Here is a 72,089-nt window from a genome sequence, read left to right as displayed (position 1 = left end):
AATGCCCAGAGAACTCGATCGGATCACCGAAGTCAATGATGATGACAGTATCACCGAGAGGGAAATGGCCACTCACAAACCGGTCTGTTACTATATAATGAACACTGGTTGTGTCGAAGAGTAGAATGCTTTTTTCGAAAGACCCGGTGACACCATGAAAAGCCATCTGAAACCCCTTTTCATCACCAGAAAAGTCGAAAACATCCCAGTTAATAAAATACTGGTAGATTATGGAGCGACTCTGAATTTGATGCCCCATCGAATGTTGGTGAAAATTGGCAAATATGACACTGATGCCAAACCTCCTAATATGGTGTTAACCATTTATGAAGGCAAAGTAGGTTCCACCCTAGGGCTATCCAAGTCGAATTGACTATGGGAATGGTCACTAGGTCCACAATGTTCATGATTGTGGAAACGAAGGCAAACTACAACATGTTGCTGGGAAGCGAATGGATCCATGGAGTTGGAGCCGTCCCATCTTCGATGCACCAGAGGATTATAATTTGGCGTCCAAATGGTATCGTCGAAAATATAGAGGCGGATCATGGGTATTTAAAAACCCCTATTAATCATGTTGACAGGCGCCAATTTGACAAGCATTTAGCCGCTATAGCTCCTTGTAATTCAGCCGAGTTTGCGGTCGCCCCTGATGACAACACCTACTGTTCCTTATCACCTCATCCCCACTATGGTTTCCGGTGGGACAGAGAGGTAGTGGGCGAAGAGAACTTCGGATATTTAGGAGTATCTGGAATTAACCCCACAGGGTGGGGAAGTGAATTTAGTGATGATGACTGAGTTTGCAGCTTTAAAGAGGATTTCAGCTTACATAGCCGAAAACAAGCAACAATTGGCCTTAGAGGCCGAAGTAAAAAATATGGTTGTCGAAGCCAGTGAAATTTCTCCACCAGTAGGTCCCGGGAAAGACTTTGACCCAAGACCACCTGACGAAGGTCAAGACAAAGAAAAAAACCAGAGGCTTGATGCGATCTATGACGACGAGCCTTTGGGTTTCGAGAAGGACCCACTAGCAACAAATATTAAGATGTTGACTCAAGATCCCCTCGAAGAAGTGGACTTGGGAGAGCGGGTAATAAAAAGTCCAACTTACATCAGCGCCAACATTCATCCTCAACTCAAGATCGAAGTGGTCTAGTTGTTGAGAGAGTTTAAAGAATGTTTCACATGGGACTATGATGAAATGCCTAGTTTAAGTAGGGAGCTGGTCGAATTGAAACTACCGATCAAACCTGGAAAGAAGCCGGTGAAGTAGAAGCCAAGACGATTTGCTCCAGCAATATTGTCAAAGATCAAGGAGGAAGTTGAAAGACTTCTCCATTGTAACTTCATTCGTACTTCCAGGTATGTCGAATGGTTAGCTAACATTGTGCCAGTTGTAAAGAAGAGTGGTACGTTAAGGGTTTGCATAGATTTCAGAGATTTGAATAATGCAACCCCAAAAGATGAATATTCAATGCCGGTGGTGGAAATGTTGGTCGATTCTGCCACAAGTTATGAATATCTAAGCATGCTTGACGGGTATTCTGGGTACAATCAAATATTCATCATGGAAGCGAAAGCGCCATCAACAAAGAAAGGTTTCCAGTCACTGATGGGCAAGATCAATTTCCTAAGGAGATTCATATCAAACCTTAGTGGGAAGACGCAAGTGTTTTATCCTTTGCTTCGACTCGACAAGGAAGTGCTCGAATGGGGGCAAGCTCAGCAAGAAGCGTTCGTTAAGATTAAAGCGTACTTGAGACACCCACCAATATTGACGCTACCTTCTAGAAATAAAAGTATGAGATTATACATATCTGCATCTGATAAAACCTTAGGGAGCATGCTAGCACAAGAGGGTGATAATGGTGTCGAAAGAGCCATTTACTACCTCAGTAGGGTTTTAAATGATGCAGAAACTAGGTATAACATAATCGAAAAGTTATGTTTATGCTTATATTTCTCCTGTACAAAATTAAAGCATTATATCAAACCTGTTGACGTGTATGTTTCATCTCATTATGATATTATTAAACATATGTTATCCAAACCAATTTTGCATAGTCGAATTGGGAAATGGGCATTAGCATTAACTGAGTTTTCCTTAACCTACATGCCATTAAAAGTTGTGAAAGGCCAAGTGGTAGCAGACTTCATAGTCGATCACTCCATTGACATCGACACTTTGAACTATGTTGAATTAGGGTCGTGGAAGTTGTACTTCGACGGTTCTAGTCATAAGAATGACACAGGTGTCGGGATCGTAATTATTTCTCCAAATAAAATTCCAACCCAAATTCCAGTACAAAGCAGAAGGCATTTGTTCAAATAGCGAAGCTGAATACGAGGCCCTCATAGCTGGACTTGAAATGTTGTTAGAATTGGGGGAAACTCGGGTCGAGATAATGGGAGACTCGGAGTTAGTCATAAAACAGATCACGAAAGAATATAGATGTGTTAAGGAGAATTTGATCATGTATTTCATAATCTCCAATCGATTGTTAAAAAAGTTCAAAATGGTTTATATTCGACATATACCACCAATAGAAAACATGATAGCTAATGATTTAGCTCAAATTGCATCCGGGTACAAAATTTCGAAGGAAAAATTGCACAAAGTCATAGAAGTCAGAGGAAAGGTGGTGGAAACAAGATTAACTCCTTTACATTTAGAAAAGACAAAGCTAGGATGTGCTGATGAAGGAAATTTTGAAATATTGGCAATAGACAGTTTGACAGATGAGGATAGGAGAAAGCCAATAGTACTATACCTGTAGAATCCCACATCATCTATTGATCAAAGAACCAGGTATCAAGCATTAAGTTACGTTCTTTTGGGTTCAAAGTTGTTTAAGAAATATCCCGAAGGAATTCTGCTGAAATGCCTTAGTGAGTCAGAGGCATACTTTGCCCTTTCGACTATACATAGTGGAACATGTGGGGCACACCAAGTCGATCATAAGATGAAATGGCTCTTATTCCGTCAAGGAGTCTATTGGCCTACTATGTTGAAAGACTGTGTTGAATTCGCGAAGGGTTGCCAAGAGTGTCAGGTGCATGCAGGCATACAACATGTCCCTGCAAGTGAATTACATTCTATCATTAAAACATGGCCATTTAGAGGTTGGGCTTTGCACTTGATTGGAGAAATTCGACCTCCGTCATCGAAAAGTCAAAGATATATATTGGTAGGGGTCGATTATTTCACAAAATGGATTGAAGCCATACCCTTACCAAATGTGAACCAAGAGAATGTGATCGAATTTATTCAAAAACATATTATTTATAGGTTTGGAATTCCAGAGACAGTCAAAACGGATCAAGGATCAGTATTTATTGGTCGGAAAATGCAGGAATTCGCCAAGGACATAGGTTCAAATTATTAGCGTCAACACCCTATTATGCTCAGGCCAATGGACAAGTTGAAGCTGCCAATAAGTTGATCATTGGTTTGATTAAAAAACATGTAGGGAAGAAGCCTAGGAATTGGCACAAGACTCTGGACCAGATTTTATGGGCATGTCGTACGTCCCCTAAAGAGGCCACTAAGTCGACCCCCTTTTGCCTAACTTTTGGCCATGATGTTGTTTTGCCAGTAGAAATTCACCTACAATCCCTAAGGACTCAGAGGCAACGTGAACTCCCAACGGAATCATATTGGAGCATGATGTTGGATGAATTGGTCGATCTAGACGAGGAAAGGTTAAATGCCTTAGAATTACTAAGGCATCAAAAGAAGAGGATAGAAGTCTCCTATAATAAGAAAGTGAAAGTTAAAAGTTTTACGCCTGGAGATTTGGTCTGGAAAGTGATCCTTCCAATGGATCGAAAAGATAGAGCCTTGGGGAAATGGTCCCCAAAATGGGAAGGCCCTTTCCAAATTCTGCGGATTTTTTCTAATGGTGCCTATGAGATTGAAGAGCTCAGCGAATATAGAAGGATTCTAAGAGTAAACGGGAAATATTTGAAAAAAATATAAACCGACAATCCAAGAAGTAAAAATAAGAGACGAGTAATCGCATGAATGAAGCAAAGCCAAAATGGTAAGAGTGCCAAAATGGTGATAGTAAAGTCATAGGGCCAGAAGACCAATATTCATTACAAGGAAAAATTCTGTGACATTACCAAATAAATAAAAATAGCACTAAAATGGAAGGTTAGCCTTAATCTGAAGATACTTGGCTTTGAGGAGCTCTAGCCGTTTTTCGAACAAAGATCTTTTTGAGCGCAGGAGTTTGACTTCTGACTCGAGCTGCCGAGCTTTTTCGACAAATTCCATGACAAGTGATAGATCCTGAGCCATCGAAGCTTCATCAAATTCCAATAGTTGATGTTTGTCCTTTTCAGCATCAGAGATTTTTGCCTGAAGTTCTAATATTTGTTGTCTCCAAGAAGCAATGTTGCGATCGTGAGCATCAACCTTCTCTTTACTCTTTTGCTTGGTTTTTTCCAACTACATGACCTTATTGGTGTATTCGGTAGCAGCATCCCAGGCTGCAGCCTCAGAACCAGACTTTTTCTCTATTTCCCCTCTAAGGTGAGGTAGCAACTTATGATCTGCAACAACTTGGTCGATCATGGTTCCTATCTCTAAAATAACGCTCGCCACTTCCGGGGAAGCCTCTAGCAAGTCAACCTGGCTAAGAAGAGCTTTCAGAGTTAAAGGGGCAAAAGGATCAGCCATCAGCAACAGAAACAAGTCACCCTTAAAGACTTTGTCTTTGATTTTAGAGAGGATTTCGCCCGCAGGGGTGCTCGAAAGCTAATCTTCAGACACTAAAGTATTATGGCTTTGGTCAGAAGAACTCTCCCTGCAATTTAGCATAGCCTTTAGATATTCAAGTGGCTGGCTTCGCTTCAAGATAGCCAATTTTTTTGCAGAAAGGGCACCAAGGCTCCTAGATGAAACTCCAACCGTCAGATTATCAGCCATAACAGGAGTTTGAGTTTAAACATGTTCTTCACCTACACTGGCTTTTCCTTCTGTTTGGCCTTCAACATTATCAGGGTTAGTCGCAAGATTTCCTTCATCCGCTTCCTCTGCAACCATGTCTTCGATGCCTCATCCTTCTCCCTGGGGATCATTCGTTCCTTCAGCTGTATGTAGACCAGGCCCAGGGGTTTCCTCATCTTCAGCTAGCTCATCCTCATCCATAGGGTCTGGATCACCTTTGGCCCCACTTTCTTCGCTCGAATCAGTTTCATGACTAGAGTCACTGGTATGAGAATGTTGAGTAGTAGTTTTTGGTGGAGAAGCATTAAGATCATCAGGTGGAGGTTGATTAATCTCTCTTATGGACCCCTTTTCGGAGGATGATCGATAGGTAGGTTCGTCGACGCTGTTCAAAGCATCAGGCACAGAGATAGGCATGGAGGAAGCAGTTTTCTTAGGAAGAATGACAGTGCTCACGTCACCCTAAAATCAATATAATCAGAAGGTATAAATAGCTAAAAGAGGCAAACAAGTTAAATGAAGTGAAGAGAAGTGTGTGGTACCTTATAACCTTCGACCCCGGGGCTAGAATTATCGCTCTCACTTTGAGCCGATGCTACTCTTGCGATTTCCTCAGGAGTATGTTCTTGGATAATAAGTGCAGCGGGCTTTTTTCGAATGTGACTTCCTTTTCCTAGAAGTGAGGTCGAGAATAGGCGACATGTCATCTTCGTCAGAATCTACGATGATGGGGGCATCATCAGGTTTTTGGAATCTTAGGGTACTCACAGGAGGTTTTCGAGCAACCTGAGCCAAGAATTAAATGTTATATCATCAATGTATAACACTGATAAAGGAACAAGGAAAGAGAGGTACCTTTGCAGACTTGCGACTTCCTTCGGCCTTCGAGTCGATGGGTCTTTTGTTGGTGTGTTTCTTGGGGGGGATCTTGATAGCTAAACAAAAACAATAGAAAATGGTCAGTGTTAGCTAAAAGCAAATAGCTTGTCAAAGGGAATATACTTCGAGGGAAGCCCCTGTGTCACACCTTCATATATGTCCAATTCGATTCGGACATCTTCGATTCCTATATGAAGATGCTCTTTGAAACTGCCTAAAGTGTGCTTAGTCGCAACCACCCGCTAAGCCTTTTTCTGAGATTGTTGTCGGAGAATTTTAATAGATTCTTCACAAATGAACCAATCTGGAAATGGGGGGAAAGAGCCACTCCGAAGTCAGTATTTGGCAGTGGATGAAACTTTGGGGGAAATAGTTCAAGAGCCATTTCATAGCGTTTCTCGGGAGGAACGTATGAGGGAATCTTTAAGGTTTCTATTTTCTTTGAAAATTTCTCTTTGAGCGTAACAGCTGCTTCACGGATGGTTCGACTAAGATCATCAGGTGGATAGGCAGTTTCAAAGTAGTTTTGAAAAGCTTGAATTTCTTTTATAAGCGTATAAGTACCTTTCCTGGTCTTTTCCCGCACAAGAAGAAAAGCTTTATCAAACAGTTGAATAAAGGAAGTAACGTCGTAGAATTCCTCGATGTAATACTTAGCCCACCACTTCCCAAATTCTCAACTGCAAAGGAAGCTAGGCTCAAAGTGGAATGGAGTCAACTGGTTCTGCCAGTATACTTGGCTATTTGTTTGAGAGCCATGGTTTCAGTATGAACTGCATTATGAAGGAGGAGGTTACTCTTCTTGTCGTACACACACTTTGGGAGGACCTAAACCAACCCAAATTGTCAAGCAACAAGGTTGGGCTGGTAAGTTATCAATGTAACTTGGACCTTCGAAGGGTTAAATTGAAGAGTGTGAATACTAGGTGTCAAGAAGGCTTCCCAAATTAGTAAGGTTTATGTCTCTTGCTTTTTAGATGGAGAGGGGAAGGTCCTAGTAAACCCCTTAGGGCCAAATTTTCTGAAAGCGAATGGAGTCATACTCGAAATAAAGGTATGACATTTAGCAAACATCATGATGTAACTCATGAAAGTTGGTTGAAGGGCTTATCTTTCGTCTCTAGGGGTTAGTTGAGCTAGCCTTGGTCCTTCGACCCTCCTATGCCAGATTCCTTCAGCATCTTCGTCGACGAGACCCTTGTTTGACATATTGGCCTCGAAAATGGCATTAAGCCAAAGTTGTAATAACCAAAAGGGGCCAGACACCAGAAGGTTCCCTTTATCCCCCAGATTCTTCAGTTGAGCCACTCCGTCACTCAATGATTCGTAAAGGCTTGCCAGAATCATCTCACTTAAGAAGACGTTGGGCCCCGCATGCAGTTGGTTAGCCAGGGTGAGATATTTTTTGGTAACTTGTAATGATTTCGAGCAGAATATGGAGTGTGACAGCCACAAAGCCAGAAAAGCTATATGCTCCACGTCGGAGACAGTTTCAGTGTCTTTGTCATGGTAGTGGGTTATGTGTGTTGAATACGCTGCTCTTGTAGTCGAAAAGGCAATAGTATCCATGAAATATACATCAGGATCGTAGGTGTGGCCAGTGGGTTTCAGCCCTGTGATAGCGGACATGTCGAAGAGAGTGGGTGTGATCATTCTACAAGGAAGATGGAAGGTATAGTGTGTGTTGTCCCAGAAGTACAGTGAAGAAATTAACATAGGGTTACTGTAATCTAAATCCAATTTCGATAGCATAATGAGGTCATATATCCCTATATCTTTCCAAGTCTAAGCTTTTTGTTTCTCTATCTTGTTTAACCAATTGGAGTAATCAGTGGGATCTTTAAAAGTTGGGGTGGCACGGAAGGCTCTAAAACCATTGTTCATAAACCTCAAATCTATAGTGTCTTCAGCTTGAGTGTTTTCGGTAGAGGAAGTCCTAGGGTTTCTAGCCTGCCTATGGGTGTATTTATGGTAAGACGGAAAAACTCTCTAAGTTTGCTAGTATCAGCGTCTAACTCCGCTAAAGGTCCAGATAAGGCATAAGTTTTATCAGAGACAGAAACATGAATGAGTACCTGAGAAGCGTAAATCCCGCGCTGCTCCTCTGTCTGAGGTTCTGGTAGGTACCGATGATTGCCAACTGCAAGTGGAGCGGATTGTGGAGGTAGCATCGTAAACCAAGTGAACGCGTTCTTTGTGAGGGAACTTGGGAAATATTTCATTTTCAAGTCCTCATTGTTTCTATGTCACCAGCTTTTGTTTGATATCTAGAAACATGTTCCATAGTGGACTCTTTAGTGTCTCCAGTGAACTTGGTGAACTTTGGAACCTTCCATCCCTAAGGTAGTTCTGTTTGTAAAACAAAGTTTGGTAATGGAGACGGATACGTTGGCCTTTGAAGGCTTGGGTTTACCCCATTTCGAACCATGATTCATTCGACAATGGCCTATAAATTTTGTTCCCCAGCCATTGCATCTTGTTGAACCTTCCTGACCACATGGTCGGGATCTTGATTTCTATTGACTAACACAACGGGAGACCGTTGGACCACCCTGGGTATTGGTTCGACCACTTGGTGTTCTTGGTCGATCGTTTCGTCGAACAACTCCTCATGTCAGACTGGGGTTTCCGGTCGAGGTGTTCTTGGTAACTCTGAGTCGAATCTTGAATTAACTGTTTAAGCATGGCACCCATTTATTGAGTCAATTTATGAACCATTTCGTGATTACTTTCGTTCATCTGCTGTCTCATGACTATGGCAGAGCTTGATGTACAAATTTTATCTCTTTGTTTCAATACTTTATACACTTCTTGAACACATGTATAAGAAATGAAGACGTGAAAAAATGCTAATCATGAGGATTTAAAGATATTAAATATTTTAAACATTTTTTTATAGTAGATGGATAAATAAATTTCTCAATTTAGATGTCTATGTATATATTTTGATTCTTAATTTAGACCTTTATAAATAATATTTATTTTATTTAATTGTAATAAATAATATATATATATATATTATATATATATATATATATATATATATATATATATATATATATATATATATATATATATAGTGTCAGTATATGTTTTTTATATCAATAGTGTCGACATGTCTATGTCATTTCAGTTGTCCGTGTTAGAGTATATGCTTTATGTTCTCACATTGTTTTAGAACAATTGTTTAAGAATTTTAAATACATATAATCTAATAAGAGCATCATTTGTGATCATTGTCATTTTTCTAACCAACAAAATTACCTTCTCCTACTAGTGTTCAGGTACCTTTAAAATATGTTGATCTCATACAAATGGACATTTGGGGTCTATTATCAACATTTCCTTAAAAATTATCAATTTTCCTTTACTATTGTTGACAACTTTTCTGTTAGATAATCGGGTATGATAATCCTGGATAACTTCGAAGAATCGTGTTCGTACACTTTCCGAAAAAAGTATTTCGACCCTATTCTTGCCTGGGTTCACGAAATCTTTGTGGGGATAATTCTTGAAGAACAATTTGTTTCTGGAAAAGAAAAAATGTTCAGGAATGTAGAGAGAAAGTTTGGTTTCGTTATCTCTTTTTTTAAACTGAGGCCAAATGACTCCTTATATAGGAGATCAATAACAGAAACCGAAAAGACGCAACTGTTCAGAAACGGTTACGTCGGTTGGGAAAGGATTCAACTGTTCAAAAGAAAATTTCGAACGGGGCGCTGCCCCACACCCCGTCAGGGGCTTCTCCCCTTGGAACCCCGTTTCAATTATTCGCATTCAATTATACGTTGGCTCGACGAGCGTGCACTCCGCACTATCCCTAACTCATTTCCAAGCTTTAACGCATAATTGCATCGCCCTGTAGTAAATCACATTACTACTAAAATACATTGATGATACTAAAATCACCAACAAATCCCCCCCATTTTAGTGTAATCCTTGATTTACTCAGTATATGCAATAATATATACAAGGGTATAACACACAGGTATAACGATCAAACAAATGCATAAATGAAAATGTCTTGCGATTGAATTTTCATCTTAGTACAAATACACATTCCAAATACTCGAAAATCGAGGTGTCATAGCGATTGAACCCGTCAATCCATTTGAGTGTCTGAAGATATAGTACACATATGTTTCTTACAATACTCTACTATTCATACTTGACACTTTACAAGCCATGTGTCCTTATCCATTAATAAGCATATAGGAAGCCAAGTCCAAGCTTCTTGAAGCGGCAAAACGTCATGCTCACATAGGTGATTCTTTTAATCTTGCACATGCATTTGCAATTTTCCAAAAGAACCATTAAGAAGATATAATTCAACCTAGCCATCACTTGCAGGTCTGAGCACATACCTTGGGAAGATAAGCACAATTGCTCCAATCTCTAACTATGATCTCTCCACATTGAATTCTGCTTCTAATGTTGTATTAGAAGGGAATTGGGTATACCATAGCTAATAGATTTAAATGGACTTTAATCCCATCCCAATTACCGACTTCTTCACTAAGTCTCTAGCTAACCCCTTCGTCAAGTGGTCAGCTAAGTTTTGTTGCGACCGAACAAACTCAATAGATATCACCCCATTCATGATTAATTCCCTAATCATACTATGTCTAACACCCAAATGTCTAGACTTTCCATTGTATATTTGACTATAAGCTTTAGTCAATGTGGCAGTACTATCACAACGGATAGAAATTGGTGATATCGGTTTAGGCCATATCGGAATCTCATATACCAAATTCCTTAGCCATTCCGCTTCTTTACCAGCAGCAGCTAATGCTACAAACTCAGATTCCATTGTGGAACCAGTTATACATGTTTGCTTCTTGGAAGCCCATGAGATGGCACCTCCCCCAAGCAAGAACACCCATCCACTTGTAGAGGATGAATCTTCAGCATTATTTATCCAACTAGCATCCGAATAACCCTCTAACACCGAAGGAAATCCCATATATGACAATCCATAATTCATTGTACCCTTCAAATACTTGAATACCCTAGTTATCGCATGCCAATGATGTCTACTAGGATTACTAGTAAATCTGCTCAACTTTCCAACCGCATAAGCAATATCCGGTCTAGTGTTAATCATAGCATACATCAAAGAGCCTATAGCTTTTGAATATTCGAGTTGATCCACAGGTTTACCTGTATTTGGCATAAGCTTTTCTCCCGGATCCATGGGAGTACTTACTGGAGAACAACTTTCATAATTAAACTTCTTGAGTATTTTCTCAATGTAATGAGATTGCGTAATTACAATCCCCTTATTCTCCCGTTTAATCTTAATACCAAGAATAACGTCCGCTTCTCCCATATCCTTCATGGAGAACTTTGATGATAAGAAATTCTTCGTTTTATCAACTTGATTTTGGTCGGTGCCAAAGATCAACATGTCATCAACATATAAACAAATGAAAACTCCTTTACCGGAAGTATCAAATTTGCTATACACACATTTGTCAGCTTGGTTTAGAATGAAACCATTAGACAAAACAACCTCATCAAACTTTTGATGCCACTGCTTCGGAGCTTGTTTCAGCCCATACAACGACTTAACTAGCTTACACACTTTATGCTCATTACCAGGCATTACAAATCCTTCAGGTTGCTTCATATACACTTCTTCCTCCAAATCACCATTCAGAAATGTTGTTTTGACATCCATTTGATGAATCACTAGATTATGAATAGCCGCCAAGGCAATCAACAATCTAATAGTAGTGATACGGGCAACAGGAGCATAGGTATCGAAATAATCAATCTCTTCCTTTTCTCTGAAGCCTTGGATAACTAATCTAGCTTTAAACTTGTCAATTGTACCATCGACTTTCATCTTCTTTTTGAAGATCCATTTGCAACCCAATGGTTTGCAACCTGGTGGTAAATCAGATAATACCCAAGTATTATTTTCCATGATAGAACCAATCTCTTCGTCAATTGCTTCTTTCCAAAAAGCAGAATCTCGAGATTTCACAGCTTCATCATACGTTCTTGGATCCTCCTCTATACTATAGCAATAATAGTATTGAGTGTCAATCTGATCCTTTGATCCCTCAACTAAATATAGTTGAAAATCAGATCCATAAGATCTAGATTTTCTAGCTCTTTTGCTCCTACGGGGTTCAAGTGTCTCACTTGGCACATCATTTGAATGATCATCCCTTAGAGATTCATCTGAATTAGGTATAGAGTCCTTTGGTCTAGGTATAGAAGAGAAACAATTCTCATCAAATATGGCATCTCTCGATTCTATAATTATGTTAATAGAAGTCGAGTCATTAGGTTCTATAACATAAAACCTATAGGCCTTGGAGTGCTCAGCATATCCAACAAAGATGCAAGCTACACCCTTTTCATCCAAAGTTTTCCTTTTTGGGTCCGGGAGTCTAACCACGGCCCTACAACCCCAAACACGTAGAAATGTTAAGTTGGATCGTTTCTTATACCAAAGTTCATATGGGGTAGTCTTGTTCCTTTTATTAGGAACCCTATTTAACAAATAGCAAGCCGTTAACATAGCTTCTCCCCAAAACCCTTCACTCAAACCAGAGTAAGATAACATGGCATTCACCATTTTCTTAAACACTCTATTTTTCCTTTCAGCCACACCATTTTGTTGAGGTGTATAAGGTGCCGTAGTCTCATGAATGATTCCTACGGATTGGAAAAATACAGGATCATAATATTCATCACCTCTATCTGTACGTAATGTTTTAATCAACACATTATGTTGCACTTCAACTTCAGTTTTATAAATTTTGAATTTATCTAAGGATTCGTCCTTAGCGTGCAGCAAATAAACATAGCAGAATCTAGATGCATCATCTATGAAAGTGACAAAATATTTTTTATGTCCTAATGATGGAGTAGCATGCAAATCACATAAATCACTATGTATCAACTCAAGAATGACAGATTTCCTTGTTATACTTTTAAAAGGTTGCCTAGTGATCTTTGTTAACATGCAAGTTTTACAATTTTCTACATTTTTATCAAAACCAGGAATTAAATCATCTTTAGACATTTCATGCATTCTTTTATAATGTATGTGTCCTAGACGAGCATGCCATAACGATGAATTGATAACATTCGAAGAGGACATAAATACAGAACCAGAATCATTAGGAACTCCATTCAAATTCATCATAAACATACCATTATTATAATATCCAAATCCTACAAACACACCAGACTTCGATAAAACATATTTATCGGATTCACACACTTGCTTGTGTCCGTGTTAGAGTATATGCTTTATGTTCTCACATTGTTTTAGAACAACTTTTTAAGAATTTTAAATACATATAATCTAATAAGAGCATCATTTGTGATCATTGTCATTTTTCTAACCAACAAAATTACCTTCTCCTACTAGTGTTCAGGTATCTTTAAAATGTGTTGATCTCATACAAATGGACATTTGGGGTCTATTATCAACATTTCCTTAAAAATTATCAATTTTCCTTTACTATTGTTGACAACATTTTCTAAATTTACTTGAGCAATCTTTATGAAAAATAAGTTTGGCACTAAATCTTGCATTTCTAGTTTTTGTTAAATTTGTTTCTACAAAGTGATAATGGAGTGTAACTTAATATGTCTTCCTTTTATATCTCCTTCAGCATTTTACATCAGAATTGTGTAGAAACTTCACAATAAATTCTGTTGTTGAGAGAAAACATAGACACCTATTGAATGTTATTAGATCTTTGCTTTTTCCCTCAAGACTTTCAAAACGGTTTTGGTCTTTTGCTTTATGCCATGTCACTCTCGGCATTAATAAATTGCCTTTTCTCATGTGATAAACAACATAACTACCTATGAGATTTTGTTTCAATCTTCACCTACTTTTATTGATCTAAAAGTGTTTGTTGCTTATCCTTTGCCAACACCTTGATGCTAAGAAGGGATAAGCTTGACCCTAGAGTTAGGAAGTGGATTTTTGTCTGATGTAAACCTGAGGTTTATGATCTTTATGACATGTATCTGGATAGCACATTCATTTCTAGACATGTTTTTTTAAGCGGATATTTTTCCTTATAAGTATCACAATGATAATGTCACTTCATTTGCTTCCAATGTCACTCACTATGCCACTGATGATGATGCTGTTCTTTTTTTATGATTCCTTCATGGATCCCCAGTTACATTTATGACTCCAACTCTAATATGCATCCCTATTATTACCCACATTATTTATATTTAAAATACCCATAACAGTGTGAAAAAATCTACTAGAATCAAACATCCTCCAAGCTATCTCAAAAAATTTCATTGTAACTCCTTAAATCCAGTCCGGCTAGTTATAATTCCAATACATCATTTTTCTTCAATATTTTTTTACTCACATTTATTTATTGTGATTGTTATATATCATCTGGTTATAACTTGGAGTAGAAAAGCATAGAGCACTGAAATTTTACCTTTTATTTATTCTGTTTCCGCAAAAAGGTACATGACTCGAGTTATTTTACACAAGTAACAAAGGCATCTAAGCCTTAGTTTTCTTATTCATTACTTTCATTGATTTGGTGCGAAATCTAAGCCGAAGCTCTGTTCTCAGACTGACGAGCTGGAACTAGAAATTTGAAGGGATTGTTGGACTTGAGCTGCCTTGCCTCATTCCTCTGCAGGTTGAATGTAGCTGCAACCACATCCAACGGCAGATTATTTATAACTGATGATGTCCCTGCAAGTCTTGCAATACCAGCTCTATCATTGGTCTTGAATGCTACATATGAGAACCTGTCGCTTAGTGACTTTGCAGCCACAGCATAGTTTTGTGGCACTGTCAATGCACGTCCGGCTTCTAGCTCTCCATCAAACACGGTGTTGCCATTGCAGTTCACTACTTGTAGCCTTGCACGTCCCTTCAATGCGTATATTATACTGTTTGCATTCAGGTTGTAGTGAGGCACAAACATAGCATTCTGTATGAAGATTGTAATGAGTTAGCACATAGTTCGACATGAAATTGATTCATGGAAAAACAAATTAAAATATGAAAAAACATACTTTGTGGAGAGATCCATGCTCAGCACTTAGTTTGAGCCACCTGAGAACTGGGAGGTCCAGGCTGGTAACAGTTTTGATTCTACCAGCTTCAGGGTTGTAGATGTCTGGTGATGAAGACGGGCCAATGTTCAATCGAAGTTTAGCAGTGCAAACTGTTTCCTCAAGCCCATTGTCTCCTTGCCTTCTGCTTTTGCCTTTTTGGCTGCCGCGGCGCTCTTTCTTGTCTTCTTCTTCCTCCTCTCCTCTTCTCCTTTGATGACGCGGCTGCCTCTCTTCATCTTCATCTTCCTCTTCCTCTTGTCTGCTGCCTCTCTGGTGGCGCGGCTGCTTCTCTTCATCTTCATCTTCCTCTTGTCTGCTGCCTCTCTGGTGGCGCGCTTGCTTCTCGGGTGGGCTTATGATGCTGAGTCCACCTTTCACTTTGACAATGGCTCCCTTCTCTTCGTCTTCATTCCTGCCTTGAAGTCTGTCTACTATATGCCTGTTCACGTTGAAAGCATCTTCCAAGAAATCCCTCTTGAAGCCACTGAAAATGTTGTTGCCTTCATTTTCTTGTTCTTGCTTTCCTCCTTGTTGATGCTGGTATCGTAGAAACTCTTGCTCGTGGTTCCCAGCAAGATAGAATCTCTGTCAAACATAGATAGATAGAATCTATGTTACTGTTTTAGACAACATATTATCTTATATGGGAAGTTTAATTATGCTCAGTGCTCACCCTAGGCATCTGATCAAGCTGGTTATTGGAGCTTCTAATGTCAGTAAGAGAGACGGCAATAACTGGAGTGTCTTGGTCGTTGTACATCCAAAATACAATACCAGTAGGAACTGCAATGATATCACCCTCTCTGAATCGGTTAACCTTTTGATGTCTGTCTCTGTACCTGCGTCCCTCTCCTTGTTCAGATTCTTGTGGCTCTTCAAAGGTCTCAGGACAACCGGGGAATACCATGCCAAAATATCCATTACCTGTAATTGGTATAGTAGAACACTAATTAGTATGCTAATATGCATGTAATGTACGTAAAGAAGTTGGTATAAGATCAAAATAAGTAACCTTGTTGGATGAAAATTTCTTGGGGAGCATTGGAGTAGTAAGGTCTGCGAAGGGCGTTGCGTTGAAGGGTAGCACGAGAGAGGGCCACACCAGCACATCGGAATTGCTTGTTGTTGGGATTCCAAGTCTCAATGAGCCCACCTTCCGATTCTATACGGTTATCAGGCTCGAGGGCATCGAGGCGTTCTAGCTGGCACTCATTTTGCTGTGGCTGTTCTGTCAAAGCAAAACAGCCACCCAAAAGTAGAAAACAGAATGAAAGAGAAAGTGCAAGAAGCTTAGCCATGAAGAGAGATACTAAGAGAATGTTGGTTGTGATGCGGAGAACCTTAATGAGAAGTGGTAATTTATAGAGAAGAGAGGGTGGTGAAGGTTGGACACGTCATTGAAAGTGGGATGTTGAGAATTGGACATTCTGCAGCTTGCATGGCTATGGAAGCATAATGCTTTACACCTATGTCTGATAGAGGAGGTGGCTAATGGCTTCATCATCTCCATTACCAGACAAAGAGCATACTTGCAATTCTTATAGCTGAAATCGGTGGCAGGGGACCATGGCTTTACTTCTTATACTCCATGTTTCTTTCTTACATATTCTGCATTACAAAAGAATAAACTTTTTATTAGCTACTTTAATACGCAGTTATGGTCTTGGTTACCAAATTAATTAATCCTTGAAATTAAAGTGTTACTACATACTGTTTCAAAAGTTGTGAAATTTTCATCAACCAGTTGCTTACTTATATGTTTTACTTTTATATCTAAAATGAGAGATTATTCTAAAGAAGTAAAATTCTATGAACTTTTAGCTATTAATTGTACGGTAAAAACCTCTTGTAAAAATATGTTTTGAAGGATCAAATTAAGCATTCCTTTTATATATTATACTTGATTTCATTTTATTACAGATAAATTTTTCAGATTTATTTTCTAGCATAGAGCAATGGATTACAAGGGTAAAAATCCAAGATTGATCTCATGAAAAAGCATCCAATCAAAATAGGTTACGAGTGACATTTTACTATACGTAAACAAGAATTGTTAAAACTTGGAATCATAAGGATGGTGAAAAATGGAGTAATGAATATGGAGAGAGAGTAAGAGGAAATTAGAGAGCATAATTGAGGGTGAGAATCCTCATTCACATATGCATTAAACTTAACAATAATACCTCCAAGGTGCATATACAATTTTAATAGATTAGTACACAAGTAACAAAACAAAAAATTGAAACTAATAATCTGTAACCAATTACGCAATATCGTTAGCTGTTTAAACAAAACAAAATCAACTCAGAGCTAATTGATTATCAAAACGCAGTAATAGGTTCCACTAGTTCAAACAGTAAAAAGATAATAACCCATGATGTGATTTCTCACAACAAGAATATCTTAGGTGCATCTAATTATTTAGTTTAAGAGGAATTATGGAATTGATACATCAAGGTTACTGATATAAATATAATTAAATTAGGGTAACAAATGCTCATAAGCACAGATTTGATCCGTTGTATACTACTGAAGCTAAACAAAATATGGTAACAACTCACGTGCCATGCGTCGCAAAGAAAATGCATCTGCATGAAATTCAAGTAAGTTTGAAAAATTCAGCTGCAATGCAAGAGAGCGTAGAAATAGATATTCGCATAGTTTAAACCCATGCTTCAATCCTGAATTCGTAAACTCGAAGAAATCGCTAGCCCCCTAATACGATACCTACTGACATGGAAAGAGAAAAGGATGGGCGAAAAATAATGGAAAATAGTGGAGTTCCTTGTTTTAAAATTACTGTGTGGTTGTGGGTGTTGAGAATATTGCGATTATTACCATGGGTATTGTGGCGGTTGGAGCGAAAAATTTTAAATAGAAGTATTTGAAAGACATTCTTATAAAATACTTAATGTTATAGTTTTTCATTGTAAATTGAGTCTTGCTATTCTAAAACTTTGAGATTCAATGAAAATACTTGAACATGGATGAAATAGGGTGATATGGTTTCTAAGGTGGTTGGATCAAATCACTAATACAATTGCGGTCTAATATGGTTGTGGAGACTACTGTATCTACATCTATAATATTGCGGCCGCATTGCGGTTAAGAAATGCAATTTAAAACTATGGTGGAGTTTGTATATTTTAGCTCGAAGCGTTTGAATTTTATCTCCTCACGGTACAAATTCTAGATCGTTGGATTAGCTTAACTTAAAATATTAAAAATCTTATATTAGATAATATATACTCAAAAGTATTCTTATAAATGAGGACCATCTTCCTCATAAATCATCATAACCAAATACTATGCATGTGCAAAGTGTAACACGACATTGCCTCAATATTTAAAGGGCATCAATATTGGAAGGGCCTCCAAAAATCTATGCACTCTCTTAATTAAATAATTATGAAAGTTATTCATGTGTAATGAGCTAGACCCCTCACTAGCTCTACATACTATTTAGTAAAGGGGACTTCTAAGGTGAAATCACCAAATTGGCTAATTTTAACTCACCAATAGAAAAACAATAGACCGTTACCGTGCAAGCAGGACGGAGCTATATGTCGGAATGAGTGAGCTTATGCCCTCACTAAGATCATTATGATATTAAATTCTAGATAACATAATTATATAACAAAATGTACTACAAATTAAAAAGAAAATTCTATAGTGACTCACACTAAATAAATAAATTCTAATTAATATAATCTTTTACACACATCTTTCTACTAAATTTAAAATTTATCTTACTTTTGCTTACTTTTTTTAATTTATTTTTTTTGAAAAATAATTTGTTCCATGTAAGAAATGAAATATATATTTTTAATAAAATAAAGAGTTTAATTGAAATACACTGACAGTGTAAAAGGATTTTACACCGTCAGTTAATCATAGACGTCAGATATTAAAAGAAGTTTGACTTTTATTTTAAAAATCTATAAAGTAATACAAACGGATGATGGTGATGAATCGACTGTGTAAAATTTTTTACACTGACAGCGTATAGTAATTAATCTCATAAATAAAAGGTAACCAATTTTCGTTTATTTTCCTATTTTTTTCAAATAAATCGAATATGTATTATTTTTTCCCTCACGATAAAGTGTTTCTTAATTTCTACTATTCTATTTTTATTGTTTTTCTTTTAAAAGATAATTGATAAATTTGTGTATATATATATATATATATATATATATATATATATATATATATATATATATATATATACCCCACTACTCTTAATTTTTAGCTCGGTCCCTGCATGCAGGAGGTATACAATAAACCATTTATATATAAAAAAATATATTTATTGCGTAGCAGTCTTTCATTAAGTTAATAATAATTTATTATCTAAAAAAACTTTTATTTGAATTTAATTTTAAAAAAAAACTATTTTTATTTGACAAAATTATTTTTCCAATTGAAATTCTTAAATCCTTAAATAATATATTCGGCTTCCATCTTCTTCCTTCTCCTAGATCATCATTCATCTTCCTTCAATGGTGCATACTAAAATCTTATTCTTCCTATTCCCTCATCCACTTTCGTATCTCTATACCTGTTCGAATTATAGCTTTCGGAGCAAACGTTCATCTGCTCCATATTGGTTGTGTTGTTCATCCAATGGTATCAAAAAAATTCCATCTTTGTTGTTCAATTTCCTTATCCAATGGTTCAAAGTTATTCCCTCATTTCACAGGTAATTGTTCATATACAAATCTTTATATTTTTTTAAAATCAAATTGATTTGACTTATTACACATAAACGTTCGATTTTGGTATTAGGGTTTGTATTTTAAGTTGAAGTTGATTTGAATTCTTACCTAGAAACGATTGATTTGGTGATTAGGTTTGTATTTAAAATTGAATTTGATTTGAATTCTTACGCAGATATTATGGAATTGGGGATTAGGGATTGTATTTCATGAAATTCATAGATTCTGAAAAATTGCATTTGCACTAAATTGGAAGATAGTGAAATAATATTCATTTAATTTAATCTTTAGGGTTTCAAATTAATTGTTAACATTTCAGTTGCATAAAATGAAATTTATATTGTGATATTATTTAAATTTAAGTTGTATGTCATTGTGAGTTATTTTGATGATTTGTTCTTCAAATATCCTACAGTTAAGTAATTATTGCAAACAGTTTACTCAAAAATAGTTTGAAAACAAAAATATACATGGAAGAAGGGCTTGCATGGGTAAACAAATCAGAGTTAATTCATGTAGCCGATCTCACTTAATGGAATAAGGTTTGATTGTTGTTGTTTTTTTTTACTTTTTTTAGATTAAATATTTTGATAAGAATAATAACCAATAGAAGATTGTGAGGGCTTGTTTATTGGACTATATAAGACTTAACTTTACTAGTGTGTGATTGTTGGATAGTGCCCTCCCCCCTTCCCTCCCTCCCTCCCTCCCTCCCTCTCTATTTATGAGTGGAATAGCATATTAGTTTTTTGCTGTGTGAATTTGTGCAATCTTACTATTTTGGTTTTGTACAAAATATTTGTTTTTACATACCCTGAAATTTGTGATATGAGATCTTTTACTTTGTTAAAATCATACAATTTAGTGATGATAATCTAGTATAAGTGGTATCATATGGTTTCCTTCAAAGCATTTTGGAACATTCTAGTTGACCCTAAAATATCTCACTTTTGGGACATGTTGCCAAATGAGGATTCACCCTTGTTGTGAGTTTCACTCGTATGGCCATCTATTTTTGTTGTTAACACACATTTTAAGCTAATATGCAAAACTTTTTTTTATAAGAAATGGTTTGGATGATATCAATAAACCTCCTGAAATGATCACTGACAACATGACAGGAGGTTCATCATCTCTACTTTCATTGAATGTAAAATTTCATCTTAGCATATTGGTATGTGGATTAATTATTTCATCACCTTTTTTTAATTAATGCAACAATGCGCATTTACTCAACATTGTTCATGAGATTTGCATGGATGGTAAAACCACACAACTATCTACTTCTTGCATGTGATGCTTCAAATGAGATTGTTCATCTCTATCAACATATTTGGTGTTCAGGAAGGGCTTGCATGGGTAAACAAATCAAAGTTAATGGGTGGTATTAACAAGCACAAGCGCTTTCTCTGTGTGGGATGCAAGGACATAGCATAAGAAACACATGTATGTAAATTAGAGATAAGCTCCAGTACATTACAAAGAAAGAATTAAGAGGTATCATGACGGTTCAATTGAATGAACTTGATGAGTTAAGGTTGCAAGTATATGAGTCCTCAAGACTTTACAAAGAAAGAATTAAGAGGTATCTGAAGGTGAGAAAAACAAGAAAGGGGGGTTTGAATTATTTTTGGAAAATAAACGCTTTTTCAAAAGAAGAACACACAGAATTTTATACTGGTTCGCTTATAACACAAAGCTACTCCAGTCCACCCGGCCAAGGTGATTTCGCCTTCAAAAAGGACTTAATCCACTAATCTTGAAAGATTAATACAACCAAACGTCTAAGAGAGTGATCTCTTAGTCCTCCCAAGTATACAGACTACGCATAGTCACTTGAGGAACAAATGCAATTTAGCAAAAAGGATTGTAATCGAAAGTGCTTCTAAGAGTAAGCAAATATTACAGCAAATAGATCAAGCAAGTGTTTTCACGTATGAGCAACAGCTCGTGAAAAACTAAGAGAGAGAGTAAAGAATTTTCTGTGCGTTGTAGTATCTCTCACTGAAGTATGTTGTCCTTTATATAGTGGTGAAAGGACCGTTGGAGTGATGAAAGAATATTGGTCTTTGATGAGCATTCAATGTCATTACTTCTGTGTTTCTTGCCATAACCAAAATGTCTCCCTGAATAAATTCTTTCCAAATATACTTTCTTTCCATTTGAAGAAGTTGTTTCCGTTACTCTTTCTGGATTTTGGAGAATCTTCATCAGAGTCTTTGTTATCTCGGAGATTGCATTGAGGTTACATCAGAGCTTCTAAGAGTACTGGTCTTTTAGATCATCAGAGTTGAGTCCAGTGGAGGTATAGAGCTTTTGGTATTCTGCTGTCCTGTTGCTCAGAGTCAGAACTTCTAGAGCGCACTTCTTCTTCATATGCTTCTGATCTTCTAGTTCTTTGTATCTGATCAGAGTTTGTATATGATAAAGCGATCAGATTTCTTTGTTCTTGTTCAGAGTCCTGCACACTTAGAGAAATTTCGTTAGGGTGCCATTTTTGGTTTCATCCTTTGTTATCATCAAAATCCTAGAATCTATTGTAGAACTGATTTTGTTCTTACAGTATCATGACGACAAGATCCTTCCCAAGGAATTCAAGGTTAGACAAATGGTTTTTCTATTTAATTCTCGATTGAGGTTGTTTTCGAGAAAGTTGAAGTCAAAGTGGTCCGGACCATTTAGAATCAAAGAGTTAAAACCCTATGGGGAACTTGAGTTGGAGGATCAAATATCTCAAGCAACATGGAAAGTTAATGGCCAAAGGGTGAAAATTTATCTAGGTGGTGACATTAACAGGCTCACCACAATAATTCTGTTGCACGAACCATGAAAAACAAAGACAGACGTCAAGCTAACGACGTTAAACAATCGCTTGTTAGGAGACAACCCAACTTTGTAAGTTTTCCTTAAGCTTTTTAATTTTTTGGTATCAATTCTGAGCAGGTAAATGGAATAATTGTAGCAGGGATCAATTATGTAGAAAACTGTATTTTGCTTAGTTCGCTAAGGAAACTTTATCTCGCTAAGCGAAGTTTTTGTGCACAAGTTCGCTAAGCAAAGTTATTTTGCTAAGCGAGACAGTTTCAGTCAAACATGCATTTATGGTCAATAACTTCACCCCAACCACTCACTTACCCGCCTCTTTATTTCATTTTCACTTCCTTACTCATTGCATTGAAAATTTAATTTTCTCTATACCCTCTGCTCTCAGGTATGTTATGTTAATATGCATAAATATTCTTCCAACTATATATATATCTTATTATGTTATACATAATACCTGTTGTGAGGATACGTGATGATATGAATAAAAAATAAGATTATACTTGAAAGTGATCGAGGAATTCATATGTATTCAGCAAATGAAATTCAATCCCATCATGTTTTATCATCTGTGAAATTCGTTTTATCAAATACAGTTTCTTACATCTTTATACTATAGAAAAATTATAATCAAACCATCTTATAAATCTACCTAAATCGTTAATTAACTGTTAGACGGTTGTAGTGTTGTACCACTCTCTCTAGATACGATATCAAATACTTACTTTTGATTATGAACATCAATATTCACCATTTGTTCATATTTTGTCTTAATACATTTTTTATCTTCCCCATAACAACATTTGTGTTTTTTGTAAATGAAAGAAACATGTTATGTTTTAGGGTTCTGTTCTGAAACTGGTTCAGGAGAAGTTTCGGAGATACATCTCTGAAACAAGATAATGGGGTGCGGTTTCAGAGGTATATCTCCGGAATCAGCATGTTAATCATTGAGTGATCCATATTGATTTATGGCTACTATAAATTAAGGTGCTATTATGATATATTTCACACAAACTGAAAGAGTCTCAAATGTCACAAATAGACATTGACTGGTATGTTGCAAATGTCTCGTTCTCCAGCTCTACACGCGGGTGCATGTTCAAGCTCAACGACTTCATCTCCCTCGAAGATATCAAAGACGAAATCCATTATCTTCTATCTTACGGAGACAATTAAAAGATTGTGAAGCTCAAGTACCGTTCACCGTTGATTGGCAACGGGAGAAGATTGAGCTTAGCAAATTTGAGCTCAAAATGCAAGCAGATGTAAGGGCTATGTGGAATACATTTTTCCGTTTCGAAACAAAAGTTCTGCTCGAGTTGGAAGCGGCGATTTCAAAATCGGTCAAAAATATTCTGAAGATGATGAAGCGTCCACCTGGATATTGAAGTGTAATGTTGCATTTTATGTTGAACTCGTCTATGTAATCCTAATTTTATTTTATGAATTTTAAAACAGAGGATATTTATAGAAATTCGTGTGATGTAGTAGAAACTTATAGAATGTGTTAAGAAATGATCTTTTATATTATCACATCCTATCCCCTTCAATAAACTAAGGCTAACTTACTAACTATGATTGGCCAGCTAACAAACTACAATCATTTATCATCATAAAAGTTGATAAACTCAAAGGAGACGAGATATATAACTTACAATGTCACAATGACATAACTTCCTCCCTCAATGTAACTCAAACAATTGTCATAATTTATTCCCTTTAATGAACATAATCAACTTGTTTCCTCCTAATCAAAAGCTTCCAAATCCCATGAACCAGCTTCCTTCTCTTTCCCATTCCCAGTATTCATAATCATTATCCAAAACCAATTCCAATACTATAATACTAGTATTATCATAGTATTGGTGTTATTTTTCTGCGATGAATTTTAATTTGAAAATAGAAAGAAACTTTATTTAACCCCAAAAAATCTTGTGCCTAGAAAAACCACCAACTATGACCCATTAATGTTATAGTTATAAGGAAAGCTCTATCATCTCTGTTGGTGGCATAAAAAAAAATTGATGCGAAATTGATCTATAGCAACAACCTGACCAATATAGTTGTCATTACCACCCTTAACCTCTATTATCTATATAATATATTAAAACATATCATACTTATAATTTCATTTTTACTATTCTAAAAGTCAAATATAATACATTTGGAGCTCACGGATTTGAATCTTTCAAAAAAAATCTCATTTTAAAGGAAATGCTCTAAGAGCCCAATCCAATTATTACTCTAACTATGTATATTATCATAATACTTATTTCAACTAAGAAAATTATTTTAGTTTTTAAAACCAAAATAGATGTGAGAATCCATACACAATAAAATAATATGTTTTTTTTTAATTTAGCAATAAAAATAACATTTAAAATAAATCTTTTTAATCTTAAACATATTCTTACGCAATTTTTAGAAAAACATTAATGAGTCGATCTTAAAAAATAATAGTGTATGCAACAATCTTTTATCGTTTTTATATACTTTACTACTATATTTTTCACATAATATCGAATAATAAACTAAATACAAACAACAAGTTTCTTGATTTCCCACATATTTGAAAATAGAGTTTTCCCAAAAGTGAATTATAATTTACTATTTTCTTTTACAATAGAGACTATATAAAATATAATAAAAACAACAATAATAATATTTATTATTGGAATGATAGGTCTTGCCTTTCTATTGATTTTCAATGATATATATACAATCAGTTTTTCTCTCTGTCTGTTTGCTATACAATCAAGACTATTTAATAACAATAATATTCTAATAATAACAATGATATCCTAATAATAACAATGATATTCTAATATTTATAAAAAGAACACTCATGATTCAACTCATATCTACAACAAAATCAAATAATTTTTTACATTTCAATTAATAAAAATTAAAATGATTAATTAATTAAATAATTAAGTTAATATTGCAACTAGCATTTTCAATCCTTATTTATCAAAAAACTAAAATTTGATAATAATTTATTACTATCTATTATCTATTATAATATATTAAAAGGGAAGTCCTTTGGTGAAGATGTCAGCGATTTGGTAACGTGAAGGGACATGTAAGACCCGTACTTGGTCGCGGGCGACTTTTTCACGCACAAAATGTATATCCATCTCGATGTGTTTGGTACGCTGATGTTGAACTGGGTTGCCAGATAGATATACAGCACTCACATTGTCACAATAGACTATAGTGGTTGTTGTGACTGGGCAATGTAGTTCCAACAGTAAGTTTCTAATCCAACAAGATTCAGATACTACATTGGCGACTCCACGGTACTCGGCTTCGGCACTGGACCGAGAGAGGGTGTGCTAGCGTTTGGCAGACCATGATATTAAATTGTCACCAAGATAGACACAGTAACCAGAGGTGGATCGCCTGGTGTCTGGGCAACCAACCCAATCTGCATCAGTGTAAGAAACCAATTTGCTGACAGAGGAGGGATGCAAGTGAAGGCCGAAATCAATAGTGCCGTGAATATACCGAATTATACGCTTCAGTGCTGACATATGTTGTGTTTTTGGGTCATGCATGAATAGGCATACCTGTTATACTGCATAAGAGATATCGGGTCTTGTGAAGGTTAAATACTGCAATGCTCCTGCAAGACTCCGATATTCAGTTGGTTCATGATATGGATTCCCAGAAGAGCCACTGAGTTTTGCCTTGGTGTCGACTGGAGTGGGTGATGGTTTGTAAGAGGACATGCCTGCTCGTTCTATAATTTCCTCTGCATATTTTCTTTGAGACAAGAAAAGACTACTTGTATGTTTGGTGACAGATATTCCCAGAAAATAACTTAGAGGACCCAAATCCTTCATGGCGAATTCAAAACTAAGTTTAGACATAATAGAGTCACGAAGAGCATCAGACGAAGTAGTGAGAATTATGTCATCCACATATAGAAGGATATAAGCAGTATCTGTAGGTGTTTAATTGGCTGCATTATATGGTAAAACACTAGATGGTTACTAATGTCCTGACTGATGTCATGACATGTATGTGTGACTACATTGTAGTTACTGCAGGACTAGCTAACACAGGATTTATTGAATGTCAAACTGGATGATGTGACATTCATACCTGTCAACAGATACTAAGGAATAGAACAGCAGGTGTTCTGTCAGAACTTAGTATTTATTTCCAGTCTGGTTATCAAGGAAAGACCAGACCTGGCATAAGGCCTACTGACTGAATGTCAAACTGGATGTTATGACATTCATCATTGACAGCAGCTGCTGAAGATTAGACAGAGTGGTGTTCTGCTATACTTCAGCATGTAACTTAGTTTGTTCTTCAAAAGAATAACAGAACTAACTTAAGGCCAATTGTGTAAATGTTAAGTTGGACACTTTGACATTTATTAATGTAAGCTGTCACTGTAGTATGGTCATTTTGATCATGTACAGGTCAGCAAAATTGTACAGTCTGTTTTCTGGAAAAACAGACTCAGCATATGGACCTTGATGTCAAGCTGAATGTCGTGACATTCATGCCTGACAGCATATGCTATATTGTAGGTTGTTCAGTTTTCTGTTTCAGCTTTTTCTCAGGCTATTCTTCAGGAAGTCAACAGCTTAGAGAAAAACCAGGAAATCAACAACCAAGCTACATTCAATGAACCTAACAAATAGCCTATTTGTTAGTAACCTAAATGTTGAATTTATGGGAACTCGCGTGACCTTAAATTCAGGAGAATACAGGTGCAAAAGCCCAGGGTACTGCAATATAAAAAGGAAGGCGTTCCTTCATTCAGTTTCAGGGATTTTGAGGCGTGAAGATTTTGTGTGTCCATCATACTTCACTGCTGTATTTTTGTGAGTCTTGTATTAGACGTATCTTGTAAGCCAAGTCATTATCAAGTAGATGATAGCTTTGGCATAGGGTGTTCATTGAGTTGTAAGTGTTGTGTCACTCAAAGCTTTTAAGCGTGAGTGCTGTGTATCTTGATTAAAGCTGTGAAGCACAATCAAGAGTTGTTTGAAGTGTGACTTCAACTTGTCTTTAATATTGTTTAAAGATAGTAATCACTGAGGTGATTGAGGGGGAGTGAGTAGGAACTCTAATCTCAGGTTAAGATTGAAATTGCATTGGGTAGGGATTAAGTGATAAGTTGTAAACGGGTGAGTTTAGCTTTGAATTGATACTACTAATAGTGGATTTCCTCCCTGGCTTGGTAGCCCCCAGATGTAGGTCGTGTTGGACTGAACTGGGTGAACAATTACTTGTGTTATTTACTGCACTTACTGTTAAGTTCTGCATAATCCCTGTCTGTGCAGAATTGGATGTCATAACAACCAGTGTGACATCCAAAGTCTGATAACTAGAATTTCAATTGGCATCAGAGCAGGCACCCTGCCTGTGAATTTCTGGGTGAGATCTAGGGAAGTTACTTTCTAGTACCATGGACAAGGATTTAGGACACTCAAACAGACCACCCATGTTGGATGGCTCTAATTATGATGACTGGAAGCCTCGTATGATAGCCTTCTTAAGGTCTCTAGACAGCAAAGTCTGGAGAGCTGTCAACAAAGGATGGGAACATCCAATGAGGACAGGTGAAGATGGAGTCAGTGTGCAGATTCCTGAAGAAGAGTGGGACAAGGAGCAAGAGGCATTAGCTCTTGGAAATTCCAAGGCCTTGAATGCATTGTTCAATGGAATCAGCAAGAACATCTTCAGGCTGGTACACCACTGTGAACTAGCTAAGGAAGTTTGGGATACCCTCAAGGTAACCCATGAAGGTACTTTCAAGGTGAAGATGTCCAAACTTCAGATGCTGACCACCAAGTTTGAAAATCTGAGGATGAAAGAAGAAGAGACTATTCATGACTTTCACATGAATATTCTTGAAATTGCAAACACCTCTGGTGGACTAGGTGAGAAAATGGCTGAAGAGAAACTTGTAAGAAAGATTCTCAGGTCCTTGCCTAAGAGATTTGCTATGAAGGTCACAGCCATAGAGGAGGCGCAGGACATCTGCAACATGAAGGTGGATGAACTCATTGGTTCCCTCCAAACCTTTGAAATGGGCTTGGGTGAGTATGCTGAGAAGAAGAACAAAAGCATAGCTTTTGTATCTAATGCTGAAGAGGAGTCAGAAGCAGGATATACTGGAGGTGATGAAAGTATATCAGAAGCATTAGCCATGCTTGGGAGACAGTTCAACAAGTTCGTGAAGAAGATTGATCAAAGAGGTAGACCCAATTTCAAGAACATCCCGTCTGACATTAAGAAAAGATCAACTTCTGATGAGAAGTTCAATCACGGCAAGGGAATCCAGTGTCATGGTTGTGAAGGGTATGGACACGTCAGAGCTGAATGCCCTACTTACCTCAAATTGCAAAATAAGGGGTTAGCTATCACATGGTCTGAAGGAGACTCTGAAAGTGAATCTGAAGGAGAATCTGCCAAACATGTCACTGCACTAACCAGTGTTTGTGCCTCTGAAGATGACTCAAGTGCAGATGAACTGACCTTTGATGAACTTTCTGCATCCTATAAGAAGCTGTGTTCCACTAGTGCAGAAGTGCGTGCACAAGGAGAAAAGCAAAAGAAACTCATCAAGGAACTGGAAGATGAGAGACAGATGCAACTGTCTGTCATAGAGGGTCTAAATGGTGAGATAACCCTGCTGACCTCCAAGCTGAATCAGATGACTAAATCCATCAGAATGATGAATAAGGGAACTGACACCTTGGAGGAGATTCTAAAGGTGGGACAGCAGTCTGGAACCAAATTTGGCCTTGGATTTGGGAAAAGATCCTCAACTGAACACAAACGCCCAAAGGCTAAAGTTCAGAAGTTCAAGCGGAAGTCAAAGCCAATGTCTCAACTTCGAGGAACTAGGATGAATGATCATCAGAAGAGGAAATACCAGGAGTGGAGGTGTCACCACTGTGGTAGGCTTGGTCATATAAAAGCCTTCTGCTACTGGATTCATGGTTTCCCTAACCAAGCCTTGCATGTTAAGCCTAAGCATAAAACACATAAGCGCTATGTTTCCATTAAGAAGCAACAATGGTATGCTAGGATAGCACACACTGCTCTAAGGGCTTCTACCAGAGAAGACTGGTATTTTGACAGTGGATGCTCAAGACACATGACTGGTATGGAAAATCTACTGGTAGATATTCAACCTCACACTACCAGCTATGTGACCTTTGGTGATGGTGCCAAAGGAAAAATAAAAGGTGTGGGCAAACTGGACTGTTCTGGAGTGCCAAAACTGAATAATGTGCTGTTAGTAAGAGGACTAACTGCAAACCTCATCAGCATAAGTCAGCTGTGTGATCAAGGGTTTCATGTTCAGTTTACTAAGGAGCTATGCATTGTGACAAATGGTGACAATCATGAAGTTATGAGAGGAACCAGGTCCAAAGATAACTGCTACCTGTGGGAACCTGAAGTCTCAAACTTTTCCACAACATGCTCCTCAGCCAAGGAAGAACAGGATGTGAAGTTGTGGCATAGACGTCTTGGACATCTCCACTTACGGGGAATGAAGAAGATAATATCCAAGGAAGCTGTCAGAGGAATTCCAAAGCTCCTGATTGATGAAGGAAGAGTCTGTGGAGAATGCCAGGTGGGCAAGCAAACCAAGATGTCACATCCGAAGCTGGGACATCCCACAACCTCCAGAGTTCTGGAACTGTTGCACATGGACCTAATGGGACCTATGCAGGTTGAAAGTCTTGGTGGGAAGAAATATGCATACGTGGTGGTGGATGACCATTCCAGATACACGTGGATAAGGTTCATCAGAGAGAAGTCAGATACATTTGATGTCTTCAAAGACCTGTGCATAAGACTTCAAAGGGACAAGGACAGTTGTGTGGTCCGGATTAGAAGTGATCATGGTACGGAGTTCAAGAATTCCAAGTTTGATGAGTTTTGCTCGTCTGAAGGAATAAGTCATGAGTTCTCCTCACCTATAACTCCTCAGCAGAATGGAATAGTTGAAAGAAAAAATAGAAATATTCAAGAATCTTCCAGAGCAATGATTCATGCAAAGAAGCTCCCCATGCACTTCTGGGCTGAAGCAATGAACACCGCATGCTATGTTCACAACAGAGTCACCTTGAGAAAAGGAACCTCCTCCACTCTATATGAAATATGGAAAGGCAGAAAACCCACTGTGAAGTACTTTCATATCTTTGGAAGTAAATGCTACATTCTCACAGATCGTGAACAGAGAAGGAAGCTAGATCCCAAAAGTGATGAAGGTATATTTTTGGGATACTCCACGAACAGCAGAGCCTACAGAGTGTTCAACTACAGGACCAATGTCCTGATGGAATCCATAAATGTCATTGTGGATGATAAAGAGGAAGGAACCGATGTCATGGAGGATGTTGAAACATTCCTTGACAGTTCAACTGACAGTCCAGTCAAGTCTGAAGAAGTACAGGAACCTCCTCCTGAATGTGAAGTAGATGCAACCACCAAAGTGCCATCTATCAGAATTCAGAAAGACCACCCTAAGGATCTTATCATAGGGGATCCCACCAGTGGTGTAACTACCAGGTCAAGAGGAATAAACTCAAATTCCTGCTTTGTATCCAAGGTTGAACCAAAGAATGTGAAGGAAGCCCTGATTGATGAATACTGGATCACTGCCATGCAAGAGGAACTTGAGCAGTTCAAAAGGAATGAAGTCTGGGAGCTAGTTCCAAGACCTGAAGGGACCAACATCATTGGTACCAAGTGGATCTACAAAAACAAATCTGATGAGAAAGGAGTAATTACTAGGAATAAGGCAAGACTAGTAGCTCAAGGATACACTCAAGTTGAAGGGGTAGATTTTGATGAGACATTTGCTCCTGTGGCTAGGCTTGAGTCCATCAGATTGTTGGGGGGGTAGCATGCATCCTGAAGTTTAAGCTATTCCAAATGGATGTGAAGAGTGCATTCTTGAATGGCTACCTGAATGAGGAAGTCTATGTGGAACAACCTAAAGGGTTCTGTGATCCTAACCAACCTGAGCATGTATACAAGTTGAGGAAAGCCTTGTATGGGTTGAAACAAGCACCTAGAGCATGGTATGAAAGGTTAACCGAATTTCTGACCTCAAATGGATACAGAAAGGGTGGCATAGATAAAACCCTGTTTGTGAAGGATGAAGAAGGCAAAATCATGATAGCTCAAATCTATGTTGATGATATAGTCTTTGGTGGAATGTCAGAACAAATGGTACAAAAATTTGTTCACCAGATGCAGTCTGAGTTTGAAATGAGTCTAGTGGGAGAACTGACCTATTTCCTTGGAATGCAAGTTAACCAAATGGAGGACTCTATGTTTCTCTCCCAAAGCAAGTATGCCAAGAACATAGTTAAGAAGTTTGGTATGGATAATGCTAGGCACAAGAGGACTCCTGCTCCCACTCATCTGAAGTTGACCAAAGATGATGGAGGGCCTAGTGTAGATCAATGTCTGTATAGAAGCATGATAGGTAGTCTGCTGTACCTAACTGCAAGTAGACCTGACATTTCTTATGCAGTTGGAGTGTGTGCCAGATATCAAGCAGAGCCTAAGGTGAGCCACTTGAATCAAGTCAAACGAATTCTCAAGTACATCAATGGGACATGTGACTATGGGATGTTGTACTCACATGGGTCTGAGCCTGTCCTATCTGGGTATTGTGATGCAGACTGGGCTGGGAGTGCTGATGACAGAAAAAGCACATCAGGTGGATGCTTCTTCTTAGGAGACAACCTCATATCTTGGTTCAGCAAGAAGCAGAACTGTGTCTCTCTGTCCACTGCAGAGGCTGAATACATAGCAGCTGGAAGCAGTTGTTCCCAACTGGTTTGGATGAAACAGATGCTCACTGAGTACAATGTCACTCAAAATGTCATGACATTGTTCTTTGATAATCTCAGTGCCATCAATATCTCCAAGAATCCCATCCAACACAGCAGGACCAAACATATTGACATTAGGCACCACTTCATCAGAGATCTGGTGGAAGACAAGGTGATCACTTTGGAACATGTAGCCACGGATCTTCAACTGGCTGACATATTTACAAAGGCTCTGGATGCTACTCAGTTTGAAAACTTAAGGAGCAAACTGGGAATATGTCTCTCTGAGACCTTATAGCAACCACTGATGTTTGGGATAAATTATTTAATATCTCTTCCTATTAAACAATTTGTACTAGGCTATGATTGGTCACCAGATCATAGCTATGCTACCTGCAACAAGGGTGGATACAAGAGGGTAAGGAGACACCCTACTGTGAGAAGGCCAATGTATCTGCAGGAGTTCAAGGATGCTGTTCATGCAGGAGTGGTTCTGGATGTCAGAAACAACATCATGGCATCTGATATGGTGGTACCTACTGTAAAGCAAAAGTGGGTGATTACTTGATCAAAGCTGTGAAGCAAGATCAAGTGGATGGTAACTTGGTTGAAACTGTGAAGTAAAACCAAGTCTGTAACTCTGTCGTTATTCTCTGGTTATGTTGTTGGCTTTGGCAACATTTTTGACAAAAAGGGGGAGTAACCCCTGAACAAACAGAGTGCGTGTCTCTACAACAGACACTCATGGGTCTCTACAACAGACTCTCAGGACGACAGATTCCTCCCCTGCAACAACTGTGTGTTGAAGTTTAGATTTAACTTCTGTATGTGTGTGCTGCTGTGTGAAGTTTTTATTTAACTTCCATGTGTGTGAGTGTGCTGCCACTCTGAGTGTATTAGCTAGTATTATTTCCTGCTAGGTGTGTGATTCCGCTGCTATGAACTCTGTTATGGGGATCAAAGTGTTTTAGCCAAAAATTTGCCAAAGGGGGAGTTTGTAGGTGTTTAATTGGCTGCATTATATGGTAAAACACTAGATGGTTACTAATGTCCTGACTGATGTCATGACATGTATGTGTGATTACATTGTAGTTACTGCAGGACTAGCTAACACAGGATTTATTGAATGTCAAACTGGATGATGTGACATTCATACCTGTCAACAGATACTAAGGAATAGAACAGCAGGTGTTCTGTCAGAACTTAGTATTTATTTCCAGTCTGGTTATCAAGGAAAGACCAGACCTGGCATAAGGCCTACTGACTGAATGTCAAACTGGATGTTATGACATTCATCATTGACAGCAGCTGCTGAAGATTAGATAGAGTGGTGTTCTGCTATACTTCAGCATGTAACTTAGTTTGTTCTTCAAAAGAATAACAGAACTAACTTAAGGCCAATTGTGTAAATGTTAAGTTGGACACTTTGACATTTATTAATGTAAGTTGTCACTGTAGTATGGTCATTTTGATCATGTACAGGTCAGCAAAATTGTACAGTCTGTTTTCTGGAAAAACAGACTCAGCATATGGACCTTGATGTCAAGTTGAATGTCGTGACATTCATGCCTGACAGCATATGCTATATTGTAGGTTGTTCAGTTTTCTGTTTCAGCTTTTTCTCAGGCTATTCTTCAGGAAGTCAACAGCTTAGAGAAAAACCAGGAAATCAACAACCAAGCTACATTCAATGAACCTAACAAATAGCCTATTTGTTAGTAACCTAAATGTTGAATTTATGGGAACTCGCGTGACCTTAAATTCAGGAGAATACAGGTGCAAAAGCCCAGGGTACTGCAATATAAAAAGGAAGGCGTTCCTTCATTCAGTTTCAGGGATTTTGAGGCGTGAAGATTTTGTGTGTCCATCATACTTCACTGCTGTATTTTTGTGAGTCTTATATTAGACGTATCTTGTAAGCCAAGTCATTATCAAGTAGATGATAGCTTTGGCATAGGGTGTTCATTGAGTTGTAAGTGTTGTGTCACTCAAAGCTTTTAAGCGTGAGTGCTGTGTATCTTGATTAAAGCTGTGAAGCACAATCAAGAGTTGTTTGAAGTGTGACTTCAACTTGTCTTTAATATTGTTTAAAGATAGTAATCACTGAGGTGATTGAGGGGGAGTGAGTAGGAACTCTAATCTGAGGTTAAGATTGAAATTGCATTGGGTAGGGATTAAGTGATAAGTTGTAAACGGGTGAGTTTAGCTTTGAATTGATACTACTAATAGTGGATTTCCTCCCTGGCTTGGTAGCCCCCAGATGTAGGTCGTGTTGGACTGAACTGGGTGAACAATTACTTGTGTTATTTACTGCACTCACTGTTAAGTTCTGCATAATCCCTGTCTGTGCAGAATTGGATGTCATAACAACCAGTGTGACATCCAAAGTCTGATAACTAGAATTTCAGTATCAATACCGCGATGAAAAACGAATAAGGAATGATCAGAGATGCTGTGAGAGAAACCCAATGTGGCAACATAATCAGTGAATCTTTGGTACCAGGCACGAGGTGCTTGTTTGAGACCATAGAGAGACTTTTTGAGTAGACAAACGTGCTCAGGATATTATGGATCGCGGAATCCAGAAGGCTGGTGCATATACACTGTTTCATCCAGATTTCCATGCAAAAAGGCATTTTTGACATCTAGTTGGTGGAGACACCATGATTTGGATATTGCAATGCTAAGTACCATGCGAATAGTTGTCGGTTTGACGACAGGGCTGAAGGTTTCACCACAATCGACACCTGATTGTTGATTAGCACCATTACCTACAAAACGAGCTTTGTATCGCTCAAAAGACACATCAGATTTCTTCTTGTGCCTGAAAATTCACAAACTTCGAATAACATTAGCATTAGAGGGACGAGGAACTAATTCCCACGTCTTATTTTCAATAAGAGCATAATATTCGTCTTTCATGGCCATTTTCCAATTAGGATCTCTTAATGCATCAATTGGATTTGTAGGCAAATGAGAGATTGATTGGTGGGTTGATGTGTGTAGGTTGAAAAGCTTACGGGGTTTGACAATTCCGTGTTGTGACCGGGTTGTCATTTGAGGTGAATGAGGTGCATGAGGGGAAATGGTGTCGGAATAGGTGCAGAGGAGGTGGTAGGTGTTGTTTTTGTAGATGAAGTTGTTGTTTGGGAGGGAGAAGGTGTTTGAGCCGTGGGTGTAGTTTGTTGGGCCGAGGGAGAGGTTGTTTGATTCGTGGTTGGAGGGGGAGGAGTTTGTGGTGCTGTTGGTGATGGTGGTTGGGTGACAGTTACGTTGGGAGAGGGGGCTGCTGGAGATGTGGTGTACAAGTGTGAGGGAAGAAGGGGGATTATGCCGTCATCTAAGAAGTTATAGTTAGTCGTTGTAGGCGCATTCATGGTGGAAAAGGGAAACGTATTTTCCTCAAAAATGACATGCCGAGAAATAATGATTTTATGACTTGACAATTCGTAACACTTATAACCTCTATGATTAGACGGATATCCTAGAAAGACACATGGTGTAGACCGAGGTTGGAGTTTATTCCTAGTGGTGGACGGAATTAAGGGATAACAAAGACATCCAAATACTCGGAGGTGTGAATAAGACGGATCTTTTTGGTAGAGAATTTTGGTGGGTGATTGGAGAGTGAGTTTCTTATTTGGAAGTATGTTGTGTAGGTAAGTGGCCATTTGAAGAGCATGGTGCCAGAAAACCGGTGGAATAGAAGCATGAGCAAGGAGGGTTCGGATTATATTATTGATTGTACGAATTTTTCTTTTGGCTTTTCCATTTTGTGGGGAGGTATGAGGACAAGAGAATCGAAAAGACATTCCATTTTGTTCACAAAACTTATGAAAGAGAGCATTATCGTATTCCTTTCCATTTTCACATTGAAAACATTTTATTTCACGTTCAAATTGTGTTTTAATGTGAGCACGGAATTGTAAAAAAATGGAATGTACTTGTGATTTGTTAGAAACTGGAAAAGTCCACAAAAAATTAGTAAAATCATCAAGAAATAAAACATAGTAACGATGCCCTCCGGAGCTTAATACTGGAGATGTTCAAAGATCGCTATGAACAATGTCAAAAGGCATACAAGTAAATGATAAGGAATTATAAAAAGGCAATTTTATTTGTTTCCCAAGTGGACAAGATTGACAAAAGAAATCATTTCGAAACTTATTACATAGCAAAAGTTTGTTTCGATGAAGAGAAATTAAGATAGGAGCTCCTGGATGTCCTAAACGACTATGCCATAACTCGTTAGATGAAGCAGCAAAGGCGGATGGTGGTAGTGCTGTTGTGTTTGGTTTTGTGGGAATAAGGTAGAGGTCGCCAGAACTATTACATCTCATTAAAAGCGTTCCTGTCTGAAAATCCTTCACAGAAAAACCGAGATAATCAAATTCAACAGAAACATCATTATCGATTGTAAATTTTCTGACAGAAACAAGGTTTTTGATAAGTTTTGGTGCATGCAAAACATTGTTTAAGGTTAGGGAATTGGGTAAAGATGCATGACCACGACCAATTACAGGTATATGATGACCACTTCCAACAGTAATATTATTACTCATATTAAAATAAGATGTGAGATTACCTCCATTTCCCGTCATATGAGAAGTCGCACCGCTGTCCATATACCATTGATCATCAGGAGGAGAGATGGAGAAAGTATGCATAGCAGCTTGGATGTCTGTCAGAGCATAAGAAGATGAACCTTGCTGACTGTTCATGTGAGGTGGAGCAGTTGCCATGTGAGCTTGTTGAGGTTTAGGACCTAGTATGTCTGATTGTTGATGGGGAGAAACCGTTGTCGGATATGGACATGGTGGAGTGGCCCATGGCTGCCATGGATATGCCCACTGTTGCTGCTCTCTAGGATAAGTGGGAGTGGTCCACTGAGGTTGCTGATAGGGATACTGAGGCCACTGATGTGGTTGTGGCTGGGAACGACCTCCACCACGACCATTGCTTCTACCCCTGCCACGACCTCCACCACGACCATTGCTTCGGCCACCACGACCAGCACCATTGTTGTTGCGGTTGTTACGCTGTTGAGTTAGAGTGGTTGAGGCCGCGTTATCATCAAGAGATGATACGAAAGTAGAGTTGCTGCTAGAATTTTCTGCTTTCTTTGCTTTAGTTGTTTCTTCCAAGATTATCATAGAACGAGCTTTGTAAAAAGGTGGAAGAGAGTCTCCATGACGGATTTATGAACCCACCGTGGCATACGCATCTGTCAGGCCAGAAATGAGTTGAAGAACAAGCCTTTCGTTAGACACGGGAGCACCGACATTAGAGAGTTGATCAGATAGGGATTTGAGATATTGACAATAGGTGGAGGCATCAGGAAATTGCTCCATATGAACATTAGAAAATTCTTGCTCGAGGTAGAGAGCCCTAGAATTTTTATTGTCATAAAAAATGTTGAATAGCCTGTTCCACGCATTTTCTGCGGTTGAATTGCGCTCAATGATGGTGTGGAGAAGATCATCAGAAATTGTGCCATAAATCCATTGAAGGACAACAGCATCAAGACGTGCCCAAAGAGTAGGATCGGTGTCTTTGAGATTAGGAGATGATGTGGTTTCGGTTGGAATGATATGATCAATGACTTGGTAAACACGAGCATGGATTTTGAAGAGTTCAGACCAGATGTTATATTGACCCTTTTTAATACTTAGGGTAATTTTGATAAAATTGGTGATGTTAGAGATGATGAGTGCGGGATGAGTGGGAGGATTGGTATTCTGCGTGGTTACAGAGTTTTTGGAAGGGGAGGAGGAGGGAGATGATTGTTTGGTGGAAGATGATCGGTTGGTGCTCATGATGAGAGAAAGAAATCTGATGAGAGAAGCGTGGGTGAGATGAGAGAAAGAGGAAGGTTGCGCAGCCAGTTATGTGAGAAGAGCGGTGGCGCAAGGATTAGGGTTTAGGATCAGTACCTGATGCTTACTGATACCATATTGGAATGATAGGTCTGACCTTTCTATTGATTTTCAATGATATATATACAATCAATTTTTCTCTCTGTCTGTTTGCTATACAATCAAGACTATTTAATAACAATAATATTCTAATAATAACAATGATATCCTAATAATAACAATGATATTCTAATATTTATAAAAAGAACACTCATGATTCAACTCATATCTACAACAAAATCAAATAATTTTTTACATTTCAATTAATAAAAATTAAAATGATTAATTAATTAAATAATTAAGTTAATATTGCAACTAGCATTTTCAATCCTTATTTATCAGAAAACTAAAATTTGATAATAATTTATTACTATCTATTATCTATTATAATATATTAAAAGGGAAGCACGCATTCTCATACTTATAATTCTACTCCATTGATCTCACGTTATCACATAGTCACACGTGACACATTCCAAAACTCATTTTTACTCTTCTAAAAGTCAAATGCAATATTTCTACTCTATTTGAGGTCACGTGTTCGAATCCCCGCAAAGACAAAATATTACGTTTTCTTAAAATTATAGCAATAAAAATAACACTTAACACAAATCTTTTTAATCTTAAAGTAATTCTTACACAATTTTTAGAGATAGGTTAATGAGTTGATCTTAAAAAATAATAATGTATACAACAATCTTTTATCGTTTCTACATATTTATCCTATAGAGAATAATAAAAGCAACAATAATAATATTTAAAAAAAACACTAATATTTCAATTTGATATCAAAGACAAAATCAAATCAACTTTTACATTTCAATTAATAAAAATTAAAATAATTAATTAATTAAATAATTAAATTAATATAGCAACTAGTATTTTCAATCCTTATTCATGAAATAATTAAAGTTTGATAATATTCTACTGTAATATATTTAAATAGAAACCTTTAATTCTATTTCATTTGTGTCACATCATCACATAGTCATACGTGGCACATTCCAAAATAACTAATATTTGATCGTATAAACTTTTAATTTTATTTAATACTAAAAATTAATACATATCTTCAACGATTTAACATTAGATATCTAAATCAAAGATAAGTATAAAAGATATATAAGAATCAAAATAAAACAATTCCAATCTTAATTTACAAGAATATATTTTTCTTTTGTATTAAAGTATATCTTTTTAGATGTAATTAATTTTCTCAATTATAATTCACAATAATTTATTGTAATATAAATTTATTAATCATATTTTGTCAAAATAAATTTTTAACATATTTAAAATTTAATAAAAAATAATAAAGTAATTTACAAATGCGCATAACGTGGGTCTTCTTCTAATTAATATTAAAATTGAAACATCAAATTTCTAAACCTAGATACAATATTGTTTTAGCTCAACCATCCATCACAAAAGTATTAAATAGCATCAATGAATAAAGGAATACTCGACACATATTGTATGCACAAAGAAACTCTTCATCATATTCTTAGCAACAACATATTGCATTATTGTGAAAGAAAAAAAAATTAAAATGGAACACGTCAAACATAAAATCAGAAAAAAGGAACAATTGAAATATAAAGAAATTCAAAAACACACAATTGCATCACAAAAGATTTGAGGGGCGAAATAGAAAATGAAAAGAAAAAAGAAAGATATGAACAAAATGAGAGATGCTCTTCATTAACTTGGACAATTTTTTGTCAATTGCCTTAGGAAAATGATTATACCTATGAAATCTGACCAAGTTACAATCATAGACAAGCCCTTAGTGATTTATGCTCGTAAATAAATTCAAAATTGAATTGTGCAGATGAATATATGAATTGATCAGGATGTTAGCAAGGTTATTGGATGAGAGTCTACTTTCCGCATGATTGAAATCACAAAGTCTTCATCCATATTGTGAAAAAGAGTGATAGGGTAATTCAAGTGGAATTGTGTCATTGTTTTTAACTGTATGAAATGATGTTTGTATGAAAGAACTTATTTAATAATCATACTTGATTCTAGAAAAGTAAACGAATACAACTTTCGCATGTGCATTCGTCATTTAACCATACATTTTTTGTCAATTATTTTGTAAGAGCATTGTTGAGTCATGATCCTTGGAGGAACTTTTTACTTTAGAGTGATTATGACCTTGATTGAGGACAAACAAAAATTCAAGTTGGGGAGAGTTTGATAAGTGTCAAAACTACAGTGATTCTTTACCTGAAACTTGGTGCTTATTGACTTGTACTAACAATGTTTTTTTATAGTTTTCCAAGGTTTTTAATTAGAAAGTGGTACTCTTTAGTGTGTTGTTGAATGTTGCAGAAACTTTCAAGATCACACCTGATTCATCACAAAAGAAGAAAATGTTCGGCACATTTTGCTAAGCGGAAGGTAGCGAGACGCAACGAAGGGAAATAGAGGCAAACACACAAAGCTCGCTTGAAGCGAGAGGTAGCGAGAAGCGGCGAGGCAAACACACAACACTTTGCTAAGCGAGAAGTAGCGAGAGACAGCGAAAAGAAACAGAATCAAAAGTCAGCTTGAAGTGAGAGTTAGCGAAGAACTTCGCTTAACGAGAGAAAGTAAGGCGGTTTGAAGCATATTCAGAGTGATTGAAGGATGCTTCTCTTAGTGAGTCATATTTCGCTAAACAAAATTGGTTACAACCAGACACTATAAAAGGGGCAGAAACACAGTTAATGAGAGTTAATTAGTTTTTTTCTTTAGACAGATACCACATATAGAAGGAGAGAAGTGTGAACAGTTAGTTGGATATGCGTCAGATAATTGGGAAATTGCATTTGATACTGATTGATCTCAATTCCTTCGTGATTAATCAAGCTACCATAATGATGACTAGCTAATTTCTTCTCTTGTGTTGGGATTGAATGTAATCCGTCAAATCGTATGTGTACTAATTGATCATCATATATTATAATCTAGTTGTTTATATTCATCAAATATTATATTTGCTTTATCGCTCAACCTTATAGATCTGAATTGTTATTGACAAATACTTTTTCAATCCTGATCTAAGATAATATTGTGTTAAACTCTTATCTCTAGACATAGGGTTAGAGTATAATATTCACGTAAAGTACCAAAGATTCATACTATCTTATTGTTTGATAGATTGAGAAATCATTGATCAAACAACACGATAGAATTCTCGACAAAAGTTTAGACATAATACATGTTGTGAGGATACGTGATGATATGAATAAACAATAAGATTATACTTGAAAGTGATCAAGGAATTCATATGTATTATGAGGATGAAATTCAATCCCATGTATTACGAGGAAGAAATTCAATCCCAGCACGTTTTATCATTTGTGAAATTCAATCCCATCTAACCGGTTAATTTGAGCATCGCTGTTGATTATTCAAGCCAAAGATGGAGTCTAACCAGAAGGCCACCAAATGATTTACATTCCCTTGACCGAAGTGTGTTGTAGTATCAGACAAATGTTTTTCTTTTATAAAGAAATGGAATACAACTTCTGCAAAAGATCTACACTAAGGGGATTTCTAAAGAAAAGGAAGAGTCTTATACCCTTGTGCCCAATTCTGTATCAGAGTCTCATCAAACATTATCAAATTGATGCGCATAGTCGAAATGAGTGCATTTACAAGAAGAAAAAAACCACAGTAACAGTTTTATGAACTACCATAATCTCACAAGGATTAAGTATCACAATCCTCGGGATATAATCACCCTCACCCTCGTAGAAAGAACTATGGGTTATAAATATTACATGCCTACACGGTATGGACAGGAACAAAATATAATGCTAGAAGAAACAAAGCAACTTGCAACCTTCGCCTTTCTCATTCGGTATTACTCTTGAGGATAGGTTCACCATTCTTCTCTTTTGTGCTATCCACAATTTTGGTTTCAACGTGACCATACCCCTCAGTTGCATTGACATTGGCTTCAAGAGTGTTTGACTCTTGGAGCAGCTTTTGATCAAGATTCTGAGCAGCTTCTGACTCTTCAGATTTGTCACCTTCACGTCTTTCGTTGAGGTTTTGAACAGCTTCCGCATCATTTTTGGCAGCGTCAGCATTTTGTGTTTGATGTTCCCCTAAACTTTGAGAAGCTTCCAACTCCTCGTACTTAGAAACCAACTGCTGCAGCTCATCATTGAGATATAAAGCCTCAAAAAGTGTTTCTTCATCATTTGTTGTGCTTTGCACAATCTCCTTGATAACATAGAGTGATTGCTTGCACTTATCCAGCAGACTCAAAGTTAATTCTTCCTGCAACCAAACAAAAATATAGTACAATCCATCAGAAAAAATATATATAATTCTATCATAAGAATAGTAGCCTTGCATTGAAAAGCATGTATCTGATTTATGAGTAGTTCTTTAAAAATCTGTGCAAGAAGACTTCATACATACAATAAACATCAGAGTCGAAAACAAAACAACAATTCAGTATTCAAAAGATGCTACATTTACTTAATTTCAGAAAAGGATTACCTTTAAAGGTTTTGGCTCTGCCTCAGAATTTAATATGCTAGAGAGAACTTCAAGACTGTTTCGAGCAACCACAAGATGCTCTTTCTTCTCTTCAACAGAAACGGGTTGGTGGTCAGTAAAGAAAGCCTCTGAGTCATCCAGAGCAAGAGCATGTAACCCTGCTACTGGAATTGGGTATCTTTCAGGGGGGTTTAAAGATTGTTGATAAGTATGTGACTCTGAGGCATATGGAATTGGTGGTGAATTTCCTCCTGCCGCGTCAAGTGATTCACCCCTTCCTTTCAAACTCTGTCATCAATGAGAGAGGAAGTAGGATTCAAATTAATGAAAGAGAAAAGGAAGCACAACAATACATAATAAAAAATAAAAAATAGAAGGCACCAAATTCAAAGCTAATATACTGTAACAATAAAATCCCAAGGTCTCCTGGGAAAAGCTATTTTACACAGTAAAATTCTGCAAACAATGGCTAGAAGTTATATATAACAATAAAATCAAGTACCAAAAACAATTAAGTTACTATTCAAAGACAATTTCAAGCCAATGATATTTGCTTCCTTTAAACTATCAGGAAATTTTTAACTTGTGCCCTAAAGGCACATGTTAAAAAATCAAATGTAGAAATATCAACTGTGGAAATTGTGCATTCAATTCTTTAATAGCTAAAAAAGTGTTTTTTCCAACAGAAAAATTCTATCATTGAAATGCTTAACATGCGCCCTTTAGCCCTTAGGGCACAAATGACCCAAACTGTTAATACCTTTGGATGACTTTCTTATCCAAATTTCAATCAAGTGTTTTTTTGGACCAATGTCATTTCAAATATTTGAGAGATAAAGTAAAATGGAGTATATAGAATGTGAATTCACCTAGAAACACCTTAAGAAAGCTAGGAAGCCAAAATGGAAATCTTACTGTTCCAAAACTCAGAGTAGGCACCTTGAATCCATCATAAAAGTGGTAGCTATAGATAAATATAAACCATAGTATTCAACCTAGGTAGATGAAATTTAAAATATTCAACTTCATCATGATCAACATTACTTTTTATTCCCCTGGGTTTCTATTATAAGAAAATAATTATTACTTTTTAGATTCACATTGAATAACCAATGTCCATATACATTGATTATTCAATGTATCTAAAGAGTAATTTTCTTTCTTATAATAGAAACCGGAGGGAGTAAGATTAAAGGAAAAGTTACGACATAGTCATAACAACAGATTAATTGTTATACAAGATGACAGACTCGGGAATAAAAGATGGTGGGTCTTATTTTGGTTTGGGCATGTGTTGAAACTTGAGAAGGCAATGATATGGCAGATCAAGATAGAAGATAGCTCAATTATTAGAGGTAGAAAAAATCGAGCAAAACAATAAACTAACCCATCAAGAAAGAATCAAAGTTAAATCATCTATAGGGCAGAACATGATTCATGACAAGAACAGGACAGGACATAATGACATCATTAAGTTCATATAACTGATCCCACCTAATGGGAGAAAAAAATTGTTTGTCATTGTTACCGTTGTTGTTGTTGTCGTCAAAAAACAAACAATGCCTTGCCTTGTGATGTGATACTGTTTCTCAAGCAGTAATAATACTATGTAACGTATACATCCAAGAAAACTTAAAAACAATAAAGATTAGTAAGTTGTGTATGCCGTGGTTTGCCAATTGCCATATCAGAATAAGGCCAATAGAAATCCCTGTAGGAAATTTTACTGGATGAAGGATACTCTAATAATTAAATATAAGTGAAACCATTGAAAACGACTTTATCTATATAGCTAGTAGCTACTATAAGTCCTTGTTGTATGACAAACCAAAATGGAAATGCAATCCGTTGTATTTATCATCTTGTTTGTACCTATTTAAGTGAATTAATTTTAACATCCTTAAAGGGTAGCCTAAGCCTTACCATGCAAAATAAGATTGCCTATAATAGGTACAATAGATCTAATCCAATGACTAACACTTTGCTTAACTCTTAATATCTAGTAAGCACGGACACAGACATTGACTACAGTAATAATTTGGAAGAAAAAAAAAGAATAAATTAAACATAATCACAAGTGTCGGTGTTGGTTTCAACCGGCGGTGCTACACAGCTCAAAATAGAACATCCTCTATCTACCATAGTTCTACTAATAACCTACTAAATTGAACTCTATGTTTTTCCCTTAATTTGATCATAACTCAAATACATAGACATAGCTCTATTATTCTGTAACACACTTTCTCGCTCTTTCCTGTTACTTGAAATTTATTAGGGTCCAAGTATAATCTTGGGTGAGATCAGCTTAAATTAGGGGACCCAATTGACCCTGTAATGTTACAACAAAAGAGGCATAGTAAAAACAAAGCAAGAAAGAAGAAAGAAACTAACCAAATAAGTTTGACTGAAAACAGGAAGATAAGCAATATCCTCAGATTCACCCCAAGCCCTAATCAACTGTAAAGCCCTTGTTCTATTATCCTGATCCGCCTGAGGATTATCAATCAACCTAACCATATCCTCTAGAACCTTCTCGGAAGCAATTACAGAAAACACCTTTTCACAATTCATAGCACAAGTTTCCAACAAATCAAGGCTATGTTTCTGAACAACCGGACTCTTCTGATTGATCCTCCTCTTGATGGCTTTCACCACTTCCGAACCATTAAACTCGTCGGAGTTGATAAGGCCGCATATCCTGAGATTCATTCCCCAATTCGGTTCCTCCAAAGTCTCCGACGTTGCTTCGTCAACCATCTTCGATTCCGGCGTCGGAGTTTGGAGTATTTCCTTCATTTTGCCGCTTACGATTCGACTCAGATTAGCGCTGTTGGTTTTGAGCCTCTCGCCGAAGAGAGCTAGCTTCGATTTGTCCATCGGAAGTGAGAGTGATGAACCCTAGATCGGATTGTGGTTTTGTGAGTGAAGGTTAGAAGAATGTGGAAATGGGAAAGTGGAAACTGGAAAGTTCAACGATTGAGAGAGAAAGAGAGAGAGATTTGTGATTTGACTATTGATCGTGTACTTTTTACGTGGCTCTTTTGATGTACACGTTTCGGTAAACTACTCACCGTTTTCAATCTTGACATGGTAACTGTTTGTTTCGGACCCCAAATATATTCCTTCCAAATCAGTGGTGAATTTCATTCTAGTCAAACACTTTGTCTGTACTGGAATTTCGTAATTATAACTCTATTGAATTGAGATTTTTAAAAGGTCATTATTTCATAAATTTTGTGGATTTTAATTAATGTTGTTACATATGATTCAAATATTTGTTAGACAATGTATTGAGCAATGTCACACATTCGATTTTGAAGTGGTTTATGGGCATTTGCAAAAAGAAATATGATAAATCGGATGTTTTGACATTATAAGAGAAGAGATTCTATCTTAAATTATTTATTTAGTATATAAATTTTAATGAAGTGTATCTTGTGTTTTTAAAATTTTATTTTTTAATTTATCCAACTAAAGAGTTAATTGTAAAGTGCGTTTGAAAATTTGAGTCTAAAGTAAGATTTGAATTCTTACTTATACCAAATTTATATTTAATTAGATTTGTTTTAATTAATATTCATAATCAATTTTATGAAACAATCGTATGATAGATAGGTGGTGTAAAACGAGTTTTCATATGGAATAAGGTGAGACAGTTCGACAATATCCTTTTTCTTTTCATCCATTTTTGCGTCTTATTAGGATTAGGCTTCGTGTTCTATTATGCCTCGGTGACTAGTCCAAAATTGTTGCCCTCGAGCCCTGTTTTTTGTCATGAAGGATAAGGGTTTTGCACTAGCTATCTTGTGTGTCCATAAAAGTTATCATGGGAGAGGTCTGATGGGACGTTGATATTCTTAGGAAGATATAATTTTGGGATAACACTTATGCATGACATTTTAAAAGGCTGGCCATGATTGACATGTGCCCTATATCCTTGTTAGTCGTCAACATGATTAAATTGGAGATGTCAGGACATCAACCCAATAATCATAAAGGAACCCCAATTGTTGATAGTGGATAATGATCATACAATCTTGAATCATTTGAGGAAGTGTACTAGGTTTCCAGAGGGACTTTACTCTTTTTATTGATTCCACACTAACTTTCTTTAGAAGCTCATTTTCCTTTTTTCTATTTGCTATAGTGATTCTCTTGGTGTGAAGGCTGATCAATTATCCAAGAGATTTTACTTGTCGATTCAGTCTCTTACTTGTTCGTGTTTGTACTCGGGCTTCTGAATTTTGGCGCATGAGATTTTCATCCTCTTCTCCTCTTCGTCATGTTTAGGGTTTCTTAGCATTTCATATTTATTCGCTCTGCCTTTGGTTCCTGCATTTTCTCTTTGATTCATGCAAATATGGTTGCTTCCTCTATGTCAACTAGAAGGGTTAGTAGAGATATTTCAGAAGTTTGGATAAGTTCATATATATCAGGTGTTGTCTCCATCTTCTCCCATAGTGATGCATTTGTTCAGGCTATGACTAATGTGGGTCCGCCTGAGGATTTAGGTGTTCTTTCCTCGGATGAGGATCAAAGAGTATGTGGTCAATATGGTAGGTGTATTATCCCATTCCACGAATGTTTGTTTCCCTGATTGGTTATTGTCTCCCCTTTAATGAATTTGAAATCAGTGTTATAAACCATGTGCTTATTTCCCTTTTGTAATTCCATCATATGAGTTGAGAGTTCATTAAAATATTTCAACAGCGGTGTGAATATAAGGGCATCAAGCTGACAGTGACATTTGTTTTACGAATGAATTATAAAAAATCCATTCGGTGTCTTTTTTCCATGAGCTTGGCTATGTATGAGGGGTGGTTCCCTCTGATCTTGCTTTTAAGACCCGACTAAATACATGCACTCAAACTCGTTGGATCGTGGATGTCAAATCTAAAGAAGAGAGGGGGAAAATCTTTGGTATGTGGCCTTAGAGTTTCATCTTTTTTTCTTTATTTAATATTATCTAATATTCTTGTCTTTTACAGATGTCATGAAGAGTTAAGACGTCATGCAGCGACTAAAGAAAGAGATTCAAGTTGTCGTTGTCTTGGTTGGAATTACGAGCACACCCCTTATTGGTGAGACTTCTGCTTTGGGTACGCTTGCTGGCACCTTGTATGTTCTTGTTGCCAGACAAGTTACTCAAGTTGTCCTTCCTATTGACGGGGATGTGAATTTGGCTTCCTCTGGTTGCACTTTGGTAGTAGGAAATTCATCTTCCCCTATCTAGGAAAGGGAGAAAATATTATATCCCATTCCTAAGTCTAAAGAGGTTTGATATTAGGTTTCTTCCCCAAGCGTCTCCGAAGGTCTAGATTTGTGGAGGAACCATCATTTCTTTATAGGGATGGCAACCTTGTATTATTGACTCGTCTGGGTTTAAGGACATGTAGTGAATTTTTTCCTTGATTTCTAACAAGGATTATTCTTATTTCTCTTAACTGCTTGACGAGGCTCGCCAAGGCAAATTGGTCGAACTAGCCTACCATGTTCATCAAGAATATGTTATTTTGGCTTTTGGTGTTGCTCACTAGGAAGAGGTTTTTTTGCTTGATTTTATTTTTTAGGAAAAGGAAAGGTTGATGAATAAAGTTGGTGATCTTACACTTTAGAGGAATATGTGTCTAGAAGAGGTTCAAGATGTTTCTAACTTATTACTTGCCATAGAAACTCCTTTGTAACCCTTGGGGTATTCTGGTCCTCTTACTGAAAGGGTGAAGTAGTTAGTCCAAGTGGTAATTGATAAGCATTTGGCTTTAACTGAAATGAACCGATGTTTGGAGGTTACTTGGAGGAAAAATAAAGAGTTGGAAAAGGCTTTAAAGGAGTCTTAAGATAGTCAACAAAATACTGAGGTCAACCTAACCAACATGTGTGAGGAAATCTTTCCCTTTATAAGGAGTTGCCCAAATCCTTGCAGGAAGATTTTTGTGTGGCTAGGGATGCTTTAAAATTTCTCTTCGGCAAGTTGAATATCTTTATTCGACTAGTCTCATTTCTCAATCTCAGGTTCTTCTTAACCAGATAATTAAAAACAGATAAATGGTTCCTCTGGATGGATAGTTTTTTATTGGAGGTCGGTGGATGTAAACCTGGTGTATATGGATCTTCACTTGTAATATATATATTTTTAAATATATTTTATTTTGTTTTCTTTTATTTTAATGATACCTTTGTGTATATAGTTCAAGTCATTCCCTTGAGTTTCATGCTTGGATTTCATTGGGCTTCTTTCGGGACCGGGCCCGACCAAGGATCGACACCCCTTCCCATGACCCCGGGTATAAACCTAGTTAAAGGTTGATGTATTTGAGGACCTACCAATGCCTCTGGCGTGACTAGCTATCAAGAGGGGGTATACTAATTATTTCCCATTTTAGGGCATGTTTGTTGTGCTCGTGATGTGGGGTTTTGATCGTTTTAGTCATAGACTTTTAGTGTTTAAGATAGCTCTCTAAGTTTGTATGATAGGGGCTTAGATCCTTCTAGATGTACCCCAAACTCATCTTTACCTTTTCATGATAAAGAAGAATAAAATTTTAGTGATAAATTCTTTATTTATTTCAATAGTTGTATAACAATGTACATGCCATGTCTTTCTTTTACAATAAATGATAATTAAAAAGATAACTTAACCATGTGGTTTTTGCCACTGCTTATTTGACTCTGAGGTTTGTGTTTCCTTTTAATTATCCATTTTTTGTTTACCATCTCTATTTGTAGTACCTTCTTGGTCAAAGGATAGTTGGCCATATACTTTAGTTGTTTAATTAACGAGGCCACATTCATATCAATAGTGGTAGCTTCACCTTTGTTTTGATCCTGTTGTAAAGCTTGATAAATCGTCCTAGCCTATGTCTGGTCAACACTAATACTAATCAGATCATTGTGGGTGTTAAGGTATTTCATCTTCAAATGGAATAGGGAAGCTACTGCGTCCAGCGTCGCCATGAAAAGTCAATATAGGACATAATTGGAAACACTTCAACACAGGACAATCAAGAATTGGGATTCAACGATTCAAGTATTTTGTCCTTCCCTAACACTAAACACCAGCTCAATGTATCCCCGTGGATGGGACATAATGCCATTAAAGGCTTGTAAATATGACCCATCATATGGTAATAGTTTATCTTTCTTCAATCCTATTTTCTCAAAGAGGTCAGTATACATGATATCACAAGAACTTCCTTTATCAATCATGACTCGAGACACATAAAATATGGATATGATTGTCATTATCACCAAAGGGAATATCTTGTTCTAGATTCCTCCCACCTTTTTACTATCTCAAAATTCAAATATCGACCTTTCTGGGTTGGTGGATGAGGTGATTCCCTCCTTTTTGCTTATAGCCATTAACTCGATAATCTTCCTATTTATTGTACCTTTGGATGACACTCTTAATTTGGGATCCCTCGGTTATAGAGGCGATATACTGACGTTTTCCCTTATATCCTTTGCCTTTTTCGCTATAGGCTTTTTTACCCTTTCCCCCAGCCACGACTTTGATTGTCATCTTGGGGGATTGTCTTTTCTTTGGAGATTCCCCTATACTCCTTTTACCATCCTTGGTATATTCATATAGACATCTTTTCTTGATAATCCCTTAGATCATGTCCTTGAGTTGAATTTAATTCTTGATATTATAACCATGAATTTTGTGGAAACTATGAAAAAGACTCCACCTTGACTTGGCTAGGGTTTTGGAGAAGACAAATACATAAACAAAAGAAGAAAAAAACAAATTCAATAATGATTAATAAAGAAGAAAAAAATGAAGACAGTAATCGATTATGAAAAAATGGCAAAGATCAACATTGAACAAAGTTTAGATTGTCTTTATCATTGATATATCACGATTCATCTTATATATCACTTAAAAGCTCAGAAAATATTGTTCAAATTTAATCTGAAATGTTTTTAAAATTATCACATAAAAACCTTTGAAGTTGTGCCTTAAAAGATGAATTTAGTGTTGGAATGGAAGTGGTATTCGGCTATCAGTATGTGGTATTCGAATACCAGTGTCAATTTTAAAAAAATGGAACATTACAAAGTGGTATTCGGCTACCAGGATATGGTATTTGAATACCACCTGAACCAATGTGTTTTTTCATCTAACATAATCATAATGGCAAAGCTTCATGGAACAGTTTCAAACTTTTGCAATCATTTATAGAGGTTTTTATAAGTGTATATAAAGCAACGTACACTAGAAAATGAATTACCAACTTTCAAAATCATATTTATAAGAATCAAATATCATTTTCAAAGTGTTCTTCATTTTTCAAATGGTTTGAAACTATGTGAATTTTCATAAACAAGAAAAAGCTTCATAAACCAAAATAGACTATGAGTAATTAAATGATATACCTTGAATTGTCATATTGAGAAAATAAATTATATAATCCCAAGATTGGATTTGACATTCAATAGCCTACTACATTCTTCATTTCTCAACAAAGTTGAAGTGCTTGTGTTTTTTCATCATTGTGCATTGGTGAAATGTGTTTGTAAATCGAAAGTGGTGTATTTTATGATTTCTCTGAGGATCAATATAGTGTTTGGTGATTGTAAAAAAGGTTCTTTAAATTGGGGTGATTCAAGATCCACCAAGGATTTGGTGTTTGTATATGTTTTAGAAGATTGTAAAAAGGTCTTGGTGAAGACTTGTACAAGGATCTAATCATAGTGTAAAATCCTCTAAGGAGTAAATGGACTAGATGTACCCTTATTTTATAAGGGGAACTAGTATAACTCTTGTGTGTTCTTTATCTTTATGCCTTTAAAATTATGCACTTTATAATAATATTAAAGTAGCATTCAACCACTTGTTTCTAGTAAAATTAAAAGTTAAAAAAACATTGCATAAAATCAAGGAAAATCCATAAAATCTTATCCACCCCTCCTTGTGATTGTCTCTCATAGTTACATTTAGAATTAGAGTAAGAGTTAGGTAAATTGATCCTAGATTTGGGCTTTAATGGTTTATGTAAAACCTTTCTTAGGAGAAGCAAATAGCACCAACAGACAACCGAGTTTCACCGGGGAGTGTTATGACTTTTGAAAGATTAGAATGTAAATGTTTCTAGAATTACAAGGGGTAGAAGTTTGGAGATTATACATAAATGGTCCATACATTCCTACTTTACTTGTTAATGGTGTAAGTTAAACAAAACCTAAAGATACATGGAATGATGATAATAACAAGAAAGTTATATATGATAAGAAAGTCAAAATTATAGCATCTTCCTTTGAGGTGGATGGATTTTTCAGGGTGTCTAATTGTCAAACTTCTAAATAAACATGGGAAACCTTAGAGATCACACACGAGTGTACGAAGGAAGTAAAATGATCTAGACTAAATAGTTTCTCTCAAGAATATGAGATGTTTAGAATGCAACCAGGAGAAAGAATTATAGATTTGCAAAAAAAGGTTCACTCATTTGACAAATCATTTAACTGTTATTGGAAACCTTCACCGACAATGAATAAAATTTAAAGGTCCTTAGATCCTTAACAAGGACATGGCAACCGAAAGTAACGAAATTTTTAAAAAAAATAAAAGTATATCTAAGATGACATGGCGACATTATTTAGAAAATTGCAAGAACACGAATTAGAACTTGAACGATTGGAGAAGCATGAAGGACGTGAACATAAAGTTAGATCCCTTGCATTAAAAACTTAAGTCAAAGATTATGATAGTGATGATGAAGAAGAATCTCAATTTGATGGTCAACAAGATTATGAAAATATATAATTACTAGTTAAGAAGTTTGAAAAATTCTTGAAAAGAGACAAAACAATAAAAATTAGCCAAAGAAAAAAGTTTAATGAAGAATAAACTTCAAGTCAAAAGATCATGTGCTTTGAATGTGGAAAACAAGGACATATTAAGAATAATTTTCCTTTTCTAAAAAAAAAGAACAAAAAAAGAAGGATAAAAAATCTAAGTAGAGCATATATGCTTGCGGAGACCATGGTGTGAGTAAAAATTCAAAAAATAAATAACAAACACATATATCTTTCATGGTTTCACATTACTCTGATGGTGATTAAGAGGTTAGTAATTTTGACTCAAGTGATAAACTTTATTATGATGAATTATAAGATGTTTTTAATGATTTACATGATGAATGTCTAAAACTTTCTAGATTATGTGCTAAGCAAAAGACTATTTCTTCTTTAGAAAGTAAAACAAATGTTATGCAAGAAGAGTTAGACAAAGTTAAAACCAAAATAGACATTCATGGTAATTGTTTATCATCTATTAAATGTGTATCTCTTGAATCTAAAATTGATAAAATAAATCAAGTGATGTGCATTTATGAAAAAGACAAAAATGTATTCGATAATGTTCTAAGTAATCAAATATATGTTAATGATAAAAGTGGACTCAGATATTCTAAATTTGAATATTCTAGTCAAATAAAAAAGATTATCTTTAAATGTTTGTAGCAATCTTCAATCTAGAAAAGTATCTCATAATGTCCAACCTAAAAAGGATTATAATAATAATAATTATGTTTATTATCATAAAAAGAAAATTCCTAACATGACACATACTTGTTTTATTACAATTGTGAAAGTCATACCACCAATGCATGTTATGTTTAAAAAAATGGTATACCCAGTGGTAAATATGTGTGGTTGAGAAATAAACTAACCCAAAAGGATCCAAAGAATATTGGGTACCTATAAATATCTATTGATTTTATTTTATAGGTGCGTTTGAAAACTATATGCTAAAATTGTAATATAAAGATTATTTATTCAAGACACAAGAACACCATATGATATGGTAAGGTTAGAAATCATTTGGCTAAAGATGAATTGAAAAAATTAACTCTTTTAATTAGCATTGTAAAAAAGAGCAAGTGTGTTAATATATGATATTATATTTTTTCATTTAAAAACTTTATTTATAATGATGTATTTTCACCCCATAGATTGACTTTTGTTCATATGAATTGTGTTATTTCCCTCTCTGTTATGTTCTATTGGATTATTCTACTTTTTCTTCATTTTGATAATGTCAAAAAAGGGGAAGAAATGGTAGCGTATGTTTATTCTTTTTCATGATATTTTTAGGAGGAGAAAGTCTTAAATTGAAAAAGACGGGGGAAAATATACAAGACATTCGAAGTTTCTAGTTGTTGCATATATTACAAGATTCAGAAATATTAAAGCAACTTGTTGATAAACAAGAAAATTTTAAATGATACTTGTCATCATCAAAAAGGGGGATATTACGAAGAAGATCTTTTCCTTGACCTTGGATAGGGTTTTAATAAAGACAAATTCATCAACAAAATAAGAAAAATATAAAGTCAACAATGATCAACAAATAAGGAAAAAGATGAAGACAATGAATGTTAAAGATGAAGACAACAATCAATCATGACAAAATGGCAAAGATTAACAATGAACAAAGTTAAGATTATCTTTATCTTTGATATATCATCATTTATCTTATATATTACTTAAAGTCTTATAAAATATCATTCAAAGTTAACCTAAAATGTTTTTGTTTCATTATGGAACCAGAATTGATGTATGTCGATGGTGAGGAATTCTGAATCGGTGGTAACTATAATATGGCGGAGCGAGGTGAGCCTGCAAGGTTAGTACTCTAATGCCCAAGTCGGTTCAGGATTCAAGATGAGTGTAGTAAAGAAATGGGGATCATAAATTGTACTTTTAATGTCATGTGTCATGGCATTTATATGTTGGATCATTTCAAATAGATTTGTATTGGATTGGGTATTAGCTTGTGAGCCTTTCGCCGACCCAAAACTATTTCCCCCAAGGCTTGTTGGATGGGTAGTTGGGGAAGTCTTAGAAGTCATGGCCAGACTCTAATAATGTTGTTCACTCTTGGTCATAAGTGGAAACGTTTTGGACCAGTTGCAAAATTAGTGGGGAACAAGCTCAATAAATGCCTTCACATCATTGAAACATTTCACTGCTCATCCTTAACGTATGGCTTGAGATGACAAGTTAGGGCATGAATATCCTTATAGTTCACTTGAGTGCACTTGATTTTGTTTATGTCCCCTAGGAGGAATCCAACCATAGATCTTATAACCTCTCTCTTCCGCTAATATGTTATGTGGCTTGCCTTCACACACACACACACACACACACACACCACACACACACACACACACACCACACACACACACACACACACATATATATATATATATATATATATATATATATATATATATATATATATATATATATATATAAGGGTTTTCGAGTGTTGAGGGAATATTTTACAATCTTTGAGAGTCAGTTTCTATTTATTAGTGCATTTGTCTCTTATTTTTCCAAGAGTACTTGTCAGGGAGATTGTTGTCCCTTGAAAAAAGCTTTCATTCTTCCCTACTAAACTTCACTTTTCATCAACCTTTCCTTTATTAGGTACTCTCCATACCTCACGCTTTTTATAACTTTAACATTTCCTTTATCTTAACCAATATGAGATGTAGTCCCATTATTTTCCTATTAATTATGAGAATGGTGAGTCTCATGTATTTATGTCAGTAATGTCTTCTGGTTCAAACTCTTCCCCTTTGACCACTGATCAACTGACCCATAAGGTCATATCTATAATTGATGATTTTTATTTGGAGCTCTCTAGGGGTTCTCCAGATGGAAGATATTCCTTTGTGGATTTTTCCTTATATTCTCTCTCTTTTTAAGATGATGTTGAAGGTGATTGTGTGTTCGCTTCCATGCCTCATTCTTCGCATGCGTAAGAACTTTGACTTCTCATACTTTGTTGACTCCGAAAATACAGGTTGCTATTATGAAAAGGGAGGATGTTAAAGATAAAGTATGTGCTTATCAAAAATCCTACAATCGAGAACCTAACGATACCAACATCAAGGACCATCTAGAGTGTAGAGCTTGGCTGGACAGAGTTTGATGGCTTAAACCCTCATAAATCTTTAAGGTCAATGAGTTATCCCTAAAAGGGGTTTGACTAGCAAAGTTGAAAGACGCGAGTAGATACAATTGGATGGATGCTAAGATAATAGGAACCTTCTCCCTTTAAATACCTGGGCGGTCATAAGCGCAACCAACATCTCGGTCGCCCGTCCTTTTGATTGGTCAGTCCTTTTAGTAGATCCAAAAAAAGAATATGCAACACTTTTAATGGGTGTCTAGTCCACTTTTGTGAGTGTTTATTTACTAGGGTAAATATGATATTGCCTTTATCTGAATTTGAGGTGGAGGTGTTGAAGTATATGAAGGTTTCCCCCTTTCAGCTTCACCCAGGTTCCTAGGCTTATTTGAAGATGTTCCAATTTTGGGATGAGTATAGATCTTGGAAACCTTCTCCCCGACTATTTTCCAATTTGTTCCTAGTTATACACACTTCCCAGAATGATATTCAATATCAGAGGCATATTGAGCTTCATTAGCATACTCCCTTATTCAGAAATTTCATTGAGGATTTAGGCGATTTTATGGGGCACTTCGTGTTGGTGAGGCCTCACACTCATGAGGATCGCTTTGCCTTATTCTCCAGTCCTGCCAAATATTCTCACTCTTGTAAGGGTGGGCTTTGGAAATACTGGGTTTGGCCTCATTTTCATTCAGAGTCTCATACGTATAGCATTTAACTAGATTCCTTTACTATTGAAGAAGTTATGATGAGCAGGAACTTAGAGCCTTTATATTAGAGACTCAACTATCAAGAAGGCTTTGGCCCCGACAAAATGTCTTCATCTACTAGAATAAGAAATATATTGACACTCGTGCTATTATGAGTGTGGTCAGTCATTCTGATAAGAAATAAATCTTTGGTGAGGATGGAGTCCTTCAACTTTTTTAACATGCGCGTTTGCACTTGCAGATAAAATGGGTTATTTGTAGAAAGTTTATTCCATTGCTAATTCTCAAGGTGTCAACACTGGTCCCCCGGCTCAAACTGCTACTCATCATCCCACAAATCTTGTCGCATCCTCTACTACCGAGGCTACCTCAACTGCCTCCAGAGCTGACCAACTTATCTTTGACGTTCTTGCCCTGTATGTGGAGGATCAAACTTAGGATTCTACTACCTCAAAGAAGAGAGACCTTGATTCGTACCAGAGTCTCGTTCTAGAGGAAGATTCTCCAAAACGGTCTTGTTTTTCTAGGGGGTACTGCTTCAGGATCGACCACTCCCCTTCTCAAATTTCCTCTCATCTTTGCTTCTTAGATTCCTCGCACTCTTGAGAAAGTTTGCTATATTCACAAAATATCTAGCCTACCTCAAAAATCTACCTGAGACAGACAAGATGGAGCTTTTCTCTAAGGCTACCTTCTACACTTACCGAATGACTTCTCCATTTTCACTGGTTGTTGTTGGTCGAGGCGATGTCTTGGCCATGGGTAATCCTTCAAAAGAGAGGGATACCTGGAAGGGGAATGTGAAACTATAAAGTGAAAATGTTCCAAGTTTTAGGAAGATATATATGTTCTCTAGGAAAAGATTATATGTGTTAAGGCTTTCTAGGAGGAGATGAAGTTCCATGGATATCCTTCTACTTTAACAACCCAAATTACCAAGGTATATTCTTCCTTAGAGGCAGAGAAAAAGTATTGCCAACAAAAATTTGCTTCCGTTGAAGAGGCAAATCGTCGTGCTAATGAGGCTGGAAAATCCCTTTAATAGGAGAAAAAGCATTGTGTTGAAGATTAAAGGCCTCATGATGGCCAGGTGGCTGAGCTAAATGAGAGGGTTTGGGAGTCTCTTTATGAATAAGTAAAAGTATAAATCATAATGAAATGGACTAAAAATAGTTATGTAATTTCAACGATGTTACAATGTTGAATGGTGAAATTGGGTTTTTTCCCTCAACCATAAAGGCCCAATATCAACTCCTATTTAAAGAGAAGTAAGAGAAGGGAAGGGTGGACAATCTTGTGACTTAAATTTCACGGTGAAGCGATTTCTAAATTTATGGAGCAAAGGTTTTCATCACCGAAAATCAAACTTAAATCAAAAGTTCGTGTATTGATTCTTCATTACTTCAGTCATGTTTACTATGAGTATGAATAGTTAAGTTTTATTGATCAGGTCTTGTTAGACGAGCATGTTGGGATAAGTATGAATAGCTAAGATTCATATGGCATATGTTTTAGAATTGCATATGGCTAAGTTTTATATGCTTATAATAATTTATGTGTAAGTGTAGATATGTGATAGATTCAGTCATTCAAGTCTCTTGTCTGGTGATTGTATATGTATAGACTTTTAATTTAATATTGACTTTTTTATTAATAAGATTCAATTTAGACACCCCGGGATAAATTGAATTCAGAAAAATGATGCATTGATCATTTTGCGCCCTCAACTTCCATCTTCTTTGTATTTTATGATATTATGAGTAAACCATGAAATCAATCTGATTGCATATTTTATAAAATTCCACTTGTAAGCTTTTTGAACTCTAATTTTGAAGAAAACGGTTTGAAATAGGTTTTAAGGGAAATGTCTATTCAAATCCACATCCCTTTCTTGACCATTCTTCACCCATATTCTTCCAAATAGTTCTTTCTCCGTTGTGGTGACCTCCATAAGATGAGATATGACAATACCATATGATACTTATTACTTTGTCCCATCTACACATCCGATTTTAAAGTTGATCATATCAGCAAACCATGGTCTTTTCAATAACCACAAATGTTTTCTCATCTCGAAACTCCTCTAATATTATACTCTTCTCCTTATTTGTAACATCATAAATCTCTAGTCTTGATAAGTGATCAAATACCACATTCTCGACTCCCTTCTTATCTTTGATCTCCAGGTCAAAGTTTTAAAGAAAAATAACTCATATTAACAAATAGGTTTTGACTCTCCTTAATTCAACTAAGTGTCTGAGCGTTGTACGATGATATGTAAACACAATAACTTTGGAACTAGTTAGATAAGAGCAAAAATGTCCCAATACAAATATTATGACGAGTAATTCCTTCTTAATGGTAGTCTAGTTTACTTTTCATTCAAGATTTGTTCACATAATATATAGTATGGATTTTATTTTATTTTATTGACTTCAAGTTCGTAATCACTAGCATTGCAAATCAGTTTAAAAAGTAATGATCAATTAAGGATTATGATTACGGAAGCGGTCCCAAATCAATTTAAAAAGAAAATAGTCAAGTAAGGGTTATGATTACGAATGTGATGGCTAACTTTTCTTAAATAAGTATTAAAGAACTTAAACAATCATCATCAAATTTAAAGCAAATCAATTGTTATTGATCCAAATAATTTGTGTGATTTTATATAACATATATGACTATATTGTAAATTGTAATTCAAGCACTTTAATTTGAAGTTGTTATCGTCCACCTATATTCAACTACACAAAATTGTGCTTTACCATTAAACTTTAAAAATTTGTACAGACCATGAACTAAATCCTATCCAACATACAATATACAGACATTAACTAGCTTGAAAGTGAATCAGGTTCATATATCTAGATATTACAAGACAGTAATGATCAAACTCACGTACATATGTAAAAAGAGAAATCAATTATATACTATACATGGTCCCCAACACCACCGATTTCAGCTAGCTATCTAATTACTCAACTCTCACTTGAAGCCACCTCTGCTGTAATGAGACATTTTGATTTTATGAGGTGTAACACACAAGGCTTCCATAACCATGCAAGATGAAGAATGTCGAATGGTCAGCAACTCATGTATCTTCTTGGAGCCGATGTGTCCCTCCTATACTTTCCTATGTTTCACTATAAATCCCTATGCCAGATTAAGGTTCTTCGCGTCACAAACATATATTCTATCCAACTATGGCTACTAAGCTTCTTGCACTTTCTCTTTCATTCTGTTTTCTACTTTTGGGGGGCTGTTTTGCTTTGAGAGAACAGCCAGAGCAAAATGAGTGCCAGCTAGAACGCCTCAATGCCCTCGAGCCTGATAACCGTATAGAATCGGAAGGTGGGCTCATTGAGACCTGGAATCCCAACAACAAGCAATTCCGATGTGCTGGTGTGGCCCTCTCTCGTGCTACCCTTCAACATAACGCCCTTCGCAGACCTTACTACTCCAATGCTCCCCAAGAAATTTTCATCCAACAAGGTTACTTATTTTGATCTTATACCAACTTCTTTACTTACATTACATGCATATTAGCATACTAATTAGTGTTCTACTATACCAATTACAGGTAATGGATATTTTGGGATGGTATTCCCCGGTTGTCCTGAGACCTTTGAAGAGCCACAAGAATCTGAACAAGGAGAGGGACGCAGGTACAGAGACAGACATCAAAAGGTTAACCGATTCAGAGAGGGTGATATCATTGCAGTTCCTACTGGTATTGTATTTTGGATGTACAACGACCAAGACACTCCAGTTATTGCCGTCTCTCTTACTGACATTAGAAGCTCCAATAACCAGCTTGATCAGATGCCTAGGGTGAGCACTGAGCATAATTAAACTTCCCATATAAGATAATATGTTGTCCAAAACAGTAACATAGATTCTATCTATCTATGTTTGACAGAGATTCTATCTTGCTGGGAACCACGAGCAAGAGTTTCTACGATACCAGCATCAACAAGGAGGAAAGCAAGAACAAGAAAATGAAGGCAACAACATTTTCAGTGGCTTCAAGAGGGATTTCTTGGAAGATGCTTTCAACGTGAACAGGCATATAGTAGACAGACTTCAAGGCAGGAATGAAGACGAAGAGAAGGGAGCCATTGTCAAAGTGAAAGGTGGACTCAGCATCATAAGCCCACCCGAGAAGCAAGCGCGCCACCAGAGAGGCAGCAGACAAGAGGAAGATGAAGATGAAGATGAAGAGAGGCAGCCGCGCCACCAGAGAGGCAGCAGACAAGAGGAAGAGGAAGATGAAGATGAAGAGAGGCAGCCGCGTCATCAAAGGAGAAGAGGAGAGGAGGAAGAAGAAGACAAGAAAGAGCGCCGCGGCAGCCAAAAAGGCAAAAGCAGAAGGCAAGGAGACAATGGGCTTGAGGAAACAGTTTGCACTGCTAAACTTCGATTGAACATTGGCCCGTCTTCATCACCAGACATCTACAACCCTGAAGCTGGTAGAATCAAAACTGTTACCAGCCTGGACCTCCCAGTTCTCAGGTGGCTCAAACTAAGTGCTGAGCATGGATCTCTCCACAAAGTATGTTTTTTCATATTTTAATTTGTTTTTCCATGAATCAATTTCATGTCGAACTATGTGCTAACTCATTACAATCTTCATACAGAATGCTATGTTTGTGCCTCACTACAACCTGAATGCAAACAGTATAATATACGCATTGAAGGGACGTGCAAGGCTACAAGTAGTGAACTGCAATGGCAACACCGTGTTTGATGGAGAGCTAGAAGCCGGACGTGCATTGACAGTGCCACAAAACTATGCTGTGGCTGCAAAGTCACTAAGCGACAGGTTCTCATATGTAGCATTCAAGACCAATGATAGAGCTGGTATTGCAAGACTTGCAGGGACATCATCAGTTATAAATAATCTGCCGTTGGATGTTGTGGCAGCTACATTCAACCTGCAGAGGAATGAGGCAAGGCAGCTCAAGTCCAACAATCCCTTCAAATTTCTAGTTCCAGCTCGTCAGTCTGAGAACAGAGCTTCGGCTTAGATTTCGCACCAAATCAATGAAAGTAATAATGAAAAGTCTGAATAAGAATACTTAGGCTTAGATGCCTTTGTTACTTGTGTAAAATAACTTGAGTCATGTACCTTTGGCGGAAACAGAATAAATAAAAGGTGAAATTCCAATGCTCTATGTATAAGTTAGTAATACTTAATGTGTTCTACGGTTGTTTCAATATCATCAAACTCTAATTGAAACTTTAGAACCACAAATCTCAATCTTTTCTTAATGAAATGAAAAATCTTAATTGTACCATGTTTATGTTAAACACCTTACAATTGGTTGGAGAGGAGGACCAACCGATGGGACAACATTGGGAGAAAGAGATTCAATGGAGATTTGGATAGGAGAACAACATTCTTTTTCACTTCAATACAAGATGAGTGCAACACTAAGGATATGTATGAGACTTTCAGAAGCTACGACAACATAGATGAGTGAGGTGGTGATTCCTAGCAAGAAAGACATTAGAGGAAGCCAAAATCGAACAAGGAAGACATCAAGGGCAAGAGACAGGACCATCCATCTCAGGAAAAGGAGCTTTGGGATAGTCCGAGAAGTTGTACAAGAAATTTTTTGGAGGGTGAGTGATGCATTGCTGGTGACTTTAACTCAATCAAAATTGAGAAAGAAAGAAAAGGGAGGGGGCTCACATGTGAATAGAAGGGAAACGGGAGAATTTTACAGTTTTGATCTAATGGGCATCCCAGCTAGTGGTAACATATTCACCATGTTTAACCTTCACGGAAGTGTGATAGGTAGGTTAGACAAATTTCTGTTGGATGGAACACAAGGAATTCATTCATTTGTATAGGAGGCGCGGAGATCTTCTAGGCTATATTTGAATTGATGGAACAAAGCGGAGCGGAATGAAACATGACGGAACGGAGTGGAGCGAAATGGAATATAGATTTCATTCAATTGTTTGGTTATTCTATTAAAAATGTCTCATTCCATCACATACACCTCAAATTGGATGAAACAAAAAATAGAGATTTGGATGGAATGAATTTCATCATGTTCCATTCCATTACATCCATTATTTGCAAATTCAAACAATAGAATCTCATTAGTTATCACTCACTCCATTCCATTTCATCTCATACCACCAATCCAAACATACCCCTAAGATTGAAGGTATGACAATTTATGTGTTAAAAGAAAAATTGATGCACATGTGAGCTAAGTGATAGAATAGAATATTTTGTTATAATTAGTCATAATTAGTTTCCTATCATTATGTTGTATCATAATTAGATAGTTGATCAAATGTTACACATTGATGTATATATATTCTATTCAGATCAATGAGAAGGACACGATTTCCATTATCTTATATGGTATCAATCCTAATTGATCCCTCTTTCTAAAAAAAACGCGTTTCTTCTTCTCCCTCATTCAGTCCGCCGCCGCACGCTTCTTCTCCCTCCTCGAAGTCCGCCGCCGCAACAGGACTACTATACTCTGTACCGCCGCCGCCAAACACGAGAACCACCTTATTCTCTCGTCTTCCGCCTCTATTCGCGCCGCCGCCGTCGCACCTGCAGCCATGTCTGAATCAGACAATTCAGAACACAGTGCCGCCGATACCCATAAATCTGCCGCCGATACCCACAAATCCGCTGATACTGGGGATTCCGGCCAATCCAAGAACACCACGTTTCGAGGTTCCAAATCGGAGTTTCATCCCGCACTTTCCATCTCTAATATTAGGAACCACATTCCTATTATTCTTGAGATGGAAAAAGATCAATATGGTACCTAGGCCGAGCTTTTCCGCATCCATGCTCGCTCACATCGAGTCCTGCATCACATCGCTTCATCTATCGAAAAAGAGCCACCAGCCATTACCGACACCAACCATGAACAATGGTCAACTCTTGATGCCACCGTTCTTTAGTGGATTTATTCCACTATTTCTACCGATTTGCTGACCATTATTCTAGAACCCAACTCCACTGTAATGGAAGCATGGAATCGCTTGAAAGATATTTTTCAGGACAACCAAAATGTTAGAGCTGTCACTCTTGAGCAAGAGTTTTCTAACACTCGTATGGAGGATTTTCCCAATGTCTCAGCTTACTGTCAGCGTCTTAAGATGTTTTCTGATCAGTTGAGAAATGTCGGTTCCCCTGTCAACAATCATCGCCTAGTCCTTCAGATAATCTCTGGTCTCCCAAAAGCTTACCGCAGTGTTACTACTTTGATTCGTCAGAGCAACCCTCTTCCAGCATTCTATCAGGCTCGTTCCATGCTCACTTTAGAAGAAGCTGGTATGGCTAAGATGACAAACACAGGATCTCATGCTGCTATGCACACCACTCAGCCGAAACCTACTGAAGACACCTCTCAGCGTGGCAACCGCCGCCCCGACAACCGTTCTCGCTCCCGTGGCAACCAGGGTCGCGGAGGAGGATGAGGTAACCGTAGTGCACTTCAATATGGAGCTCTCAACGCTCCCTCACCATGGTCCGCTCCTCCTTGGCAACAGCAACAACAGTACCCAACCTGGAAACCAAGGGGTTGGACTCCACCACCATGGACTATGTCACCGTGTCCGTATCCCACCTCTTAGTGGACACGCCCTGCCGGTCCTCCTAAGCAGCCAGGCATTATAGGACAGCGTCCTCAGGTGTATGTAACCTCTACCTCATCTCAGATACCGACAGACATTGAGACCGCAATGCACACCATGTCACTCCACACTCCTGACAATCAGTGGTACATGGACACGGGCGTAACATCTCACACAGCCGCATCACAAGGTAATCTCTCGTCTTATTTTCCTGTAAGTAATTCAAATCAGAAAGTCATTGTAGGCAGTGGCCATGGAATTCCAATTCACGACACCGGACACACACAAATAACCACATCTCACCAACCCCTTCACCTTAACCATGTCCTACATGCACCGAAAATTATTAAAAATTTAATTTCTGTGAGACAACTCACCACTAACAACAATGTTTCTGTTTCCTTTGATCCTTTTGGTTTTACTGTCTCTGATTTTCAGACGGGGATCACCCTTCTCAGATGTGACAGTCGTGGAGATCTTTATCTAGTTACCACTCCTCCCAGTTTTGCCGGTCTCACATCCAGTCTCTGGCATAGTCGTCTTGGTCATCCTGGTGTGTCTGTTTTGAATTCCCTTTACAAAAATAAGTTCATATGTTGTGAACCTTTTAATTCTTCTGTCGTTTGTGACTATTGTGTTTTAGGCAAACAAGTTAAATTGCCATTTTTTGATTCTCAAACTACGACTTTGATGCCTTTTGACATTTTACATAGTGATTTATGGACGTCTCCAATTTTAAGTTCTGCTGGTCATAAATATTATGTCTTATTCTTAGATGATTTTATAAACTTCTTGTGGACTTTTCCTATTAGCAGAAAATCTCATGTGTTTGAAACATTCAAGTCACTTACTCAACTCATTCAAACTCAATTTTTGTAAAAAGTCAAAACTTTTCAATGTGACAATGGCGGTGAATATAATAATGAGTTTTTTCAAAAATATTGCACTGATCATGGTCTAGTTTTTTCGTTTCTCTTGTCCCCACACATCCTCACAAAATGGGAAAGCGGAACGCAAAATAAGAACCATTAATAATATGATACGCACTATGCTAGCTCATTCTTCTGTTCCCCCCTCGTTTTGGCATCATGCTCTCCACATGGCAACTTACCTGTTAAATATTATTCCATGTAAAACACTTCATAATCAGGCACCAACACAACTCATGTAGCTTCGTGATCCCACCTACACACATCTCAGAGTCTTTGGTTGTCCATGTTATCCATTATTCCCGTCATCTACCATTCATAAGTTACAACCCCGCTCTACTCCGTGTGTCTTCTTGGGTTATCCGTCGAATCATAGAGGTTATAAGTGTTTTGATTTGTCTAATAGAAAATTAATAATTTTGAGGCATGTTATCTTTGATGAAACTCAATTTCCCTTCACCAAGATACACTCCCCTTCACCTCACTCTTATCAATTCCTAGATGATGACCTTCACCCCTACCTTATACATCAGTGGCAAAATCAAATTTCACCATCTGTTGTACATAACCAACCAACACCCATAATCCCAATTGACCAACCACTACCCTCAATAAACCAACAATCATCATCTCCTACCTCTTCGATCAACACACCCATTACAATAAACTCTCCATCACCACCATCAATTTAACCGCATCCACCTCCACCTACACGAATCATCACCATATGAAGCATAAAAGGCATTGTCAAACCCCGCATGATATTTAACTTATCAATCTCTCACTCTGACCACACCATCTCTCCCATACCTAAAAACCCCAAACTAGCCTTATCAGACCCGAATTAGAAATCCGCAATGCAATCTGAATTTGATGCTCTTATTCGAAATAAGACGTGGGATTTAGTTCCTCGTCCTTGTGATGCTAATCTTATTCGATGTATGTGGATTTTTAGGCATAAGAAAAATTTCGATGGCTCCTTTGAGCGTTATAAGGCTCGTCTTGTAGGTGATGGCAGGTCACAGTTGCAGGTGTGGATTGTGATGAGACTTTTAGCCCCATGGTGAAACCCGCTACCATTCGAACAGTGCTTACCATTCCTCTATCAAAATCCTGGCCCATTCATCAACTGGATGTCCAAAATGCCTTTTTACATGGTGATCTTTGTCATACCCCAAAATTTGCCCGTTGATATTACAAGGCACTTTCCAAGGCACTCCGACTTATTCTACAAGGCACTGACATTAAAGGAACAAAAGCCCAGCTCACAATAGGCCCAATCCAGAAAATGGCCCGGACTAGCTTGCTCGCTAGGCGAGCAATTCCTTCGCCTAGCGAACATTTCATCATGACACTCGCCCCAGCGAAGCATCAGATCCAGTAAAAGCCCAAAATAGCTTGCTCGCTAGGCGAGCAATTCCTTCGCCTAGCGAAGCTTGCGAATATCAGAATTTCTGGGCTTCATTCTGAGCCCATTAGGTCATCATAATCACTATAAATAGCCAAGCTTCAGCCACGAAAATGGACAGACGAAGACGGACGGAAACCCTGGCATAAAAACCCTGGAGATCAACTTGAAAGCTCCCGAGTAAAGAAACCCTGAAGGCCGCTCTTTCGCTCCGAAGCTACCGCCGCCCAGCTCCGCCCGATACCAGAAGCAATCCGCCAGTTCAGTGTTACAATTCAGCTGCAACAGGTTTGCGCGTCACTATTGTTCCATGTTTCCAAGTTGTTATCTCTAAATACATAATGCATCATGATCGAATTTTTGGATATGTAGTTAGATTTTGCATGTGAGTTTAAATATGCATGCCTATCCCGAATGTGCGACCATGTTATTTCTGTAGTTGAGTACCACAAGGCTTGCAGCATGCTGAGATCATACTGTTCTGAAATTCAAAACCAGCAGCCGCTCGCTAGCACATCGCTAAGCGAGCCGGTAGCGAGTACTCGCTAGGCCTTCGCTAGGCGAAGCAGAGGCGAACGGGACAGTGGCTGCTTGGTCTCTTTGCTGTTCTATCTTATGTTCATCTAATCATGATTTATTATAGTTCTGCATCATTTGGCCTGAATTCATGACTGTTATGTTTATTTTATGGTGCAACTTTCAATTATGCTTTATCTCGATGCTCTAATCCGTGTGTTGAATTGTGTAAGGGCTTACTTATTCCCGAAGAAACGGCCGGCCAGGTATTCCACTTTATGTGTGGGATACCCTTATGGAGATTCACTCTGAATTATTCAATTGATTTTAATGTATTTCATGGCAAAGATCCACCCTAATGGCTTAATTGTTCTTAACGTATTGTTTTTAACATGGATCTAATTACCTACTTGATTACGGCCACTTAATTGAATGTAAAACTTTGCCTTTAAATAAGTGATATCGGACCTCTCTTTGTTACTCCACGATTACGGTATTACGGTCATGTCCCGCGAATGTAGGGATACACTTAGCAAAGACCCTTCGGTTAAATCATCATAAAATAAATCATAGTCCCTCGGATGTTGCCTTCGAATATATGATTTCGTCCCTCGATGACCCTTCGGTGTAGCCTACGGTTAAATGATGATCGTCCCTTCGAAGGCTAAGGTATCCTTACAACTGTTGCCTTCAATGACCTATCGATGACCCTACGATGACCCTTAAACATCCAAAGGATAAAACTACTTACTTCTTAATATTAAGGACAGTTTTACCCTCATAAGGATAGGAAACGTTCATAACGACCTTAGGAAGGTATAACTCTCAATTGCTGGATCATAACCTAAAACATTTCCCACCCCTCACACTTTGCAAATCCTAGAAAATCACCACTTGGTATACATTCATACTAGGATCATTACCAAGTTACATTTTTCTAAACCGTTTTCAAAATCAAACGAGATAAATACTTTGTATACATTCATACGAGAATCATTACAAAGTTAAGTTAAACTCTCTTTTCGAAACATTTTTTTAAACAATTCACGAACACTTTTCAGACAAAAATATAAGTGATCCAGCAATTAAGAGCCCATGGATAACCATGGATACAAAGGGTGCTAACACCTTCCCTTTGTATAATGTACCTCCCGAACCCAAAATCTATTGAGGTCTTTCCTGTTCTTTTCCACCTTTCCTTATTGGATAAAAGAAAAGTCGGTGGCGACTCTTGCTATCCGCGACATTGCGATAAAAAGCAAAACACCCCAAGTCAGTTCACCGTATAACAGAACTGGCGACTCTGCTGGGGATAATACAAGAGAGGTTACCTTAAAAAAACAAGATCACTTATTTAAAATTGTCTGATTTACTTTTAAGGGATTGCTTGGGTATTCTTGAGTGAAAGATCCTACACCCGGATCTAGTGTGCCTTAGGTAAGTAGCAATAGATCATCGCGACTATCCGGCGTATACTGGAATGGTTAAAATGATAGCTACGGTTAATGTGACACTTTGGATGTCTTGATGTTCCTCATGTTTACTTGAGGAAAAATTTGGCATTCGCGTGGTGTCATCAAAGCATTAACCAGACCTTTAGAACCCTAATTGACTCATCCTAGCCATTAGAAAGTAGTGAGATAACTGGCTTCGGTTCCGATTGAGGTTGGTTGATACTCGATACTACACTCTTTGAGATTGGACTTTAGGGAAGCTTTGGTCAACCACTTGGTGTTGCACTGAAGTGGACTTAAAGAAAGGTCAATGATTTGAGATCGTTCTAGAACCCGGTTACTATTCTAGGACAGGTTAAACCAACCAAACTTCAGTGGGGAGGGTACTTACCTATGGAACTCATGCAAGCCTTAAAACCTAGGAATGATTGTGTGACTTGTTTATGCTTATTATTTGCATAACATCATAACATCATAACATCATAACATCATGGCATTGTACTAACCATTTCAAGGGCTTAGGGATTTAGCTTTGCTCTGTTAAACAGGTTATGGCTTCCAGGAAGACTATCCGGATTAATCTTGTAGCAATCTCTCCTCAACTCAAGGATTTAGTGTCAGAACTTCCCGATCATGCTCAGTTCATCAAGAAACATGGTTCTATCCTCAATTTGGTTACCACTGGTTTCAAAGAAGATATGATGAGAGTGTTATTCCAGTTCTTCGACCCTAAACATCATTGCTTCACATTCCCAGATTATCAGTTGGTACCTACACTAGAAGAATTCTCCAGACTGCTTGGGATACCTATCCCTGATCAAATACCTTTCAGTGGTTTAGAAAAGGTTCCGAAGTCTGAAGAAGTTGCCGCAGCTTTACACATGACGAAGTCCGACATTGAAGCTAATTGGGTCACAAGGAGTGGAGTTAAGGGTTTACTGGCCAAATTCCTGACAAATAAGGCCCGAGAATTCTTAAAAGTTATGAATGTCCGTGCTTTCGAAGACATCCTGGCATTGCTAATCTATGGCTTGGTGTTATTCCCTAATCCAGACCAATTCATAGACATCAATGCTATTAAGATATTTCTCACTCATAACCCTGTACCTACCTTGCTGGGAGACATTTTGCATTCCCTCCACACTCGTACCATGAAGAAGCAAGGGACTCTCATGTGCTGCATACCTTTGTTGTCTAGATGGTTTATTTCGCACCTTCCTCAATCAGTCTTGAAGAACGAGCAGAATTTGAAATGGTCTCAAAGGATAATGTCGCTCTCCCACCCAGACATCTGTTGGTGTCCTCAGTTCAAGGAAAATGTTACCATCATTAACCGTTGTGGCGAGTTCCCTAATGTACCACTCCTAGGAATAAGAGGAGGTATTACTTATAATCCTGCTTTAGCTCTGTGACAGTTTGGTTGTGCTCGAAAAGATGGTCCATATGAAATGATCATCGAAGGCATCATGTTCGACTATGACAACGATTCCCAAGGCCTCCGTCAAATATTTGTACGAGCTTGGGGCATGGTGAAGAGAGGTACGTTAGGACAGAAAAATTCTATTCCTATGGAACCTTATCTCAGATGGGTACGCGCCAGAGCTCGTGAACTTGTCATGCCATATCTTGCAATCGGACCTCAGATTGTCGAACCTGAAGCTGAAGGAGGTGCTCCTCAGATCATTCCTTATCCAGATATGCCTACCAACGTTGAGGAACTAAAGAGATCCTGGATCCAGTTGAGAGAAGAAAGGGATACTTTCGAGACTCAGTTCGTCGCAGAAAGGAAGAAAGTACTAGAGCTCACCAGCCAGCTTAATGAGGAACGAAGACTCAATGCGTATCTTCGCCCAAAAAGAAGTCGCCCCTGGGAGACTTGAGCTTTCATTGTATTTTACTATTTTCTTTTTGTAATGAACATTGATTAAGAAATTAGTAATAAAAGTTCCTCTCTTTTTGGTAGTTTACGCAAAGTTAAATTCCAAAAGTCCTTGAAAACATTTCATACATTGCATTGCATAACATTGCATAACAGGTATCCCAAAAGACCATATTCTCACGGTCTTCCTCTTAAAACAGAAAAAATGGCTCTCGAACAAACTGTCAAAGATCTCCAGGCTCAGAATGCTCAATTCCAGGAGATGATGCTGAGTTTATCCAAGGGGCAGGAGGAACTGAAGGCTCTTTTGCTCGAAAAGAAGAAAGACAAGAAAGCTGTGAGTTTCATTAACCCGGGAAGAAGGCGTAAAGGACAGGCCGCGGGAGTCAAGTTTGGGATCCCGAATGGTCCAGAAGAGGAGGCAGATTCAGAAGAGGAGAATGTCGATCTCTTCAACCCTGAGGACGACGATGAAGATTATGAAAATGAACAGTACTCTCCAAAAGATGATAAGTACAAGCTGCTGGAAGAACGTATGCTAGCCATGGAGGGTCAGAAGGCGCCCGGTCTGGATTTCGAAAGTCTGGGTCTGGTCTCCGATGTGACCATCCCTCGCAAATTCAAGATCCCCACTTTCACTAAGTACGATGGTGCATCCTGTCCTCAGATGCATCTAAGGGCTTATGTGAGAAAGATTCAGCCGCACACCACTGATAGGAAGCTATGGATCCACTTCTTCCAAGAGAGCCTGTCTGGCACACAGTTGGAATGGTATTATCAGCTCGAGAGCTCTGACATCCGCACCTGGACTGATTTAGCAACAGCTTTCTATAAACAGTACCAGTATAATTCTGAACTAGCGCCTACTCGGCTACAGTTGCAGAGTATGACTATGGGATCTAAAGAGAGTTTCAAAGAATATGCTCAAAAGTGGAGAGATTTGGCTGGCAGAGTCAAACCCCCCATGACTGATCGAGAATTAGTGGACATGTTCATGGGCACTCTGACTGGCCCATTCTACAGCCATCTACTGGGAAGTTCTTCATCCGGTTTCACTGAGCTTATATTGACAGGTGAACGTGTTGAAAGCGGCATCCGAAGTGGAAAGATACAGGCGGCTACCTCTGCCAGCACCAAAAGGTCCTATCAGGGGAGGAATGAATCAAATGCTGTGTACGGTCAAAAGGGTCGTAACAAGAAAAATCGTGACCATACCATTGGAGCGGTTACGATTGCAGCACCGCCATCTCAAAACTTCCAGCCCAAACAAGACAAGCCAAAAAGGCAGTTTACCAGGATCAATATGACCTTGGCACAAGCACTGCAAAGTATGCTAAAGGCAGATCTGATCACCCTCAGAGATCCTCCTATGAAACCCAACACTGCTTCTTCTCGTTATAATCCCAATGCCAGGTGTGCGTATCACTCCGATAGCCCCGGGCATGATACAAACGATTGCTGGTCATTGAAGAATAAGATTCAGGATATGATCGAAGCTGGAGAAATTGAATTTGAGCCTCCGGAGACTCCTAATGTCATCACTGCACCTATGCCTAACCATGACAAGACTGTTAATGCCGTGGATAACAATCCTCACATTTCTAATGTAGCTGATTTAACGTCTCTCTCCTGGCCATCAAGAAGAAGTTGTTGCAAGCTGGTTTATTTCCAGGTTGTGCGGCAAATTGTGATCTCTGCATATCCCAACCCAACGATTGCTTGAAGTTGAGAACTGGTATTCAACGGCTGATAGATGATCGTACAATTCTCTTTGAAAGGATTCCTAAGGTGGGAAACACTGTTGAAGAAATATTTGTGATTGCAAGATCCAAAGGTCCGGTGAGGATTACTGCTCCCAGAGTACCTGTGAAGATTACTGCTGAGCCCAAGGTCGCTCCCCTGATCATTACTGCGCCTGGCCCAGTACCGTATTCCTCAGGCAAAGCCG

General features: G+C 37.4%; 1 protein-coding gene and 3 pseudogenes across 3 annotated transcripts; 2 read left to right on the top strand and 2 right to left on the bottom strand.

The window, feature by feature from the left end:
* Positions 1 to 14,260: 14,260 nt before the first annotated feature.
* Positions 14,261 to 16,436, bottom strand: LOC127126044 (legumin A-like; annotated as a pseudogene). The gene is made up of 4 exons (XR_007804886.1): positions 15,924 to 16,436; positions 15,585 to 15,835; positions 14,870 to 15,496; positions 14,261 to 14,784 (listed from the first exon to the last, which is right to left on the bottom strand). The product of XR_007804886.1 is annotated as a legumin A-like (transcript).
* Positions 16,437 to 41,795: 25,359 nt separating this feature from the next.
* On the bottom strand, positions 41,796 to 45,784 carry LOC127126043 (TOM1-like protein 2). The gene is made up of 3 exons (XM_051054900.1): positions 45,092 to 45,784; positions 42,701 to 42,988; positions 41,796 to 42,475 (listed from the first exon to the last, which is right to left on the bottom strand). The coding sequence occupies exons 1-3, from the start codon at positions 45,575 to 45,577 to the stop codon at positions 42,044 to 42,046; spliced, it is 1,206 nt and encodes a 401-aa protein (XP_050910857.1). The 5' UTR covers positions 45,578 to 45,784; the 3' UTR covers positions 41,796 to 42,043.
* A 13,611-nt stretch (positions 45,785 to 59,395) lies between these two features.
* LOC127126042 (legumin A2-like) lies at positions 59,396 to 61,512 on the top strand (annotated as a pseudogene). Its single transcript, XR_007804885.1, has 4 exons — positions 59,396 to 59,830; positions 59,919 to 60,169; positions 60,258 to 60,890; positions 60,976 to 61,512. The product of XR_007804885.1 is annotated as a legumin A2-like (transcript).
* A 1,417-nt stretch (positions 61,513 to 62,929) lies between these two features.
* LOC127130265 (uncharacterized) lies at positions 62,930 to 63,955 on the top strand (annotated as a pseudogene).
* Positions 63,956 to 72,089: the final 8,134 nt, after the last annotated feature.

Source organism: Lathyrus oleraceus, chromosome 3 (genome assembly GCF_024323335.1).
Source record: "Lathyrus oleraceus cultivar Zhongwan6 chromosome 3, CAAS_Psat_ZW6_1.0, whole genome shotgun sequence".
Taxonomy (NCBI): Eukaryota; Viridiplantae; Streptophyta; class Magnoliopsida; order Fabales; family Fabaceae; genus Lathyrus; species Lathyrus oleraceus.
The sequence above is the reverse complement of the archived record's forward strand: the minus strand, read 5'-3'. Positions and strand labels throughout refer to the sequence as shown.

Coding starts and splice junctions, on each gene's coding strand:
- LOC127126043 (XM_051054900.1), bottom strand. CDS start 45,577: ATGGACAAATCGAAGCTAGCTCTCTTCGGCGAGAGGCTCAAAACCAAC. Junction 42,989..45,091: donor TTTTCAGTCAAACTTATTTG/GTTAGTTTCTTT, acceptor CATTGATGACAG/AGTTTGAAAGGAAGGGGTGA. Junction 42,476..42,700: donor CAGAGCCAAAACCTTTAAAG/GTAATCCTTTTC, acceptor GTTTGGTTGCAG/GAAGAATTAACTTTGAGTCT.